General features: G+C 57.4%; 5 protein-coding genes across 5 annotated transcripts in view; 4 read left to right on the top strand and 1 right to left on the bottom strand.

Moving 5' to 3' along the window:
* Positions 1–17,484, top strand: part of TNS4 (tensin 4) — a 19,125-nt gene extending 1,641 nt beyond the window's left edge. Inside the window, exons 2-13 of the mRNA XM_075116897.1 lie at positions 4,778–5,419; positions 9,512–9,956; positions 10,166–10,584; positions 11,463–11,549; positions 12,113–12,232; positions 12,510–12,602; positions 12,960–13,037; positions 13,481–13,552; positions 14,744–14,912; positions 15,418–15,486; positions 15,750–15,776; positions 16,347–17,484. Of these exons, the coding sequence (XP_074972998.1) occupies positions 4,903–5,419; positions 9,512–9,956; positions 10,166–10,584; positions 11,463–11,549; positions 12,113–12,232; positions 12,510–12,602; positions 12,960–13,037; positions 13,481–13,552; positions 14,744–14,912; positions 15,418–15,486; positions 15,750–15,776; positions 16,347–16,476 (2,226 nt within the window). The 5' untranslated portion in view covers positions 4,778–4,902 and the 3' untranslated portion in view covers positions 16,477–17,484. The remainder of the gene's footprint in view (positions 1–4,777; positions 5,420–9,511; positions 9,957–10,165; positions 10,585–11,462; positions 11,550–12,112; positions 12,233–12,509; positions 12,603–12,959; positions 13,038–13,480; positions 13,553–14,743; positions 14,913–15,417; positions 15,487–15,749; positions 15,777–16,346) is intronic.
* Positions 17,485–22,223: 4,739 nt separating this feature from the next.
* On the bottom strand, positions 22,224–32,467 carry IGFBP4 (insulin like growth factor binding protein 4). The gene is made up of 4 exons (XM_075116827.1): positions 31,813–32,467; positions 25,632–25,786; positions 25,264–25,398; positions 22,224–24,959 (listed from the first exon to the last, which is right to left on the bottom strand). Exons 1-4 carry the CDS (start codon positions 32,204–32,206, stop codon positions 24,831–24,833), a joined length of 813 nt encoding a protein of 270 aa, XP_074972928.1. The 5' UTR covers positions 32,207–32,467; the 3' UTR covers positions 22,224–24,830.
* Positions 32,468–36,596: 4,129 nt separating this feature from the next.
* On the top strand, positions 36,597–40,457 carry LOC142068121 (uncharacterized). The gene is made up of 14 exons (XM_075117367.1): positions 36,597–36,701; positions 36,815–36,886; positions 37,042–37,104; positions 37,181–37,255; positions 37,493–37,708; positions 37,929–38,291; positions 38,512–38,631; positions 38,714–38,767; positions 38,988–39,014; positions 39,361–39,462; positions 39,705–39,749; positions 39,922–40,002; positions 40,109–40,150; positions 40,452–40,457. The coding sequence occupies exons 1-14, from the start codon at positions 36,597–36,599 to the stop codon at positions 40,455–40,457; spliced, it is 1,371 nt and encodes a 456-aa protein (XP_074973468.1).
* Positions 39,326–41,877, top strand: LOC142068120 (collagen alpha-1(XVIII) chain-like). The gene is made up of 11 exons (XM_075117366.1): positions 39,326–39,462; positions 39,705–39,749; positions 39,922–40,002; positions 40,109–40,150; positions 40,259–40,286; positions 40,520–40,578; positions 40,666–40,800; positions 40,958–41,020; positions 41,132–41,200; positions 41,388–41,456; positions 41,653–41,877. Exons 6-11 carry the CDS (start codon positions 40,546–40,548, stop codon positions 41,875–41,877), a joined length of 594 nt encoding a protein of 197 aa, XP_074973467.1. The 5' UTR covers positions 39,326–39,462; positions 39,705–39,749; positions 39,922–40,002; positions 40,109–40,150; positions 40,259–40,286; positions 40,520–40,545.
* A 2,027-nt stretch (positions 41,878–43,904) lies between these two features.
* On the top strand, positions 43,905–64,638 carry TOP2A (DNA topoisomerase II alpha). The gene is made up of 35 exons (XM_075116543.1): positions 43,905–44,017; positions 44,416–44,562; positions 44,728–44,818; positions 45,505–45,568; positions 46,067–46,212; positions 46,567–46,664; positions 46,982–47,194; positions 47,400–47,573; positions 47,772–47,873; positions 48,364–48,501; positions 48,679–48,817; positions 49,092–49,249; positions 49,674–49,799; positions 50,255–50,365; positions 50,459–50,564; positions 51,275–51,384; positions 52,142–52,234; positions 52,704–52,818; positions 52,985–53,106; positions 53,681–53,829; positions 54,541–54,772; positions 54,889–55,023; positions 55,165–55,365; positions 55,928–56,123; positions 57,444–57,535; positions 58,132–58,275; positions 58,379–58,462; positions 59,092–59,289; positions 59,844–59,949; positions 60,245–60,385; positions 60,829–60,979; positions 61,121–61,182; positions 61,476–61,577; positions 62,641–62,864; positions 63,166–64,638. The coding sequence occupies exons 1-35, from the start codon at positions 43,985–43,987 to the stop codon at positions 63,313–63,315; spliced, it is 4,653 nt and encodes a 1,550-aa protein (XP_074972644.1). The 5' UTR covers positions 43,905–43,984; the 3' UTR covers positions 63,316–64,638.
* Positions 64,639–66,595: the final 1,957 nt, after the last annotated feature.

Here is a 66,595-nt window from a genome sequence, read left to right as displayed (position 1 = left end):
AGGGGAAAGAGCCATCCAGGGAGAGGAAAAGGGAGCATGGCAGTGGGAGGGGGAGTTATTTGAGTAGCAGTTTCAACATTACTAATAACTCTCCTCTTCCAAAACCCTGGAGACCCTTTCAGAAGTCTGAAGTGTTGCTAAACAAGTGATGCACTGGGGCTGTTCGCAGGGGGGTCGCTGGGGGAGGATGGCTTCTGCTGACGGGTTGCATTGGAGTGTTTCTCACTGCCCCAGCAAGAAGTCCTGCTTTGGCAATGGTCACGCAGATGCTGCCCCGATCAAATACCGAGTTAGCGATGCTGTCTGGGATTTAGTGAGGGCTTCTTTTTGCTGCTGAACTTTCTAGTTATTCTTGTTTGAGGCAGGAGGGAAGCGGGTTTGTCTGACAGTCGCCCCTTCTCCCCCTGGACACTGGGAGGGCTGCCCCTCCTCAGGCACCAGCTGCCTCAGGCTCCAGGTGCCGGACCCCGCTGTAGCTGGAAGTATATTAATATTTGCTATGTGATACCTCTGCTCGCTGCTCTGCAAGCAAAACACAGCATAACCATGGCAACTTTTTTCCTCAACCTCATCAGCGTGCCCTGCTAATCCAGGCAAGTCACTCCGCAGCCCTCCCAATGATCAAGCTGGGTGTAATGAGCTCGGTAAATCCTGGGTGATCCCAGCAGCTCCTTCTGCTCTTCCTAGCGAGGGGATGCGTAACAGGCTTGTCATCAGGACGCTCCCAGGGCTTGTGTTGCAAGGAAAAACAACCCAGGCTTGGCAGCTGGCTTTGCTGTTTTGGGGTCTCAGCGCAGACAGGGAACAAGCCTGTGTCCCAGCTCGTATGTCTTCGCTCCAAATAACCGCGCTGGGACACCCAGGGCTCTGCCTGTGCAGCTGCCAGGCGAAGCTGAGAGGCAGCGTTTTCGGCATGGCTGTTCCCTTGCCTGATCTGCTGAAGCCTGGGGGAGAGCCAGCACGGAGGTGGAGCTGGGGGTCCGCACCGAGCTCGCTGGGCTCCGGCAGATGAAGCCAGCACAGGGCCCGGCCCGGCAGGACTTGTCCCGTGCAGGGTCTGTGGGGCTCGATCCACGTGGCCGCTGCAGCCTGGCTGGGCCGTGCTGTGCCTGGCGGGTTTGGGAAGGGTGTGCAGACAGTTATCTAACAGCTGGGGTGTGCCTGGCACGGCCGTGGCCCGAGGGCACCCTGCTTCTCCCACCGCCACCCAGGAGGCACCCTGCAGCCCTCCAAGCCCAGCACCCTACCTCGACTCTCCGCAGCCCCACGTGGGTGCTCCAGCTCTGGTCCCAGTCCCGACGCACTGAGCCCAGCTCCTTTTCATGTCAGGGGGCTGCCTGCCAAGCTGGGCTGGAGGCGGAGGGGAGGACTGGGGTTACCGTGCTGAACTGCAACTCCTGCCTCACCGAGTTGGGCCTCTTGGTGCAAGAGGCAGTTGTGTCACTAAGGGCCTTTATAAGTGTGTCTGTCTGCAGCCAAAATGTGTGGCTTGTCCCCTTCATCTTAGGGGGAATTCTGTTCCCTAGTCTGTTTCCAGCAGCAGAATCTCTGTAATTTCCAGTCTAGATGGGTCTGTGGCCAGCTTATTTCTATCTCTTCTTGTGCTCGCCTTGTCTTAGCTTAAGCAGTGTTCCTTCCCCCAGCGTTTCTGTACAGCCGCTAAATCCTCCCAGCCTCGGTTAAGCCCTGCAAGGCCTGCCTGCAGCGCCCGGGTTACCTCTGCCAGGGCTGCGATGCTTCTGTTGCAAAGGGCACCGCGCCGCACGGCAGGGCTCGGGCGTGCTGCCGGCTTTGCCGTGTGCTGCGGGCTCCCTGCCTGCGCCCGTGGCCCTTGCGTTGCTGCCCGGGGGTGCAGCCTTCGCCAGGGCTGCGCACCAGGGCGCTGCTGTTTCTCGTTGCTCTTGGGGAGCCCTGATGTCTGCTGGCAACATTTGTCTTTCTCATGCCCACACCATGCTGTGGCTAACAGCCACCTTGTGATTGACCTCCTTCACCCAAGCCCCTCTCCTTTGTTCCTCCAGCAGAAGAGCCTGCAGCTGAGGCTCAAAATTCCTGTGAGGAGCCTGAGAGACCTCTTGCTTTAGCCCAGAGAAGGGAAAGGAGGAGAAATGAGGTTTGGAGGCTAGTTCTGGCAGCATCAGGCACAAGAAAGATCAAAAACTCAGGGCAGGAGTACAAGAGAGGAGGGAAGCTGTTGCGTGCATGCTCCTGGAGCCCCCTGACAGTCCTGGTTCATGCACACTGCACGTTATTTCTGTACCTACTTAAATTAAAACCAGCCTTGTCTTGCGGACGCTGACTGGAGCCAGGCAGTTCTTCTCCCCAGGGGAGAATCGAATTTTCACTCCATCTAGCTTGTGTTTTTGACCTGGAATGACTCTTCTTTTTATATTTAACAAATGCTCCCTCCAAGCCTCGTACTGTGCTGCTCTTCTCGCAGCGGTGCCTGCAGCGTCACGGCACATACGTGCTCCAAGGCCAGAAACCAGACGTGGGCAGACCGCTTACCTGCGATCCCGCTGGCCGCACGGCAGAGCCGCGCCGCGACTGCTTCGGAGGCGACACGGGCTCCGCAGGCACGGCCAGCCGGGCTGGCCGGTGGGAAAGGGGAGCTCAGCTCCCAGCCCACTGCTGCATCCTCTGTGCCTCGGGGTTTGGGTCCAGAAATGCCAAGGAAGAGCAGCACGCGGTGCTGGCCGTGGCACGGCTGGCTGGAAGGCACTGTGGGCTTGCAGGAGGGACCCCACCACGTGCAGCCCGAGCATCTCGCCCGCCTGCCCCCCGAGCCTGGGGAGCGGCTGCTGCCCTGAGGTCCAGCTCTTCTGCCCATTTTCTGCTAGATCCCTTCGCGGCTGGCCCTCCGTAGGGACGACCTGCTCCAGACTCTGTCCATCTCCCGTCAGGGCTGGAACAGGCCGGCCGTGCAGAGCACAGCCTGGAGGTGCAGCTGGGGCTGCGCGTCTTTCCCCTTTGTAGAATTAATCATTTACAATTCGGGGATGCCATGTGCCTGTCTAATTTGCAACTAAAGGCACGACAGCTGCCTCCCAGAGGTGCTCTCCCTTCTGCAGCACAGCCCTTGGTGCAGGACACGTCCTCGCTCCTGAGCCTTTCTTACAGACCAGGCTGCCTGGTCCATCAGAGACTCGGGAGACACAGTGGGGTCCGGGCTGGGAGGAAGCTAAAGGGGTTTGAAGTGTTTATTAACTTCTGCAGTCTTTAAAAACCTCTCCTAGCTCTGTTGAGAGTGTCAACTGGTGTGACTCATGACCCATAGCTGTGACGAGTACACTGAGCAGCAGCAGGCAGCAGCAATGTTTTGCTTCTCATTCACTAATCTTCATGAGTCTGGGCTATTCTGGGTGTCTCTCCGGTGTTTCTCCGGCAAGAGGAGAGGCTTCTTCGGGGTTATATAATTCATCAAGGGCAAATCCAGCCTGTTTTGAGCCACCTCCATAACAGATCTCAACACCCAGCCACCAGAGTTAGTCACTGCTTACCCAGACATGACGTACCGCGCCAGCCCAGCACTCCTGCCCTCGCCCGCGGGGGGTTAAGGACTGCCTGCCTAAGAGCGACGTGTCTCTTAATCCTGTGACTCCATAGTTAATCAACCCGAGATACGTGAGTAAATAAGTCAGTCGTACAAGACTGATGCAGGAAAGGACAAATATTTTAACAAGCGTAGCCCACTGTTTGTGTTGCACACCAGAGCCACACGGGGTATGGAGGAGGGAGCCCTGAGCTGCAGGATTAACTCCTGTCAGTGAGCCTTTGGCTCCGGCTCTCTGGACATCCCGTGGTCCCCACCGGTGCTGCCCGGAGGGGTCGGGCCCATTCCCGTGCAGCCCAATCATGGGGAATGTGCTTGGCTTTCATGTCCCCGAGCACTGAGGTGTTGAGCTTTGGCTGCCACAAAGGGTGTGGAGGGAACAGGCTTATTTTCCTCATCCCAAGACAAACGAGCGAGGTTCCCCCAGCGCGTTTGGTGGCAGTGAGTTTTGCTGAATGGCAGCTCCCGCCATGCCGACGAGCACGAGGGAGAGCAGCAGCTGGGGGAACCCCACTTGTTCCTGATGCAGTAGGACAACCTCCCCACCTCCAAACGGTGTCCTGAGACCTTTTGCCCAGAACCCCCCGAGGGAAGCCTACCTTCTGCCATGGGGATTTTTTTTAATGGCAAAGTAAAAAATACTTTCTATTTAAAGCGAAGCCAGACAGTATTCAAAATTTAATAGCAATCAGATTCCTAGAGCAGTCCCTTGACTGAGAAAGCAGCCACATACACAGGCTTCCAGGGCTCAGCTCACATTGTAACAGCAAAATAAACCCTCAGATTAAATGTACGCCCACTTGCAGAACATTGCTCTGGCAGGCTGCTCCGCGTCTCTGGCCCACTGCGAGCCTACCCCGCATGGCTCCGGGCTCGCTCTCTGCCCTTGCCGCTCTGGATGGCTTCCGAGGGTCAGGGTCCCATTCGTTTCATTCTTAACCAATAAAATAAGCACCGCGTAAATAAAGCAGAATCTAGTTTTTAGGCCTTTGAATCCTGAAAAGCTGTTGCAAACTAATCCTCCTTGCACTTGCCCAAATGCACTGTGGCACCGGGAGCAGAGGCTGGAGGGGGGTGGAAAAAAGCAATAGAGGATGACTTGTTTTCTTACGAGCTGAATTCCAGCTTTGCACTCCAAATCCCCGTTTTTATAGACTTTTCCGCTGAAGTCTGCTCCTGCCCTGGGCATGCCTGTGTAACCGCTCCTCTCTCTGCATTCCTTAGATTCTTCTTCCGCTTGAGACGCTGGATTGAAGAAGGGGTCTGAGGTCCCTGGTGGAGAAAGGGAGGCGAGGAGGAGGAGGAGGTTTCTCTTGGACTCTAAGGCATCAAATCTGGAAAACCAAACCATGTCACAGGTCATACAAAACCACGTGTTGCGTGTTGGACAGACCGTATGTGTTTCCTCACAGGAGGAGAGCAAGAGCCTGCACCGGGCCGGGTACCCGGGCTGCTCGGCGCTGCCGATGAAGTATGCCTACTACTCAACGGAGGGCTGGGCTGACCCGTCCGCGATGGTGCACGCCAACGCCTGCCTGCTTCCCAACGGAGGGCTGTACGGAGCCCACCCCTTGTTTGAGCATGTGGCTGCTCACGCCCAGGGGAAGGGGCAGCAGGACACCTCTTTGGAGACACCCACTACCCTGTATCAGCCAAAGGAGGAGGAGGAGGAGGACACCAGCACGGATCCTGAGGCTCAACCGGTGTCTCCTACCTTGGACATATCAATAGAGAGTCTCAACCAGCTGATCCTAGAAATCGATCCAACCTTTCAGCCGCTCATGTGCAAGCCAGTGGAGGATGCGGTCCAACCTTCTTCTCAGGGTGACGCTGCTGCCACCAAGAAACAAGATCTGGAGGCAATAGGTGAGGCAAAAGGTGCTGGTCGTGCAGTGGAGCCGGCGCAGCTCAGACCTAGTGAAAACCATTTGCAAGAGGCAGAGTGAAAGCCCGGGGCAGAGAGGCTCTGCTGCGGGCAGGGTGAGGTCCTGTGCCCCTGCGAAGGGCTGGAAGTGGGCATCAGCGACGTCCCCGCCGTCCCCGTGGGATCAGCGTGGGGTACGGTCTGCCCACGTCAGGGCTGCATGTAAAAGAGCAGGAGAACAGGTTGTGTGTCCAGGCTCTCCGCCTAAGTCGTGTACTTAGGTGGCCCCGGTCTGACCGCTTTTGAAATGTCTCGTGTCCAGCTAGCTCAACAGGATCCAAAGGAAAACAGGGAGAACAGCCTTAATTCAACCTGATTTCTGTTTCCCTGTGTTTGGAGAAAACATTTCTCATAAGAAATGGGGCTTGTAGCTCTCAGAAAATGCCTAATCCAAGTCATTACCATCAAAGACCAGGGAGAGGCACTGACCTCTGGCTGCGATGCCTGGAGCGCCCTTGCCCTCGCAGCAGAGCCCCAGCTCTACCAAAGGGCAGCGGAGCCTTTCCCAGGGTCATACTTGACCTGTGGAGGCACAAGGACTTGAAGCCAGATTTCCAAAGCCTTGGGCTAAGGTACTGATCGTTACACAACCATCTCATGTAAATGTTCCCAATCGTTTTGCCAGGGAAATTCTTTTTCCAGGGCTTGCGCGCTCCTCCAGCAGCATACCTGGCATACACAAGGCAGAACATCAGCAGCACATACCAACCCCCTCTTTCTGCTCTCATGCCTGGGTGCCTGACGTGAACCCGTTTGCAACACTCCTGTCATCCCTGCAATCCAAAGCTGTGCTGTGTGCGCTGCTCCTGATCCAAGCGCTCTTGCCTGGGCTCTTCCGCAGTGTTAGCAGCTCAGCGCGCTGCGCACAGGGTCACGCGGGCACAGAGCGTTCTGGTGCACCGGGGGTGCTGTGATGTGTTTAGGTGCCTAAAGGTACAGTCTCACTGCTTCGGAAAAGCCTTATTGCCTATCTGTGTCTTTAGACACGGAAATACCTTGAAAATCTGTCCCTAACCCTCTTCCCAGAGGAAGGTCAAACGAGAGGATGTTAAAGGCATGAAAAAATTCTGTTCTCCCTGAGCCCTCGTGCCAACCTCCACATGAGGAACGTGGGGTTGGGGGAGGACGAGGTACGTGTCTGCAAGTGCTCTGAACTGCAGCCCTGGCCCTGTGAGGGTGCCGATGCTCCAACGGGCGAGCGGCTGAGCCGGAGCCGGGGCGCGCGGGGGCCGGAGCGGTGCAAGCAGGCGGCACCCCTGCTTCCTGCCGGGGTGGAAGGGGGTGGCCTTGCAGATGAAGTACGGTGACAAAGTGCAAGTTCAGCTCTTGGCTCCCCAGGCTAGTGTTTGGAGGCGTTCAGGCATCACTCGAGGGCTGGAGTCCTGAGCAGCTCAGCAGGTAACGTGCTAGTGGTTTTGAAAGTCTGGCTCCGAGTGTGGAACCGAACATCTGGAAATCTGGCCCTGAATTCAGTAGGAAAAGCCTCACTTCAGCTTTCATTTTCTTTTAACAGCTCTTATTTTTTTATGCAAACTTCCTACCGCTGCACAGCATCCCTGTTCACGCCCCTCCTCCTGCTGCAGCCGTGCAACCCGTGCATGCGCCGCTGCACCCCCCTCACGCCAGCTGGCCCCCTGCAAATGCTCCCATTAGGCTCCTGCCTCCCTTTCCCCCCCTGGCCGTGCAGGGAGCGCTGCACAGGGCCCCTTTGCTCTTTCTGAATAATTTCTACACCCCTCCTTTCTGCCTGAAGCATGTTTCCCTGCAAGCACGGTCGGTTGATGTGCTCTTGTCTAGTGGAAACCACGAGGAGTGCTTTTAGCATAACAGACGCTGTAGAAATAAGAGACATGTTCATGACAGTCACTTACTCCCTCTGGTACTTGCTTCTTCCTGGAGAAGAGGAGGGCGTCTCAGCCTGCATGACAGCTGGGCTCCGTGTCTGCAGCACTTCTGCCACTCCTTGATGCTGAAAAACTTGCCAAGGTCTTGAACAAATATTTGATGTTTAACCACACCTGATATGCCAGAACAAAGGCAGAAAAGTAGGAAGCAAAGGGACTCGTTAGCCCAGGGTGCAGAAGCTCTTGTTATTTCTCTAAAGGACAAATTAAAAACCTCATTTCTTTTCTCCTTTGAGGGAGACACTGACAAAAAGCACCCAGCTGAGAGCTTGTTGTAGGGGTTTGCACGCTGATACCAGAACCACGTGTCTCCGGAGCCTTTCTGAGGACGGGCTTTGGAGGAGCTGCTGCTGGCTGCCAGTGGCAGTAAGGGTGTGGAGGGGGAAGGCTGCGGTTCTGGCTCCTTCCCCGTGCGTGGTCCAGCTGCATCCCCGCTGGGGACCAGCCCTTCTGGCTTACCCGGCGCCTCCTCGGCGGCTCTCTGCTGGCCGTGCCGATCCAATCCCGCGCTGGGATCGGCACAGAGAAGGGGCTCAGAGAGTAACTTTTGTACAGACTTGTGCTTTTCCTGCTCATCAAGCTTTATGCCCCAGAGGTCTGGCTGTTCCTTGCAGTAAACAGGGTCTGCAGTGCTTGGCAGTCTGGAGTCAGCTGCTCTGCCCCAGGCAGCTACCCTCACCGGCAGGTCCCAGGGCAGGAATAAGGCACATAACATCAACTGGCAGGGAGCTCAGGGCTCTTAAGAGCAGTTTTTTCATTGCTGCAGCAAAAAGGTTTTTCGTCTCTCCAAGAAACACCTTTAAGAAGGGAAACTTTCCTAAACTCCACAGCAGGGCGAGAACCAGGAGCTGAAAACAAACCTGGGCACGTTCAGACTAGAAAGGAGGCGCACACTTCTAGCGGTGGGGGTGATTAACCACTGGAACAGCTTCCCTGGGGCGGTGATGAATTCGCCATCGCTGCAAGCCCTTAAATCAAGTCTGAGTGTCTCTTGCTAAAAGGCACTTTCTAGCTCAGCCAGAAATTATGGTCTTGTTCAAGGAGCCCGGTGACTGATGTGCATGGGGCGCCTGGGAGCCAGGCGTCCCCTTCCCTGGCTGTGAGGTTTCACTGAAGGTCTTGGAGCAAGTGATCACAGAATCCCAGGCGGGAAGGGACCTCAGGGATCATCTAGTCCAACCTTTCTAGGAAGAGCGCGGTCTATACAGGAGGGCCCAGCACCCTGTCCAGCCAACTCTTGAAGGTGTCCAAAGTGATGCTCTGTCAGATGTGTTACGTTGTAAATAATGGCAAGCAAAGGGGTTAGGAGATGCCCTGCTGCCCCGGGCATGAATGGAAGAGCAGGAAGGTGCACACAGCAGGGCACAGGCACAGAAACTGCCTTGGAAATTATTCCTCTAAAGACTTGTGCAGGATGGGAGGAGGGAAGGGAGAGCAGCCGGCCCCTGCCCTGGGCTGCATGCTTGCTGCTGGCACGCCTGGTCCCATAGCTGACACCCAGAGCCTTGTAACTGCCCTTGTCCCACACGGCTTCCTTCTGCCTCCTGCTCCACAGCCACGGTGCCGACGGTGCGAATGTCCGGTGGCGCCTGGGGCCCCCGTGACGTCCCCGTGCTCCCCCGCCCAGCCAGCTCAGAGGGTGTGAGGGCCACACGCCTGCAGCCGCGGGCACCCTCCGAGCCTGATGTCATCCCTGGGGGGGAGCAGCCAGATGTTTTTCTCTTGAGTCAGGTACAAACAGAGCGGCTGCTGGAGGAAACACCCGCCTCTCGCTGCAGGTCTCGGCAAGCACCGGCTGTGCAATGCTGGTGAGGGGGGTCTGCGCAGTCAGACGTGACCGCGTGTAACCCCCCTTGCCTGGCAGCCCACCTGCGCTTCGGTGGGTCACCGTGACTTGGGGTCCATGAAGAAATCAGCCCCCATAGGGTCTTAACGAAGGCCAGCACTGGGCCACGGGGGTCTCCCTGGTGAGCCCGGGGTCCTCCCCTGGGCCCAGCAGCCCTGCAGGGCATGCGAACTGGAGCCAGAATTAATAGCAAGAACAACAGAGGTGCACGTCCCCCACAGAGCTTAGCTAATGAACCTGACTCAACCACTGAATCCGTAACAACCTCCTCTTTCTTCCTCCAGACATTAAGTACATAGAAATGACGCCAGGCAGAGCCACGTGTCCCGAGCTGCTGCAGGGCTCCCCCAGCGCTTCGGGCACGCTCTTCTCAAGGTCCCCCCAGGGCAATGGCTTCCTGCCCCAAAAAGGGGGACTCAGAAGCAACTACAGCACCAGTGGAAGTGTGGTTTTCTCAAGCCCACCTGGACCTGCGAGCCCCCGGTCGGCCACGCCGAGCTGCGCTGCCTCCCCAACCGGCAGCAAAGAGTCCAAGTGCATCGCTGTCCCCCAGCAGTGCGCGTCTGGACAGACGGACAGCATCTCCTACGGCCCCAGGTCTCTCGGCACCTCCCTGGCCTTTGACAATTTGCTGAAGCCCATGCACGTGGTGAGGGCCCAGCAGAGGAACAGCTGGGTCTCCCCACTCTCCTCGAGCCCCGGCTCGGACACCAGTTACATCCTTGGAAGGTAAATGCTGCCTTGTGTCCCAGTCCTGGCGCGGTGATGGGGATGGAAGGGGCACAGGGCGGTTACCCCAAGTCCCATTGCCCAAGACCTCCTTCCTCAGGCTGGGAGTCAATGCCCCGCGGGGCTGGCGTGGTCCCTGGGGTGGGCTGTGCATCCTATCCCAGCTAAACAGCCCCACTGATCTCCTGCTGTCTGTCTCCCTCTTGCAGCAGCACCCACTCCCTCCACAATGACGACTCAGATGCTCACCCCGCTGCCTGCTGCTCCGCTGACTGCCCGTCCCCTGCCAGCCCCTGCCCATCATCCCCGAGCATCAGATCTCACTCTGGAGAAGCTTCTGTCCTGAGTCACCACCTGCCCAGGGCAGCCAGCTCTGCCACAGCCAACCCCTCCCCGTCCCAGAAGGGACAGGCCAGCAGCTGCCCCCCCTCCATCCTCAACTCCGCAGCCGACATCCAGGTGCTGCTGGTGAATGGGTGCCTGGAACAAGGAGATGCGTCTTCCAGGCTGGCCAAGACCCCCCCAGCCTCTGTCAAGCAAAGCCCCCCTCCCAGCTGCAGCCCGGCCTCGAGGCTCGGTGGCCTGAACAACGCGCTGTCGGCACCAATGCTCGCCTGCATCTCGGACAGTAAGTCACCTCCCTGCCGCAGGGCAGGTCTGGGGGGGAAGGAGCCGCAGAGCCCCACAGCTGCCAGGAAAGGGGCAGCAAACACTCGTCTCTACTCTGGTTTATCTGTGGGTTATAGACACGAAGGACAGGAGGTCCTTGCCGGACCTAGAGATCCTCGGTGTGTCTCCACAGCCTTGCAGGGCTCCGCGGTGGTCTCCAGCTCTTTGCTGGTGACCCTGCATTAGCCATGGTGTTTTGTTCACCAGGGTCCTGGGGCGTGTGCTCAGCAGGCAGAAATGCCCTGGTGCCCTCAAGGAGATGCAGATACACATATTTATAGCACCTGAGAATGAGAACCGTGATTTTGCCATTTCATACTTATTTGTGGGCCCAGAACCGGTGGGGAGGAAGGGTTAGGGTTCCAGTATGCTCTGAGGGACATCTAAAGATACCGGAGTTTATATGGTCCCTCAGTCAAGGGTAAACAATACGCTATTGTTCTCTGGAGGAGATTAGCAGAGGCAGCTCTCGGGGCAGAGGGTTTTAATTGGGATTCTTATGGGAATAGCAGGAGGGCTTTGCGGGTCAGATCTCCAGCTGGTGTACATCCCCATGGTCCAGTGGGCTTGTGCAGGGCTGGGCAGACTGGCACTGCTGGGGATTCCACGTGCTGCCTCTCTGCACTCCATCGCAGCCTGCTGGGAGAGATAATTAGGTGGAGAACGAATTATTCTGAGTAGGGAGGAAGCCCTGGTCAAAAGGATTTAAAAAACACTTCGACTCTGGCCAGCCTGAAAGAGAAATATCTTTGCTAGGTCTCTGTCCTGCTCGGCGGTGTCTGCCGTGAAGGTCATTCAGGGCCCACGCTGGCCTTGACACCGTAAGGTCTCTTGCAGGTCCCCTCAGGGCTGAGCAGCCGACCATGAAGTTTGTGATGGACACATCAAAATACTGGTTCAAGCCGAGCATAACGAGGGACCAAGGTAAGGCGATAAGTGTCTCTGCTGGGAGCACCCCATCTCAGACTTGCTCTCATTGGGTCTGCAGGACTGCTGCCGGTTCCCCAGGCTGCCGTTTGCCTCCCTGCAGCATCTCAGTCCAGCTCTTGCCCGTGCTGAGGTCCTCTGGGGACTCAGTGATGGCAATTCAAAGCATACTGGGGGTTGATGGGCACGGAGGGACCCACTCACAGGTCTAGGGGGAGGGCTCAGAAACACGGGCTGTGCCACAGCCCCTCCGTCCCCTGCCTCAGGTCCAGAAAAGCTTCTCCTGCCTCTGACTTGCTGCGACGCAGCATGGCCTGGGCAGGGGCTGACTCTGTCCTGCGGACCACAGGCCCACAGCACGAGCCAGGGCCCCTCAGGCTGCGGCGGCACCGCAGTCGGTACCCGCACGAGGGATGCGCGTGGCCTCAGCAAGCGCTCCTGATGATTTCTCGCTGCTAGCAAGGGACGACTCCCCACGAGAGCGTCGGCCAGACGTGAAATGCAACGCAGGGAGGTTCCACCTGTTTTGCTTGGCTGAGCCTCCGCCTGTGCTTTGACAGCAATCCAGCTGCTGAAGGACAAGGAGCCAGGCACGTTCGTTGTGCGGGACAGCACATCGTACCGGGGGTCTTTCGGACTGGCGATGAAGGTTGCCGTCTCTCCATCCGGCAGCCAGACAGGTACAGGGACTCGCTCGGAAAGGTGGGGTTTGCTTCAGGGATTTAACTGAAACCAGTCAAACTAAAGCAAGCTGAGAAGCCACAGGACTCTGGTTCTGTGAGCGATGCTGGCAGCGGGGTCTGCATGTGCCCATCCCCATGCATGGGGGGCTGGCGCCGCGCCCACCGCACAGAGCAGAAGCTCCGGTGGATGCCCTGGGATGGGGCCCCGGGGACGGCAGGGGCGAAACAAAGGCCTTTCTGCCAGTGCTGACACCATCTTCAATCCCGCTTGCAGGCGATGAGAGCAGTGACCTCGTCCGGCACTTCCTCATCGAGTCATCTCCCAAAGGGGTGCACTTGAAAGGAGGCAGCAAGGAGCTGTATTTCGGTAAGGACGCTGCCGTCACCCGCAGCAGCCCTGGCAGCCCCAGGAGCTGTTACCAAAAGCCCCTCGAAGCACCGGCCAGGACCAGGGCTGCTCCCCCAGCCCTGCAGCGAGTGCGTTGGCGCGGGGGCCCTGCAGCCCCTGCCTCCTGCCAGCGAGACTGTGGTAGCAGTCTCCACAACAGGAACGTGGAGCTGGGGTTGGAAAACCCACTTTTGTCCCTGTGAGGCCCCAAACAGTCCATCCTAACCCTCCCCCCCGTCCTTCTGAGGTCCCTGGGACACTGTTGAGGGGACAGAGGCATGTGGGTGGGAGCTTTCAGGCACCAGGGCCCTGCCAACTCACGGTTCTGTGTTGTAGGGAGCCTCCCCGCCTTTGTGTATCAGCATGCCATCACCCCGCTGGCACTGCCCTGCAGGCTGAGCATCCCCACCCGAGGTAGGTGCCGGGGGCAGGAGCGATGCTGCGGGCGGTCCCTCCTGCTGGGCTGGGGAGATGGGGATGGTCCTGCAGTGGGGAGGGGCCGAACCGCCCAGGGGCTCGTTGCCCTGGCCGTAGGAGGAACAGGGACCTGCAAGAGCTGTCTCGAGTACGGTGGTGTCTTGCTTCTGCTGGGGATGGAGGGTGGTCAGCAAAGCAGCGGGGAGCAGGGGACCACTGAGGGTGGGCAAGGAAAGGAGGAGCGGGGAGGTCAGAGATGAACGGAGCCAGGAGAGGGAGGTGGAGGACAGTTAAATTAATTACTGCTCTAAGCCCCTGCAATTTAAGCAGCCCTGGGACTCTGGGCCTCTTGTGAGAGGAGGAATTTCACCCAACACAAAGTGGTGACGCGGAGCAGCCTGACCGGCGGACATCAGTGCTCCTGTCTGTCGTTTGTGCAGATCTTGCTGATGGAGAAGATAGCCCCGACTGCACTCCTGAACCCGCACTATCCCTGCTGAAGAAAACTGCTGGTGAGGAAAGGCGCAGGCTGCTGTCACCAGGGGACAGCTGAGCCTCCGAGAGCGAGAGCTCTGGGCGTGCACCCGCGCTTTGGGCTTCAGCCCTTGCGTATTGACCACAGGGCTCTATTTTTTTGTTTTTTTTTTTTCTGACACCACTCGCAGCTGACGCTGAAAAGCCGTCGCTGTCTTTGGACCTGTGCAGAACAGCAGGACACCCCGGTGCCTCCGTGGGTGCCAGTGCCATGTCCCCCGCCTGGCTTTACCACCAGGTTGGAGACACCTGTGGGTTTTCTTCACATCCTCAGACCACAGGCCTGCAAGGGAACCTGATATTTTTAAAGAAAGGAGACTTTTAGTCCTCACAATAGTGAAGTAAGGTTTGAAAAGACAGTTCCTGAGGTCCCAAAGCTGATAAAAGACCCACAATTTTAAATAGCCCCTGATTTTTAAGCCTGTCCCGATCGGCCTCCACCAGGGCGTTGAACTGATGGGCATTGAATATCTGGAGTTTCTCGGAGAGGGATGGGGCAGTCAGGGCTGGTTAAATTGCTGAGGGACCTTACGGGAGACACACGGGAACTGCGCAGCAGGGTGGGGAAGGGTCTTTGCTTCTCTTGTGCGCCCGGGTGCCCCAGCCAGCGTGCAGCCGCGGGTGGGCTCCAGGTGAGAGCAGAGAGCGATGGAGAGCGGGCTGCGCGGAGGGGTCACGGCGCAGTCAGGGGAGTCAGGAACCGCTTTGTTTTGCTGGAAATTCTGAAACATAAGTTGGCAAGCTGAAAAGTTTAGTTTGACCCAGAACAGCCCTTTAAACAGCTCAATCAGCCTGAAATGTCATGTTTTAGGTTGGCCTTCAGCTGTTAGTTGGCTTGGGGTATTTCTGCTTTTCATTAAAGGAAATATGTAATAAACAGAAAAAAATCCAAATCTGACATTCAGAAACCGGAAATTAAATACCCTGACTTTTAAAACAATTAGTGCAAAGAATTAAAGTAAACCAAAATAAATTCGTGAAGAGTTTCTGAGTCACCAAACCTTTAATTTTTCATCAGAACAGATCTGACGCGCCTACGTGTGCCCGGTTCTGCAGGATGATGCCTGGGACCCGGCCCTGGACCCAGCACCGCCGGGCTCAGCACTGCACACGCTCAGCGCAGCGAGACATCGGCCCGTGCTGAGCCGGGCTCTGTGCTGTCCTTGCAGAGTGCAACGTCTTGTACCTCAACACGGTGAAGATGGAGACGCTCACGGGAGCCCCGGCCATCCAGAAAGCCGTCTCGTCTACCTTCGAGCTGGAAACACTGCCCACACCCACCCTCGTGCACTTCAGAGTGAGCGAGCAGGGAGTCATGCTGACGGACATCCAGAGGAAGTAAGAGCTGCCCGGGGAGGGTCAGGACGGGGCTGCCGGGCTGCTGCCGCGGCCAAGGGCTCGCCAGTGGCAGGGGAGAGCTAAGCGGTCATGGAAATGCAGCTCGCCCGCGACCGCAGAGCTCTCTTCTTGCCTCTCAGCCTGCCAACGTGCTGATCTGCAGCACGTCAAGAAACGCTGGCCTGCTAGGACGGGCCTGTGTTGCAATCCAGGGATGGACTTCATCCCTTCTGTTTGCAGCACAGGGCACGATGCTGCTTTACGCGAAGCTAATGGCAACATCTGAAGAGCTGGAGGCAGGAGCCGGCTGAACCCGAGGGCTGCCTGCGCTCGGTGGCCAGCCCCGGGGAGCGGGACCCCTTCAGCCCCACCGCCCGCGCCCCCCCGTTCCCAGCAGCTACAACAGCTTGAGAAGGGCTTGAATTTGCAAACGCCTGTTTCTCCCACCAGCTCTGTGCGGGCACTTTCCTCCTCTAACCCCACGCTCTCCTCCTTCCCCCGACAGGGTGTTTTTCAGGAAGCACTACCCCTTGGCTGCCATCAGGTTTTGCGGGATGGATCCTGAGAACAGAAAGTGAGTTATCGGCCGCTCTGTGGGACGAGGGTGTCCGTGCCGGTCGGAGCCGCCGCGCGGTTCTTGCTTCCCCACGGCTCCCGGCGCGGCTCCGCTGCTCCCATCTCTGCACTGCTTAAAATCCCAAACCCCAACCGCCGGCTGTGCAGCCCCTGCCGGGCTTAACGTGCTGGGTTTAGCTAAATGTAAACCTTGACTTTGCAGCTGATGGAATGAGTTAAATATCACTCTTTTGAGCAAATCCAATTCTGTTCTTCCCCCAGGTGGCAGAAGTACTGCAAGTCCTCAAGGTAAGAGCTGCGCAGGGACCTCCCGCGGCCGAAGCATGCCGGTGGATACCTGGGGGGAGGCGCTGCTTTGGCCCAGCCTCGCCCCTCCAGCGGGTGCATTGCAAAGCTCTGCAGAGCCGCAAAGAATCAAAGCTCAAAAAATGAGGAGGGGACGCAATACAAGTTAACGTGGTGGCAGAGTGAGATGTGGGACAGATGGGTGAAGCTTCGTGGGGAGTTTTGCTCTGTAGGTTTTGATGAGAGGCTTGGCTACGCCCAGTTCTCCACACCCCCTCATGTAGAAAGCCCCCATCCAAATCCTTCGTCCTTCCCAGTGACTCGCTTGCTCTGGGCTCAGGAAGTGAGTTTATGTCTGGCTCTACCTTGCGTTCAAGAAACTTTTCACAGCTGGGGAAGCCTTGCCAGAAACACTTCTCCCGGCTGTTTTGCTTCCAAGTAAACGTGATTGGGGAGCGGGCCAAAGTGGAATTGCTGGAACTGGGATTTTGCTATGTGGCCGGGGCTAGTTTAAGCGTATTCCTTTGGATTCCTGGATGCAAACTACATAAGGCTCTCTCTCCTTTTTCAAAGGATCTTCGGGTTTGTGGCCAAAAGGCAGACAGATTCGGAGAACGTCTGTCACCTGTTCGCAGAGTACGACACTGTGCAGCCACCATCACTTGTCATCGACCTCCTGTGCAAGCTCCTGCTGGCCCCGTAGAGGACAGAAACCCCAGACAGCTCAGGGCTGGCAGCTGCCCACACAACGCCGAGCTTCTACTGCTCACCTTTTCTGGCTTCTGGGCTGCATTTTGGCAACAGCTCATATTTATATTTTTGGTTTGGTACGTACAGTCATGTCAAGAGTCTCATATGCTCTGGTGGGATGAGATGTTCCTCCGAGACCCTACACGGGGCATCGCACGGATGGCCGCTCGCGGGGAGCTGTGCCGAGCTGGGAGCGGAGCGGCAGGACGGGAGCTGTGCTCGCCGCAGGGAACCGCTGCCTCCCTCACCCGGCATCGCCATTCGCTTTTCTCCGGAGGACCAAAATACTCTGGCTGAGATGTCTGTCGGCTGCGGGCGATGCCTGCACTGCGGGGGTCCGAGCTGAGGCGCGTTCGGTGGAGCTGAGCTCCCACCTTCAGGGACTCGGCCCTAACCCCCCCCAATGCCATGGGAGGGGAGGTCTGGTGCAGGCAGGGGGGATTCCCCTCCCTGACAATAGACCAGGAGCCAGTTTTGCAAATCAAAGCATATAAAAGCACTAGGCCCTGCTGAAAAATCCTGCTTCCCTCAAGGAGCATCAAAAGGCAGCGTATTTATGCCTGGTGCTGGTAAATTCTCTTGCTCTCTTTTGCAAAGCGGGGTTACAGGCTAGCTCAACCTCCAGGCATCGCGGCAAGCTGAGAAATAAATGTTGACATTTTCATGACAGTAAAACGTCGGGTTTTTGGAAATGACTTGCATGAATCCGGCCCAGATCCTCAGATGACGTAAATTGGCGCAGCCTCGTGGAAATCGGTGCTGCCGTGATTTACACCAGCTGAAGAGCCAGCTCTTGCTGTAATCTCAGCGTGGAGTAGAGCGGCTCCGAGACCACCATACAGCCGCCTCCCTTAGCACTCGCTTACCTGGTGCGTCTACATTGTTTTAATTTTGGACCCTGGGCTAACAAACCCGGCTAAGGGGTATTTTCAATAAAGCAGCGGATCATTTATCTCACCACAAACACTGCAGAGATGTCAGCAGCTGAGATACGTTGCTCTGCTCTCCCAAACTGCCAAGCGTATGCACGCGTTGCACATAACAAAAAAGTCACTCTCCTCCAGGCGGGCTGTGAACCGGCATCCAGCTGCCACGGCTCTTCGGCCACGATAAAAACAGATATTGGAGTTACCGGGGGGTGGGGGGAGCACCCGGCTCCAGGTTGAGAAACCAACGGCTTCCCCCCCCCCCACAGCCTGTCTGCCCCTAGCTCTGCTCAGGCAAACCCCAGCACCCAGCCTGGGGCCCCCCCAGGTCACGCCGTGGACCCCCAGGCCCTGCACGCTCCGCATCCCCATCGTACTGCAAAGCCTCAACTTCCAGACCCAGGGGAACGCGGCGCCCCAAGGTCACGGGCAGCTCCGGGGGACGCGGCTCAGCCCCCACGCCCCGGGCTTGCGTGTCCCCAGCCCCGCGGGGACCCCCAGCACCCGCGGGCTGTGCAGGATGCGACCCGCTGCAGTGCGCGCTGCAGCCGGCAAGGGGCCCCAGCACGACACCGTGCAGCCCTGCCTGCACCCTGCCCGCGCCCTGCCTACACCCTGCCTGCACCCTGCCTGCACCCTGCCTGCACCCTGCCTGCACCCTGCCTGCGCCCTGCCCGCGCCCTGCCTGCGCCCTGCCTGCACCCTGCCCGCGCCCTGCCCGCGCCCTGCCCGCGCCCTGCCTGCGCCCTGCCTGCGCCCTGCCCGCACCCTGCCCGCGCCCTGCCCACGCCCTGCCTGCGCCCTGCCTGCGCCCTGCCCGCGCCCTGCCCGCGCCCTGCCTGCGCCCTGCCCGCGCCCTGCCCGCGCCCTGCCCGCGCCCTGCCTGCGCCCTGCCCGCGCCCTGCCCGCGCCCTGCCTGCGCCCTGCCCGCGCCCTGCCCACGCCCTGCCTGCGCCCTGCCTGCGCCCTGCCCGCGCCCTGCCCGCGCCCTGCCTGCGCCCTGCCCGCGCCCTGCCCGCGCCCTGCCCGCGCCCTGCCTGCGCCCTGCCCGCGCCCTGCCCGCGCCCTGCCTGCGCCCTGCCTGCGCCCTGCCTGCGCCCTGCCCACGCCCTGCCTGTGCCCTGCCCGCGCCCTGCCTGTGCCCTGCCCGCGCCCTGCCTGCGCCCTGCCCGCGCCCTGCCCGCGCCCTGCCTGTGCCCTGCCCGCGCCCTGCCTGCGCCCTGCCCGCGCTCTGCCTGCGCCCTGCCCGCGCCCTGCCTGCGCCCTGCCTGCGCCCTGCCCGCGCTCTGCCTGCGCCCTGCCTGCGCCCTGCCCACGCTCTGCCTGCGCCCTGCCCGCGCTCTGCCTGTGCCCTGCCTGCGCCCTGCCCGCGCCCTGCCTGCGCCCTGTCCGCGCCCTGCCCGCGCCCTGCCTGCGCCCTGCCTGCGCTCTGCCTGTGCCCTGATGGCGCCCTGCCTGCGCGCTGACGGCGCTCTGACGGCGCCCTGCCTGCGCCCTGCCTACGCCCTGCCTGCACCTGCCTGCACCTTGCCTGTCTGCTAGGAGCTGTACACAAGGGCAGAGCCACCGGTGCACGCAGAGCTGGTTTCATTAACCAACAGTTAATTAGCGCCGCGCCGGCTGCAGGGCCCCGGCCCTGTGCAGCCCACAAGCAGCGCTGCTTTTCTCCGCCGTGTTTATGGCGACGCTGTTCAGGACCGCAGCGATAAGCGCAAAGGGAATACGAACGTTCAAAGGCTTTGGCTCCAAACGGTGCTTTTGGGGGGATCGTGTTGCCGCCCCCGAGCCTGGACCCCTGCACACTGCTCCCCTGCATCGTCAAATCCAGCTCCCTTTTACAGAACTGCAGCCACAACCAGGGGGGTTCATCTTCCGGGAAATGGGGCAACGGCTGCTTTTCCCCACTTTGGGACCAATTTGGCCACGAGCCCATCGCCAAGCGCCATCTTCTGCACGTGGAATTTTTAGTTCATTGAAAACCCTTTCCCAGTGCAGCCGTAGCTGGAGCGCGGGCCCAGACACCGCGGGGACAGTTCAGCCAAAACCACCTGGATTCAGGAAAAAACAAACAATTCTCTGAGCTCCTCGTGGCTTCCAAAGTTTGTCCCAGGCTTCCTGGAAGCGCAGCTCTTGGTTTTGGTTCCTGGGTCCGGTTCCAGCCATTTTGTAACAAACCCAGCCCCTGGCCGGGCTCGCAGATTTGTTCCCAGCAGGCTCTGCCGCCAACGGGTGATGCCCCACGTCCCCAACCACAGTAGGACCCCGAAAGCCACCACCGCTGCAGCGTGTGGCCAGGCTGTCCCTGCTGACGGGGGCACGGATCACACCGCTGACCACCCGCCAAGCATGTGGGCGCCCAGACACGCGTGCACTTGTGTGGGTGCCACAGAGAGCACTGGTGGCAGCGGGACGGGCGGCAGCGTGGTGGCCACAGGGGCTTCTGCACAGAAACGTCCTCGCCCTGCACAGGGGACGGGGAGCCAGCGGCTGTTGCAGGTGGAGAGTGTGCAGAGCTTTGCTCCCCAATGAGATATGGACTGGCGCACCTGGGACCCGGCCGGGGGTCAGCATCGCCGCCTGCCACCCCCATCCCGACACAGCGGTGCCCAGCAGCACTTCCAGACACACGGAGGGCTCGGGAGGGTTCGGTTTCCTCCTGTCACCGAGGAGCAGCGGCACACGGGGGAGCTGGGGGGAGGCGGGTGCCCCCGGTCTGCAAGCATCACGGGAAGGGGCAAATGACCCGCACCCACCAGGGCTGGGGGCAAGCAGGAGGGGGGCCCTGAAGGAGAGCCCAGGTAGCCCCAGCCCTGGGCAGCCATCGATGCGGGGCCAGGGTGCTGGGCCAAACTCCAGGAGAGCTGGCGTCTTCCCTGGTCCGGCTGCCGGTCTGCTGCGCCAGCAAATTACTGCGCTTGTCTACATTGGCTGCAGATGGCTGCCTTCGGGCCCAGCTCCTCCGGGGTGTTTGCACAACCCCGAGCACCACCAGCCGCGCAGCTCCAGTAACCGGAGCATCGGGCTGGCACCGGCCCTGGACGACACCTCCAGCACCGGGGAGCCGTGACGCCGGAGACCCAGGGTCCTCCTGCGACGTGACTGCAGGCGACGCTGCCTCCCAGCTGCCCCGGCAAGCACGTTAGCTGCAAACACCGTGAGAACGCCAAGCCATGGCCGAGAGCGCCGGGCATTCCCACGCCTGGGCATCTCCCAGCTGCCGGTCCCCTGACACCCTCCCAAAACACAGAGCGGAGCTGGTGATGCTCGGTGCATACCAGCACTGGCACACGTGCCGCGGGCTGCGGCTCTGCGAGGCCAGTGGTGCTGCCTGGCCACGAGCACGTCGCCCTGGCACATACCAGTGCCTGTCCCTGTCCTCCCCTGAACTTTGAAGCCCGTCCAGTGTCTCATCCCAGCTTGGTGCCATCTCCGGGCCTGGCTGCTGCTCTGTGCCGCTGCTCTGTGTCGCTGCACTGTGCCACTGCTCTGTGCCACTGTGCAGGGCCGGTGGTGACCATCCTCGCTGCCCTCGTGGCGGCACCAAGCGGAGGCTGAGCTGGGGCTTATAAAGAGGCACAAAATCATTTGCTTCCCGCCCCATCCCTCCTCAGCGTAGCTATTCCTGAGGCTTTGTGGGTGCCTGGGTTTTCAGGGCTGCTGAGTCCCAAACCCAGCGTGGTGTCCCCCAGCCTGGGGGGGACCAGGCGCCCAGGCAGGGACAGCTGAGCCTGTCCCCATGCCGGTGGGATGCCCAGCGCCGGCCCCCGAGCCCTGCAGGCTGCGGATGCTGCCGAGCGCAGGCAGGCGCTGGCCCCGCTCCCGCAGCCCAGTCCCAGGATCTACAAACCAGACGCTCTCCACTCAGGCATTTTTTTCCACTCCCAAACCACCACAGTCCAGCCCCCTGCCCTCCCCAGCTCCCCCCGCCCCAGCCTCCCTTATGCTGCTCCGCAGCCGGCCGTACCCACGGCCCCTGGCAGAGGGCAGGCAGGTGCCTTTGGAGGTGGCCAAAGGGGGTCCCTGCCCGGTGGGTGTGAGGAGCAGCCCAGGGCCCAGCCTGTGCCCAGCTGCACCCAGGGCATCTCGGAGAGGGGAGCAGAGGGGCTGTGAGGGAGCAGGGACACACGGGTGCTCCTGGGCTCCCTCGCTGCCACCAAGGATCCCACCCTACTCGCCCCACCGGCAGCCAGCACAGCCGCGCTGCTCTGCCCAGCACCCGGCCCCGGCGGCGGGCTGAAACAAACCATCAAATATTTTTGCTGGTGGCTTGGAGTCGGAGCCACCCGCAGCCGCTCAGCCGCCGTAGCTACAGCAAACACCCCAGCCAGGCTTTCGCGGGTGCACACCTCAAATCCCTCGTCCTGGAGCACCAGCCGGCTCCAGCATCCTCTGTTCTCACCACCAGAACCGGCACTTCCCAGGGCCGAGGAGCCGAGGCTGGTCCCACCGGTGGTCCCCAGGGATGTGGGGGGCTCTGGAGCCGGGGCAGGCTGAGGCAGAGCCGCGCCACCAAACCTCCCTGGGGTTGGGGCTGCGAGTGCTGCGCCTCCACCCTCTGCCAGGGCTCGACACTGCAGCAGGAGGGTGCCATGGTCGCAGGCAGTCTCTGGTTTAATTTGACCTCTTTGGAAGGGGAGTGTTTCCATACAGCGCACACTGGCACCGCAGGAACGCAGCATCCAGCCGGGTGGGATCCCCGCAGACCCCTCGCTCCTCCTCTGCTTTGCTTCCCCCATCTCCTTTTCTTTAAAGCAATGCAGAGATAAAATACACTCGATAGAAACACATTAAATAACAGGAAAATTAAATACAGTAATTACCTTATTTTTTTCTTTTGGATGATACAGAGGTTCAAGTTTACTGTAAAAGAGGGTCAGCGCTACACAGGAGTCTGAAGGGACGGGCTTGGCCCAGGAGGAACTGACAGAAATCACATCGGCGTGGAAAAACGCCGCTGGGGTTGGGGAGCCTTACGCTGGTATATGATCGTGTGTAAATAGAGCCTTAAACTACAGGAGAGACGATATAAACCACTGGAGCCCTCTGAGCCTGACACAGAATGCGTCCTGGCGAGCGCCGGCATCCCCGGCCCCTGCCCGGCCGCTCGCAGGCCACCCCAAAAACAGGAGACGCTCAGCTGGAGCTGCGGGCGCTGCCCTGGCTGCGTGCGGGGAGGGTCCGGACGGCCGAGCCCGGCGGGCTGGGGCTGCCACCGCACCCCGCACCCAACCGCGGCCACACGGGACCAGCGCCGGGACCAGCCTCATCCTGGGAAACCCATCCTTTGTGCGGTGGCACCAGGGGGCCGGGGGCTCCGGCAGGGGCGGGGACCCCCGCCCTCGCCGACCACCATCCTGGCAAATTGACCCAGATTGGGTGTGTGCAGCCTCCCCTGAGCGAGGCCACGCGCAGCCGGCCGGGAGGGCGCTGGGGCAGGCGGGGGATTTCGGCAGGAGCCCGGCGAGGCACCGAGCAGGGATGCAGCCGGTGACCCGACAGCTCCGTGGGACCCTACAAGGAATAGGTCTGCAGCAGGGCAGGGGCAGGAGCGCAGCCCCACGGGACGGGCGGTGGAAGGTGCTGGGGCCACGCTGGGACACGTGCACCTGGGGACGCGGGACATGACACAGGGACACTGTCACGCGGATGGGAAGCCAGGCGAAGCCGTGCTGACGCGCTGCAGTGCTGAGCCCAGTGCCAGCCCCCATCCTGGCTCGCCCTGTCCTCGCCGTCCGCCCAGCCCTGGCCAGCGGGATGGCAGCACTTGCCAATCCCCGTCCCCACCGAGACACGCGGGAACATCCCCGCTGGTGCCGGGGAGCTGCCGTGCCGTGCCACGCCGTGCCGTGCAGCCGCTGGGGACCGGGAGGGAAAAAGGGTGTTTCACTAAAACTGAAACATTTCGTTCCCATCGGGGGCCTTGGCACCCACGGGCGTGGATGGGGCAAATCCACACGGAAAACCAAAACCTCTCACTGTGGCCATGGAGCCAGGGGGTGGGTCGGTGGGGACAGGCAAAATCCCCTCCGTCTTTGGCACACTTGCCATGGCAGCCAGCGCGGCCACTTCTCACCTAAAAGACATTTAGGTGAAAAATTTCCAGCCCAGCTTAAAAAAATAATAAGAAAAAAATAGCTACAAAAATAGTGACAATTTCTCAGCTGAGAACTTTGTGCTGGTGAAATCTGCAGATCCCGTTACTGAGACGTTCCAGAAATTCATCCCGGTTTTGTCACGTTGGCCAAGTTGGAAGAGAAGACAGAAATCATTGCCTGTGGTGCCCCAGTCCGCAGAGGGGGAGAACTTCAGCCTCAGGGGCCACACAGTCGGTTTTAAGATCCCACCAACAACATTTTTTAAATATTAAAAATCTTTGAGGAAGGGGAGGAAAAAGAAAAAAAAAAGAAGCAGCTCTTCCTGCTGGGAGGCGTTTCTTCCTGGGCATCCCTCATCCCTCGACCCCCCCCTCGGACCCAGAACCTGCGGGGAGGCACCCCTGCACGCCTGGGGGTGCCCGACCCCCCTCGCCCTGGGGCTGGGGCAGGGGGAGGCAGGATGGATGGGAGGAAAACACTGCGGCCACCAGCTTTGTCCCTGCACAGGGAGTGGGATGGGGCTGGGCCGTGGGGCAGGAGGTTCCTGGGCTGTGGGGCTGCAGTGAGGAGGAGGAAGGTCTCTTATTGCTCTGTGTGGCTGCGATGCTCATTGCACGCACATGCTTTGGGCCCCCCCCGGTCCTTGCCTGGGCAGCCTCCCGCTGCTGGGGAGGGCAGGGTGAGGCACTTCTGCTGCCGCACACAGAGGTCTGGCGTGGATGGCAAGGCACGGCGGGCAGGGGTGCCGCCACGGCACCCCACGAGGCACCAGCATGTCCGTGGCCGCCTGCAGGGCCAGGCTGGGCCGGGGCAGCAGCCAAGCCTCTGCCGCAGCCGCCGGGCTCCGGGTACCCTGGCCATGCCGCAGCACGGAGGGGCCGGGGCAAAAGCCGGCGGGGCACCACGGGGCAGGCAGCGGCAGCTGTGGGAGCAGCACTGAGGGGCGGCAGCATCGTGGGTGCTCTCCACCTGCTCCACCCAGGCATCCTGACACCAGTCCCAGGGCAGCATTTGTCCAAGCAAGTGTCCGTGCAGGGTGAAGGTGCCTCTGGCACGTGCCAGGGACCCCTCGGCAGTGGCAGCTAGTGGTCATGGCGCAGGTCACGCTGCCGTGCCCCGTGCCGTGGGCAGCCCTAGGCACAGAGCACAGCAGTGATCCGGGGCGCGTGCCGGGGTCCCCCAGCACCGGGAGAGCTGCTCGGCGCTCACGTCCCCTCTCTTCCTCTCCTACGCAGCCCCGGTGGGTGTCCTGGCCACGGCGCGGCGCGGGGCTGCCGCGGTCGCGCTCACATGCTGTCCGCCAGCTGGTGACAGTCCAAGTCCCCCTTCAGCTCCAGGAAGCCCGGCAGCTTCACCCCCGTCTTGCGGTCCACGCACCAGCACTTGCCGCGCTGCCCGTCCAGCGCCGGGTGACACTGAGGGGACGGGTTGGGTGAGGGACGCCCAGCCTGGCCCCCACGGCCCCATCCCCGCGGGCTGCCTGGCTGGGGCCACTGGGAGCTCTCGTGGGGGCTCTGTCACCCCCGGGGCACCCCGGGGCTACTGCAAAGGGCCCCACAACACCCAAAGGGTGAATACCACTGAAGCCAGGAGCTGCGGGTGCCCGACTGTGCCCCGGCACTGGCCTGTCCATCCGTCTGTCCCCCCTCCCAGCTGTGCAAAATTCCTCCACACGAGTGGCCCCCCCCACCCTCAGTGGTGGGCAAGAGCCTGTCCTACCTGCTTGGGGTGGAAGTTGCCGTTGCGGTCGCAGTTGGGGATGGGGATGACGTACAGGTCTTCGTGCGTGCGGGTCTGCGAGGCGGCCAGCCTCTCCAGCGCCCGGTGCAGCTCGCTCTGGCACGAGCCCTGCGCCTGCGGGAAGGTGGGGCTGAGCCGCCGGCCGGGCGGGTGCATGCCCTTACCCCAGCGCCCTGGGACCCCAACCCTTGGGGCTGCCCCACAAGCACCAGCTTCAAACCCCGCTCCTTCCCCAGGCTCCGCTGGCTCTGGAGCACAGCTCAGGGATGCTCAGCACCCGTCCTGCCCTCCCCAGCCCAGCACCGTCCCGGTGCCAGCCGCCCGCCACGGTGCCAAGCAGTGCTCACTATGGGCCGCGTCTCCTCGCGGTGGTACGGGCTCCCGCTGTTGCGCATCTTGGTGCCGTGGTTGACCCGCTTCGCCTGCTGCTTCTGCAGGCACTTGCGGTCATGGATGCTGCAGGGGCTGAAGCTGTTGTTGGGGTGGTCGATCTCCTCCTTCTCTGCAAGGACACAGACCAGAGGGGGTCAGTGCTATGGGGCAGCCCCGGGGATGGCAGTGCCCCCACGGAGCAACCTGCACCCCCAGGCACAACGCGCAGCCGGATCCCACACCGTACTCCCTGGTCCCCACAGGCGTCATGCCCAGAGCCAGGTCCCCCCCGCCACTGCACCAGGCTGAGGTCTCCCTGAAGCACTGGGAAAAGGTCCTGGGAGTTTTTAGGACTCATTAGCTACGATTCACAGGCTTGTTGGCATGCATCTGTTATTGTAGGGTTGCAAATGCATGCTGCGAGAGCACCAGGCAGTTGCTCCAGTGTGCTGCACGGCACAAGGGTCAGGCTGTGCCCCATCAAGCCACGTGCCACCGGGTGCTGGGTACTCACCCACGGCACCAGACCCACAGGGCTGGAAAGTGACCCTGGGATGCACAGCCAGGGAGCCCCTGAAGACCCTCGTGCCCCCGAAAAGCTGCCTCTGAGGAGCGGCAGTGGGAATGGGGCACCAGGGCTGCACCAGGGCGATGCTGAGTGGCCTCGCCAGGCCCAGGGCAGCATCAGGCGCCGTGGCCGGGAGCAGAGCCGTGCTCTGCCATGGGGCACAGCCCCCGCAAAGACATGAAAGAAGGAATTCCTGGAATAAGAAAGTTAATCTCCCATGGGGCCAATCCCAAAAGGCGGCGCTTGGCTTCCTCGCCTGCACCAGGAGCGCAGCCAAACTGCGATCCCAGATGTTGGCAGCTGGAAGGAGCATCATGAGACCCAGGCTCTCGGCACAATTTTATTTTTAAAAAGCTGCCGGTTCCTCTGGTTTGGGGCCCATTAACGCTGTACGGAGGGGGGGGACGCCCCAGGGAGCTGGGGTTCCACCTGCGCTCGGAGCCACATCAGGCAGAGCCCGAGCAGTGTTTTGACCCCAACCTGCCTGGGCTCTAAGAGGAAAGCGGCCAGGGCTCCCTGCCCCAGTTTATCCCGGGGTTGGGCTTGTACTAATCAATATTACACCCAGCAACAGGAAAAACCTTCCCAAACAAGGCAGGGTCGGTCATGGTGCAGCATGGCTGGAAGCACCCAGGGCTCGCAGCACTGGGGTCGGAGGCTGCCGGGGTTATGCCTGGCACCAGCCCTTCCCATGAGCAGGCAGGCAACGGGGTCGGGGCCGCAGCCTCCTGCCCGCCACGTCCCCGCGGGATCCTGGCTCTGCTCTCCCATCGGCACCTCACGCAGAGGCTCTCCTGCAGCGAAGGGTTCCTGGACCGGCTCCCAGCAGCCCGGTTAAAGTTCACAGAGAAGCCCCGATCAAATCCTCCTTCATTCGTGTTATTTGCTTTTTGTTTAATCTGTCAAATTTTTCCAGGAAATGGCTCATGCCCTTGAAATTTGAAACACAAACCCGAAGTCTCCAGGACCCCGTGCAGACCAATGCCAGCCCTGGTGTGCACCAGCCCCAGCGGCACCAAACACGGGGCCGTGGTGCAACGTGGACGCTGGCGGTAGAGCCCAGCGGGGGGCTCGGGGGGCTTGGGCAGGGATGCTCCTTCCCTCCCCGTCTTCCCCCTGCACCCCTCAGGGAGACATGCGAGGAAGAGCTGGGTGGGAGATTTGGCGCCAGTGGGGACCACCATGCCAAAGTCCCGGCACCTCCATGCGCTGCTCCAGCGCCATGGAAAGGCAGGACCGGAGGCACCGGCCGCTGCCCGCTCGGCGCAGGGGAAGCCCTCACCCAGCCCCAGCACGGACCAACACCCCTCCTCCTCCCGCCAGCCGCCTTCAGAGTGTCAAATCTCTTGGCTTAAACAAAACCAGATGCCAATAACATTTTCATAAGGTCACATGAGACGTTGGTGCCTGCGGGCAGCGAGGCGGCTCTCGCCCGACTCCCGGCTCTGCGGACAGAGCTCTGGGACCTGCGGTGTCCCAACTCGCACCCCAGCTCCAGGATCCCTCCCTGCTGCCGGGATTGCTGCAGTCCTTGGGGTGACTTTCCCACCCGCTAAGCAACGTGCAGCAGCTCAAGGAGCCTCTCGCTTCCCTTGGCAATCTTCCTGCACCAGCTAGACAAGGAAACTCCTCGCACTTGCGTGCAAAGGCATGCAAAAAGCAATCTGTGGAGCCTGGAGGCCCCCGACCTGCCAGCCTCCCGCACCGCTCCCGGTGCAGCCCACTCTGCCCCAACCCCTTGGGAAGCACCATCTGGATGCCGGCCCTGGCCGCACCGGTGCCTGCGCCGTGCCCCCATGCCTCCTCACACCTCTGCCCCGGCCCCGCTCTGCCGGGCAGCCTTGGCCGCGCAGGGCAGCCCATGCACCGGCCGCCACCGCCCCAGTGCTGCCGGTCACGGCCGGGGCTGTGCCGGCAGAGAGAGCTCTCCGAGCAGCAGGGGAGGATTGGCAGAGTGGATGGGGGGGTGCCTGCTTGGCCGAGGCTGGGGGAAGCCCCTCTGCTCGGTTTGGGATGGAAGCAGGTGCCAAGGGGACGGAAATGTGTGCTGCCTTGTTGTTTGCACAGACTGGCCGCCCTGTCCCAGCAGGAGGAGGGCTTCTGCCCGGCCCGCAGAGAGGAGACACAAATGAGTCATTCAGCGTCACCTTCAATTAACGGGAGCTGCAAATGAGGTTGATCATGTGCCGAACTTGTGACTCACCACACTGAGCCCAAGGGAGCAGTGAAGGGCTCCGGGCTCCACCACGCGGCTCCCATGGGAGGAGAGCCCAGGGCAGGGAGCGACGCCTCAGAAGCATGTGTGTGTCCGTGGCAGATGGATGAGCATCAGGGGCCCCCACAGCTCCAGCCCTGCTCCCTCCGCCCCACCAGCTCAGCCACAAAGGATCCCATGTGCCCCACGGGCCAGAGGGGACACATCCACGTGTCTGTGGCTGACACAGCACATGAGCCACAGTGAGTCCCGGCACCCTCCGCTTCCCCATCTGGCACCCCTGGTGTCGCCTGCGGGTGGTCCTGGCAGGGCCACGGCGCAGCGCCAGCTCTCTTGGCTGCCAGGGCTTTTGACTTGGCAGGCACCGGTGCGGGGAAGTCTGTGCTCGTTCCGCCAAGCGCTGGCTCCGGTGGAAAGTGGGGAGCTGGGGCATAGGCATGGTTGGGGTGCAGGTACGAGGCACCTACTGCTCCTTGGCCAGGGACACCGGCTGGGAAGCTTGGCCCATCCCCATCCCACCAGGACACACTGCTGAGCCCCGCCGTGCCCAAGCGCAGCCGAGCACATCTGCGCCTCCCAGCTCAGTACCTGACGTGAGCCCGATGGAGGAGAGGTCAGGATGCAGGAGAGGGAGTGAGGAATGCAGATGCAGACAATTCCCTGTAGGGACCAGGAGCAGCGCCTGGCCCAGAGAAACCCGAGCATGGGCAAAGGCCAGACCCCATCCCGGGGGACAGCTGGGACAGGGCAACAGCCTCGCCTGGCCCCCTGATCGGGCAGAAAGGGGCAGTGATGGATGCATGTGAGGTGGACGCTGCCGGGGCTGAACCCAGCCTGTCCTCACTGCCTGCGCACCGTCCAGCCGAGGCTCCGTCACCACCGTCCCTCCCAGACACTGCACGCAGGAAAGGAACAGGATCCATCCCAGCCACTGCTTACAGCAACCACGCAGGATGCACGCGGCTCCCATGGGGTCAGTTTTTCCCAGACATAGTTATTTGCCCAGCATTAAATCACTCGTCTCGTGTGCTGGGGAAAACGTCCTCACCTCTTCCCGGCTGCCACACGCGGGTTCAGCCACCACCTCCCCTGGGCACCCGCAGGCTGTGCCGAAAAGCCGCGGCTGGAACCTCCCAGGGCCAGCCCTGTCGCAGGGCTCCCGGCCGAGCAGCAGGATGCCCCGGGAGTCAGCTCGGAGCTGGAAGCAGGAGGCAGGGACCAGGGTCCCGTACAAGGTCCCCAGACCCGGAGACATGGGAGAGAGTCTCAGGAGACTGGCCACCCGTAGGTGCTGCAGGTCCTGGGAGAGCAGAGGGGCTCTTTCCTGGTGATGGAGCGGGGATCCATTGCCCAACCTCTCTGAAAGCCCAGCCTCAGCCCAGCCCCCGCTGATCCCAGCCTCTTCCCTGGAATGCAGAGCCCCCCCACCCCCAGGCTGAGCCCCCAGACAAAGTGTTTACTGTACGAGCTGCACGTTAACCACTTCCCAGCCGTCCGCCCGCCGCAGCCTCCGCTCGCCCGGCACCCGTGCAGGCTCAGCCCCGAGGGATGCAGGCGCAGCCGGGGGGCACCTGCTCCATACACCCCTGTCCTGAAATAGGCATTTAAGTCCCTTCTGCTTACCCAGAGGGGACCTGTCAGATGCACTGGCCGTGCCAGGGTGCCCTCACCAGCCAGGCAGGGCTGTGGTGGGAGCGATGGAGCATACAGACCCCAGCCCCATGCTCCCGCTGGCTCTGGGCTGCCGGAGCAGGACAGGGACCCGCAGCTTGGGCATCCCACCAGGACCTGCCCATAGGGGCTGCACGGAGCAATGTGCTGCAGAGGGTCCTGCCCACATCCTGCCGGGCTTTCCCGGACAAAGGGGCTCACCCATCCTGCCACCTGCGACCCTGAAGGCAGGCGCAGTGCCCGGTGGGCAAGCACCCGCTCCCACGGCCACCCAGCCATTCCCAGCAAGGCCAAAACACCGCACAAAGGAAAGGAAAAAACTGCAAGACTGTTTCCTAAAGCCTCTGGGAAAAAGTGCTGCATTACACGGGGCACGGCCAAAACCAACAGCCCTTGGCAGCCCGACGCAGCCCCTGGCCAGGGAGTCCAGACAGCTCCTGCAGGATGTGGGATGAGGACAGACAGGCAGGGCAGGGGGTCTCTGCAGCAGACCCCATGCTGAGCACTTGCGGCCAACTCCTGTCTCTGGAGAGGGGTGGCTGGAGGGGTCCATTCATGAAGGACCCTCCTCACGATGGGGACACTGGCAGAGCTGCCGCAGACCAGCCATGTGAGGAGGGAATGGAGCTTGGATCCAGCCCTCAGGGTGGACAGGGATGGACACTGCTCCAGCCCCTTCTGCCCCTTGGGGAGCTCTAGGTGACCCCACGCGGGGACAGAGCCAGAACAGCTTGTGGACTGTCCCGTGGTGGGATGTTGCTCCCCAGCTCCATGGGATACGGTCCCTATCACAGGGATGGGGAAGGGGCGAGCATGGCATCCAGACCCACTGACAGGCCAGCCCCACGGGCCAGGTCTCCATGCTCAGCCCCAAGGAGCGGCTCTGTTCCCACTGTCAAAGCCACGGCGTGACCTGTGCAGCCCTGGGGCTGGGCTCCCTCCACCAGCTCCGCTCCCAGCCCCCAGGACCTGCCCGAGCACCACAGGGGTCGCAGGGTGCCACGACCAACACCTGCAAGAGGGTCCTGGGGCAGACAGGCACGGACAGAGCCTGCAGGCAGTGGGTTTCTCCAGCCTGGCCCTGCCCAAGCCCACACCCTACCCTGCCCCGCTGCGGGACGGACAGAGCTGCCGGCCGAGCCCCGGCACAGAGCCCAGCCTGACCTGCCCGGGAGGGAAGCAGGTGCCCCGAGGCCTCTTTCCTGTTTCCTCCTGGCGGTGCTGGCAGAGCTGCCGGCAGCATCCCGGGGAAGCGGCAGCGCAGGGGTCACCATGCAACGGGTGCTCCCCTGGCAGCTGGGACCCGTCCCCGGAGGCGGTGGGTGCCTGCAGGACCCCCGGGCTGCCCTGTCATCCAGGGGCACTCTGCAGCACGGCGGGTGATGAGTCCCTGCAGAGCACCCCGCTCTGGCACACACGGAGCCACTGGCTGTGGCACCGCTGTGCCAGCGGTGGACAAGGATGGCACAAACGTGGCCCACTGGCACCCGCCTGTGGGAGCTCGCGCAGCTCCCTCCTGGGACGCCCTCCACGCACAACCACCGTGTCCCACCTCGGGGTCCCTGCTGAGCCCCCCACCCCACTCCCCCAACACCTGCCAAGCGAGCGGAGAGTGGGTTGGTGCAAACGGGCGCTGCTCGGGGGTGCCGCTGGCAACCCGGCGCCCACCCTTGGCCCCTCGGCCGCCCGGGGCCGGCCTTACCTGGCGGCTGGAGGCTCTCCTGGATGGCCTCGACGTCGGCCAGGTCCGTGCAGACGCCCTGGCCGTGCATGAGGGTGTGCAGGGGCCGCGGCACGCCGCGGGGCGGGTAGCACCGCAGCCCGGCGCCGCAGCGGGCGGTGTAGACGCCGCAGGCGGTGCCGCGGCCGAGGGCGCAGGTCGCGCAGCACCCGCAGCCCGGCTCCCGCACCAGCTCCGCGCAGCCCTGCGGAGCCTTGCAGCGCGCCAGCCGCTCCTCCGAGCACGGCGGGCACTGGATCGCCTCCTCGCCGCCGCCCGGCCCCGCCGCCGCCGCCAGCAGCAGCAGCAGCAGCGGCGGCAGAGCCCGCCCGGTGGCCCCGCGCCCGGCGGCCCCGCACCCGGTGGCCCCGCGCATGGCGGCTCCGCGCCGCTCCGCGCCCGGGCTGGCGGCGCTCGGCTGGCGGCGGACGCGGGGCGGCGGCGGCTTTATGCGGCCCCTGGCCACACCTCCCGCCGCCGGCACCGGGGCCACCGGCGGGGGCCGCCCCCGCCGCCACCGGCAAGCCACCGGGGAGAGCCGCTCCCCCGCCGACGGCGGCCACGGCGGTGGCCGCGGCTTCAGCACCGGGGAGGGCGGCTTCAGCACCGGGGCCACCGGCGGAGCAGCTCCGGTCCGGGCAGCCCGGAGACCCCCGGCCCTTACACACCCCGGGCCCCCCCACACCCCGGAGACCACCCCGCCACCCCCTCGCAGCCCCCGGCAGCCGCCCCGACACCCTTCCCGCCGCCGCCTGCCCGGTCCCGAGCCCAACTGGGATGAACTGGGGGGGGGGGGGGGGGGAAGCATACGGGGCTGCATCGCGGGGGGCTGTGGCCAAGACCCCCAGCGTGGGGCAGCCCGGGGTGGGCTCCGGGCCCGGGGGTCCCCGGCGGGAGCAAATGCGCTGCCGGTAACACGGCACGGCGGGCAGCTCCGCCCCCGGCGGCCAGCGGCGCCCCGGGCCGGCACCGCCGCTCCCCGCACCCCCCGCCCCGCAGCCGCCGGCTCCCCGCGCCCCCCGGCCCCGCACGGGCCCGTGATAAGTTGAAAGCTGCCGGCACCTAGTGGTTATTTCGGAAAATGGGGAGGCGGGCGGGGAGCCCGAGCATCCCTCCCCGCCGCTCCGGCCCCGCCAGCCCCCGCAGCACCAGGGCAGGGGCGGCCGAGCACCGGGGGAGGGCGGAGGCTGGGAGAGGGCAGGGCCCAGCCCCTGTGCCCGGGGGTCGGGTCCCCGAGCATCACCCTGGGGCCCGGTGACCCGCGAGCTGCACCAAGGGGCATCCCAGCCAGCGCCGGGCTCGGAGCAGCCGGGGGGACCCTCCTGGATGCGGCCGGGGCGGGGTCTTGGACACAGCCCGGGGTGGGGTGAGCTCCGGCACAAGCACAGCCTCGCTGCCCCTGCCCTGCGTGCGATGCCACGGTGCCTGCGCAGGCCTTGTGCGGGGCGTCCCCCACACTCCCGGCTTGCTGCGGGGGCAGCAAGAGGGGCAGAGACCCCCCTCCCTATCCCGGGGACAGGATCTGCTGTGGCCAGGGGTGAGGCACAGACTGGCTGAGCTCATGCCATGGGACAAGGAGCGGCTGCGCGCTGCGGGGAGCTTTGTCCTGCACGCTCAGGGATGCACCGGCACAGCAGCATCTGGGTGCTGGCCGTGTCGCCACGCTGACCCTGGCCAATGCCGGCAAAACCGCCACTCTGTGCTGCACAAAGACTGGCAAAGGCCACAACCAGCACCAACAGGGAGACAACGCAGCCCCTCAGGAAGGTGGCCTTCATCCTGTGGCACACAGGGAGCCAGCCCGGCTCTGTGCAGCCCTGCGGGGCGAGCACAACGTACAGGGAGCAACCACATCACACACAGTCTGTGCTGGCCCTGCTGAGGACTCGGCTGAGCAGCGGGAGCCACTGGGGTCTGTGACTGTGCTCAGCACCACTTTCAAGGCAGTTAACGGTCTGTGAACACTCGGACGTTGAGCCCGGCTGCGGGGGCCTGGAGTGGGGCTCTGTGCAGCAGGTGGGACATGAGGCAGCCTCCCAGGGGTGGGCAAAGATTCAAAGTGGCCCCAGGAGGTGGGGGCTGCCCCGCAGTGATGTATAAGGGGATGCACCTGGGCTGCCCTGGAGTGATCCTGCCCCAGCACAGCAGCAGCCTGCACCTCCTGCAGCTCCGCTCTCCATGGGACAGGCCAGTCCCCAGGCACTGGCGGCAGGGCTCAGCACGCTGCGCCGTGATAGAGGGGTGAGGGTGGTCACACGAGGGTCCAGCTCTGGTTGTGCCCAGGAGTTTAATGCAGCACAGAGGGACAGGAGCAGACATAGGGCCCTGTGCAGATGCGATACTGGACATCGCTTGTTTCATTTGCCCTGATTAAACAGGCAAGAAGGAGGAAGGTGGGGAGCAGCAAGTGGACAAAAAGCCACCTCCCAGGGTGCCTCAGCCTGGCCATGCGTGGAAAGAGCTCAGCACATCGCAAACCCCTCAAGAGGAACAGAGCCAGCCGGTAACGCAGGGCCCGGGTTGAGGACTCCAAACTCATGTCATGGGTGAAGCACATCTAGTGCTCAAAGTGGCACTTTGAGTGCCAGCACTGGTGGCACTGGCCACAGGGGCTCCCAGGACCATCTTCTCTCTCCTGTGCAGGTGAGCTGGGCAGCGCTGAGTGGGCAGGCAGGACACAGGTAGAGCTTGGGGCAGAGAGGGTCCGTGTTCCCCACACTCCCCAGCCCCCCTTCTCCCCTCCCAGCTGGCACAGGAGCCCTGCAAGGCATCATCATCCGGTGCTGCCCCAGAGCCCCTGCCCTGCCTGGCACTGCCGCGCAGTGGCCGTGACTACGGCAGAGATGCCAGCCTTGACACGGTGTCCAAGCTGGGACAAAACCCAAACAGGTGCCCAGCCCGGCTTGGGCTGCGGCACCTTATCAGGCCTTGGCAAGCGCTGTGCACCCACTGGGGAGACTGTTGTGTCTGCGGGCGCAGGCAGCACGGCAATGCTGGCGGCCAGCGTGACATGCAGGGAATGGGGACGTGTTTGCCACACAGCCCAGGGGGCTGTCCTCGCCTGGCACAGCTCTTCCAGGTCCCCATCCCAGCACCATCCTGTGAGACAGAGAGGGGGCCAGGCCTGGTGCAGCCCACAGCTATGCTGCCCCCCACCCCAAGATGTCAGCTCTGCAGCCAAGGAGGGTGCTCAGTACTCTCTGCAGTCCAGCTCCTCTGCCTGAGACAGAGCAGCCCCGTGCTCCCAGCCCCTGGGCTCTGTGGGCTCCCAGCACATCCCTCCCAATCTCAGTGGCTCTTTGGGGTTCCCGAGGCTGTGGGGGGCTCAGGCTCCCTGCAACTGCCCCAAGCAGGGTCTGGAGCAACGCCAGCCCTGGGGAGAGGCTGCAGGTCAGCGCAGGGCAGGGTCAGAAGTGGGGCTGGGGGTCAGAGAAGGCTGGAGATCCCCAGCCAGGGGTGGCTCTGATGGAGCCATCGAGACACATCGCCTTTTGTACCCGCTGTGGGACACGGTGACTGCACACACCGCAGGGCACAGGTATCACACACTGCAGGACACCAACACCTCCCGGGCCCTTGCAGCCCTGTCCCCAGGGCTCAGCCTGGCCGACCTGTGAGCCGGTCTCTGTCCCCTCCCAGCACCACGCACCGGCGCCCGGGCAGACCCTATGGAGCACCGGGCTGCTCTTGCTGTGGCCGATGCCCCCTGCTCCCACCCAGCCCCTTCCTCCACTCCCCTTCTCGCTGGTTTTACTCCCTATTTCCAGGCAGCATCTCCTCCCTGGCCCTCCCTCGCCTCGGTTTCAGCAGCTCCTCCTGGCCCTGGCTCTGTTCCCTGCAGTTCCTGGCTGCCCTCCTTGCCCCCGGCCAGCGGGGCAGACAGTGACCGGGCTGCGTGGGTGCTCAGCCCCCGCTGGATGCGGCCCGTGGGATGCGGGTGCCGGGGCGGGCAAGGGGCGTGTCGGGCAGCACGGGGGATGTGGTGATAACAGCGGGGGCCATGCCAGAGCCACAGAAGCAGACGGTGCGGGCAAGCAGGATGAGCCAAGCCCCCCTGTCCTGGGCAGCCTGGCCCCGAGGCAGCAGCATGGGGTCCGGCAGCCCCCAACACCTTCTCCGTACACTCTGCATCCTCTCGGTGCTGGCTGGGCGCCTGCTCCCCACCACAGCCCAGTGGTTTTACCCCCTGGGCTTGGAGGACACCACTCCGGATCCGGGCACCAGCCCCACAGACCCCACGGCGCCCGCCCTGGATGGGGAGGAAGGTAGGCATGGTGAGGCAGGGACATGGCTTCCCTGGCAGCCCCAGCTCCTGCACCCCAGCAAGGAGGGGGCACCTCCAGCGTAAGGCTGGAGGGTGACGTGTGGGGCGCCGGGGTCCAGGGCTGCTGGTGGCACCACTGTGGCCGCAGTGAGAGCCAGGAACTGGGATTGCTGTTCCGCCCTGGTCCCCCTCCAGCCTTGCCACCGCCTGCCCCTTTGCTCCTGCAGACAGAGATGCTGATGGCGTGGAGCCCATGCAGAAGGTGCTGCTGAGCAAACCCCCGCAGGCAACAGCCCCCAGACGCCGGGAGCCACTCGCCAGGGGGGCAGCGAAGGGTCCGGGCCATGTCCCACCACGCACACGAGGCCAGGTGCCTTTCCCCGGGCAGCATCACCCACTGCTTCCTCAGCAATCCCGAAACTCCCCAGCTGCTGCCGGGCCCCTTGCCACGTCCTTCCCCTTATCTGTGCCCTGCCCAGACAGCCACACCAGGCAGGGCAGCATGCCCTGCTCCATCCCCAAGCCATGGCTCAGCCACCTCTGCCCCCTTGGAAAGGAGCCGCAGCAGCTCCCAGCGTCCCCCCACATGGCACAGCCCCACAGCAGCGTTGGGGCACAGCCCCCACCCCGGGGTGCACACAGTGATGGCTGCAGCTGGGTTCCTGTGTCCCCCCCGGGATCCCCCCCAGCCCCTCACTGAGCTCTCCCCGTCTCTCTTAGCAGCACCGACCCACAGCCACGCCGGAGATCTTCGAGGGGAGCGCGGAGGAAGAGGAGTTCCTGCGGATCAAGGTAGTGGAGGGGTCCTGGTCCCTGGAGGGGCTGCGAGGGGCAGCCCAGGGTGGGCACCAAGCGAGAGGCTGGCGGGGCAGGATGAGGATGGCGCTGCAGGGGATGGGGGCAGTGGTCGGGGGTGTCAAGCTCAGCCCCTCCTCTCCTCCACATAGAGTACAGCGAAGGGGCTGCCTCGGCGGGTGCCCCCAGCCCCGGAGACAGACCCTGCTATCCAGGTGAGAGGTGGGCGCAGGGCACCCGTGCCAGTCCCTGGCATGCCGTCCCATGACTCACTGCTCTCTCCCTCTCCAGATGCACAATGGCTCCAGCTGCGTCTGCCCCGTGAGCCCCGGCCCTCCCGGCCCTCCTGGCCCTCCCGGCCCAAAGGTGCAGTGGTCCTCCCTGGGGAGAGGCAGGGGGTCCCGCTGGGAGAAATCCCTTGGCTTCTTTTAGCTGTGCAAAACTTTTTCTGCTCGGGATTTGGACTCTTACTTCAGGGTCTGGGTTGGGGGGACAACTCGGGTGTCCCCTGCCAGGGGGGCAGCGTGTCCCTGTGGTGGGCACTGGTGCAGGAAAGTGCCAGGAGCTGGGAGCCAGGAGCCAGGCTCTGTCTTTCCCTGACAGGGAGAGAAAGGCGACCGAGGGTCCCCAGGAGACAGAGGACAGCCCGGATTTTCTGGGGAGAGAGGGAAGACCGGCAACCCGGGCCAGCCAGGTCATCAGGGTCCCCGGGGCCCCCCAGGTCCTCCAGGACCACCAGGGCCCCCGGGACCACCAGGCGCCTCGGGAGCCAGGAGCCCACGCATGCCCGCCACCCTCCCCAAGGGATCGGAGAATGAGGTGAGCGCCGGGGTGGGGGGCACGCGTGGGCAATGCCAGCACTGGTGGGTGATGCCAGCACTGCTGTGGTGTCCATCCCTAGCTGGACCAGCAGGGACGGGAGGGCTCGGGCATGGGGCCATGGGATCGGGCAGCCCAGGAGAGGGGGAGCAGGGGATGGGACACAGCCATTCACTGACTCTGCTTTCTCTTTCCTCTCTCCCTCCAACCCAACACAAAGCTGGGAGCATCCAGCCCTGCAGGGAACCTGGGACCTCCAGGCCCCCCAGGGCTGCCTGGCCTGCCCGGACCCCCTGGCTACCCAGGCCATGAAGGCTCCCCAGGGGTCCCTGGGCGGGATGGGCAGCCAGGACCCCCTGGCCCGCCAGGGGATGTGGGACCACCTGGTTTCCCTGGGGCTGAAGGACCTCCGGGGTCTCCAGGCTTGGCTGGGCCAGACGGACCCCCGGGAGCACCAGGGCTCCCAGGCCCACAAGGTCCCCCGGGGGCACCTGGGCACGAAGGACCCCCCGGTCCCACAGGACCTGTGTCACTCCCTGGCAAACCAGGGCTCCGAGGGGAGCCAGGATTCCCCGGACTAAAGGTAAGGGGGTCCCAGCCCATCCATGGCCCTGGGGCCAGAGCAGAGCCAGCGGTGGTGGGGTGGGCATGGAGCAGCTGGGCTCACCAGCCCCTCGCTCTGCCCTGGCGGGGAGCAGCCCCCAGCACCGAGCCCATCGGAGGGCTGCCCCAACCCTGCTGCTGCGGGGCCCAGGGGGACACGGGGTGCTGACCCCCACACTCACCACCCCGCACGCCGGCAGGGTGAGAAGGGTGAACGCGGACTGCCAGGCATGCCGGGGAGCCCTGGCCGGGCTGGAGAGACGGGGTCCCCGGGCATGCCTGGCCCCATGGGGCCACCAGGACCACCGGGGGACTACAGGGTGAGTAGGGGGTCCTGGGGCTGTGGGTGCTCAGGGGTAGGGGCAGCCCCTGTGCTCAGCCTGGCGCGTCCTCTCCTTCCAGTGCGACTCGCGCCACGCAGGGCACCGCGGACCAGCCGGGCCGCCTGGCCCCAAGGTGAGCTGGGGGAGCGGGCACCGCAGACGGCGGGTGCTGGCAGCGAGGGCACAGGGGCGGCGTCAGCCGCGGCCTCTCCCCGGTGCTGGCACCAAGACCAAAGAGCCCCATGGCGGGTGTCACCCCATGGAGCGAGGCACGATGCTGTGCCGGGGGTCCGGGCGTGCCCAGGTACCCCCAGAGCCAGGGCACCGACAGGACGTCTCTGCTTTCCTTCCAGGGAGAAAAGGGTGACCCTGGAGAGAGGGTTTGTAGCCGTGGGCACCAGCGCGGTGGGAACTAGATGGGGGGGAGTCTCATCCCCACAGCCTGAGTGTGAACTCCTGAACCCTGTGTGCTGCCTCCACTCCCTCCACGTGCCGGGGCAGCGCCAGCCTTCGCCTTGCTCCAGCAGCACTGCCAGAGACCCCAAATATTCTGGGACACAGGGAGAGGGGGGTGGCGAGTCACACCATCCCCTGCGGCACATGCAAATGCACACATGCACACACACATGCAAGCACGTGCTGCACCCATGCACGCACGCAGCACGAACACCCATCCCCACCACTCAGCACAGGCTCTAATCGTGCCTCTCTCTGCGGCTCACCCAGGGGTGCTGCTACGGGGAACACGGGTGCAAACCAGGCCACCTCCCCTTGCCCAGCACCGGCAGCCAGTCCGGCTCCTGGGTGCCCATCAGCGGGTACCAAACGGTGAGTCCTCAGGGCTTGTGGGGCCCCGTCATGGCGAGGGGTGCCCGGGGACCCCAGCCTGGTCTTGGGGACCGTGCTGCCGGAGTCCAGGCAGCTCTGTATGCCCCATGCCATGGCTCACCCCACTGGCAGCCCCGCAGGGCTCAGCCCCAGCTGGGATGGAGGGATGGAGGATGGAGGGGTAGAGGATAGAGAGGGGAAGGATGGAGGTCAGTCTCAATCTTCTCTTTCTTTCTCTGCAGACCAGCAAAGAGGAGTCAGAGATTTATGGAGCGATCATCCCCCATGTGAGAGACACTGCCTGGCTCACGTCTGCGCGCTGCCCCGGCCTGGGGAGGTTCAGCCCCGGGAGGGGAACGGAGCGCGAAGGATGAGCAAGAGCAATGGGGTGTCATAGCTGCCCCCGCAAAAGGCAGCACCAAAATAGCCCAGTCCAATCTCCACACTGCTCTACCGCAGGGTCTGCGAGGTCCCCCCGGGAACCCCGGCCCCCCCGGGCCCCCTGGCCCCCCTGGAGCACCAGGTCTTCTCTACCTCAACGTAAGGCCCAGCACGGGCTGTGCACATGCCTGTGCCAGAGCACGCACACGTGTGAGCGTGCACAGCATGTGAGGCTCCCCACAAACCTGCCTGTCTTTGCTTCCAGAGGGTTTACCCCATCCGTGCCCAGCCGCCCTGCAAGCAGCCGGTAAGCCACAGCCTCGCTGTCCCTGAGAGGAACCCTGTCCCTTCCCCATGCACCAGCAAGGGTGTCCCTGTGCCCAGTGGCAGCAACGGGCCCCGCTTGCCTTCACAGGCAGCCACCAACACAGGCTGGGAAGCAGGTAAGGGCATTTCTTGGGTGTTTCGGGGGCTCCAGACTCCTTGGACACACCTTTTGTGAAGTCTTGCCTCCCTTCCTGGGTGTCAGGGCTGTGCCACCCTGCACGGGTCCCCAGCACCGCAGCTGGCTCTCCCATCCGTCTCCCACCACCACCACGTCCCTGCAGGGCTAGCTCCTGCAGGAGCATCTAGCCCCTGCACCAGGGCATCTTGTGACCCCCCCCACCCTCTCCAGGCTCTCCAGATGCTGATATCCCTCAGATGGAGCCGCTGGACTCCCGCGCTGATCTCCGGGTACGTCCTGGCTGCGGCCGTGGGCGAGCTGGGGGGCCTGCCCCACACGCCGCAGCTGGGTCGTGAACCTCTCCATCCCCCTCCCAGCGCCAGACGTGGGTCTTCAGGTCCAAGGAGCTGATGCTGAAGTCTGGCAGAGCCGTGCCCGAGGGGAGCCTCGTCTACGTGCGGGAAGGGAGCAGTGCCTTCCTCCGGACCCCCACCGGCTGGAGCCGCCTCCTGGTACCGTGCACCAAGGACGCCCCTCAGGGTCCTTCGGAAGGGTGGCCGGGACAGGCTCCAGCCCTGACACCGAGCTGGATTTGGCACTGGGGCAGCAGACCCCTGGGAAGGAGCCGTTTCCCCCCTAACCCATCCCTCTGCTCATTGCATTGAGCAGCTGGAGGATTCAGAGTCGCTCTTCGCCAGTGACGACCCCTCTGCCTCCACCCCACGGTACCAGGTGAGGGGTGCGGGCAGCCACTGGGTCCACTCACGTCCCAGCAAGGGGACAGTGCCCTCCTTTGCCTGCCGGGGGGGGATAGGTGGGCACTGTCCTCTCCTTTCCATCCAGGAGGGGAAGCAGGTACAGACAAGAGGTCCTGAGACGGTGCTGCCCGTGCTGGCCCCGACGGACTCGCTGGTGAGCCCTGTTGCAGCTGCGGCCAGGCCGGGAGGGATGTGCCGTGGAGACGGGCTGTTGGCAGGGCAGTGCCAGCCCGGCACAGGCAGAGCCTGGGGTTGTGTTGGTCTGGGGAGGGAGCTGCACCTGTGGCACCCATGGCACAGGGATGGGTGTCCCTGGGCTGACCCGAGCTGCATTATTCCAGGTCCAGAAGGAGGAGGGACAAGGGCTGCCCCAGCTCCTGCCAACCACCATCGCCCCACGGATCCCATCAGTGAGCAATGCCCCGCACCCTGGCTCCAGGGGTGGCAGATGGGTGGCCCAGCCACAGAAGAGGGGGGAGAGGTGCCCGGGGGACCCATCTGTGCCAGCCGGCACCGCAGAAGGCTTGAGCTCTCCCAGGAAGGGGGGAGCAGAGACATTGCCTGGTCATGCCTGAGCCTCACCGCCACCATGCCTCCCCTCCCCAGCTCCGCCTGGCTGCCCTGAATGTGCCCCTCGCCGGTGACATGAGTGGAATCCGGGGCGCCGACCTGCAGTGCTACCGGCAGTCCCAGGAGGCTCAGCTCTACGGCACTTTCCGGGCGTTCCTGTCAGCTCCCACCCAGGACCTGGTGTCCATTGTCAAGAGGATGGACAGGGCCCTCCCTGTTGTCAACCTGAAGGCAGGTACCCTCATCCCCTGTGGGTGCTGATGGAAGCAAAGCCCTGCGGCCCCCAGCAAGCCTCAGCGGGGGGAGCCTTGCCCTGTCCCGCGCTGGGGCTGCTGCACACCGGCCGCGCTCGGCACTTGTGTTTTGAGGAGCCAGGAGGAACCCAGAGCAAGTTATTGCCTATGTGTGGTTGGGACAAGGGCATCGCCCTGGCCCTCGTCCCCTGTCTCAGCACCACCACTCGCGCCCACAGGGCCAGCTGCTGGCCAAGTCCTGGAGCTCCCTCTTCGAGGGCCAAGCCAGTGCCGCCCTGCGGGGCCCCATCTACTCCTTCAATGGGCGCAACGTCCTGACAGATCCTCTCTGGTGAGTCCGGCCGCGGGGTGGGCACCGGCAGGGCATCCCCGAACAAATACACCCACGCCAGAAACCAGGGCAGGGGGCTGCAGCGGGTCTCCCCCAGCACCTGGTGCTTGCACGGGTGCAGGAGCTGGTGCAAAGAGCCAGAGGTGCCGCGGAGGGTGTTCCCCAGCCCCTGACACCCCCATCCCTGTCCGCAGGCCCCGCCGGCTGGCCTGGCATGGATCCACACTGCGGGGCGGCCAAGCCCGCAGGCGAGATTGCCAGGGCTGGCGCAGCTCTGGCCCCGGGGAGGGGCTGGCCGCCCCCCTGGGCGACGGCAGGCTGCTGGCCGGGCAGCGGCACAACTGTTCCGAGGCGCTGGTGGTGCTCTGCGTGGAGGTGGCCTTTCCCTACCGGCACATGTGGTAACCCCGGCATCGCAGCACCAGCGACCCCCAGCCGCACACCCCAGGCAGAGCCCCCCGTCCTATGGGACCGGGGAAACAGCCCCAGGAGCCCCATGGGCAGCACAGCGGGGGGAAAACTGCAGCGTCGGAGCCATGCAAGAGCACTGAGAGGACACCAGTCCTGCAGACGGGTTGTGCCGTGCTCATCCCCGGCTGTGCCGTCCCTGCGGATCCTCATGCCACGGGGTGGCAGGGTGATGCCAGGCCGCCCCCCCGTACCTCCAGCGAAGCGAACGCTGTCACTGCCCCAGAAATAAAGACACAAAAAAGCTGGTGTTTTGGTTGACACCCAGCGCTGTTCCGCAGGGGTCCCTATCTGGGACATCGCCCACTGCAGCGAGGGGCATGGAGGGGCACGCTGCAGCCAGCCCAGGGAGAAGGGAGAGGGTCTGGAGCTACACCCCATTGGGATCAGCACAAAAGGGGGGGGTGGAAGGGTGGGGGGGGCAGGAGAGTCGCAGGGTTCCATTTCTGTTGATGCCGATGTTGCCGGGCACTACGTCAACAGACCAGCCTCTGCCGGGCTGTGGGCAGCAGGCTTCGCCTCCCCTGGGTTGCGGCCGGCGAGGTTTGCCTCTCCTGGGGTGCGAGCAGCGGACGGAGGCAGAATGTACAAGAAGCTGTCATTGCCCCCCCCTTGGGGGAGTAGCTGGCAGGCAAGGGTGCGCGGGCAGGGCTGGGGCGCAGGGCCTGGGGGGAGGTTTGGGTCTCTGCCTGCACGTGGCGGCAGCCCCCTGGCCGGGGCCTCTGGGACAAGCACACGGGGCCAAGTTCCACGGCCCGGTGCCTGTTGAAGGGGCAGTAGCGCGTCCCTGGGGCCTGCCCAGTGTGTCCCCAGGCCTGCCCAGTGTGGTCCCAGGGCCTGCCCAGTATGCCCCAGTGCGACATAAGGGCCGGCCTAATGGGTCCCCAGGACCTCTCCAGTAGGTCCCTGCGTGTCCCCACAAGCTGCCCAGTGTATCCCAGTATGTCCCCGGGGCCTGCCCAGCGCGTCCCAGTACATCACACCATCAACGGCAACTGGGCAGGCATAAGGACCCAGCGCACAGCGCCCGCCCGCTCGCCTTTCTATTGGTCGGTATCACTGTCTGTCCCGCAACTGTCCCTCCTGAGTGGCTAGTTTGAATGCCCGGATCGCCTTGTGACTGGCGAGCAGGAGGGAGGGGCGCGACCCGTGTCCCCGCCCTCCCGCTGCGATTGGCGGCGTGCTGGGGGCCCCCGGGCGGGGATTGGCGGAAGGTTTCGGCGGGCTGAGCGGAGGTTTGAAACGCAGGGAGCGGTTAGAACCGCCATTGTTTGTGCTCCGCTCCGCTCCGCTCCCCCGTGCCGCGTCCGCCGCCATGGAGCTCCAGGAGTCCCCGTCGCCCCTCCGAGTGCGTACGGCGCCCGCCGCCCCTCCCGCCCCACAGACCGCGGGACTCCTTTTCCCCGCCGCCCCGTCCCCTCGGCGTCCCGGGCCTCCCGCCGGGCCCCCTCAGGGTCTTCTCGGGCCCCCCTCGCGGCCTCCCAGCCCCGTCGGTCTCTTCAGATCCCACGTTCACCTGAGATTTACCCCATCCGCGTCCTCCTCGGGCCCCTCCCGGGACCCCCCCGCCTCCCCCGGTGCCGTATCGGGGCATCCCGCCGCCCGGGCCCACTCCAGCTACCCCCCTCCCCCCCACCCCCGACTCGATTCCCCCCGCAGTTCACCCCCCGGATCCCCCTCACCGCCGCGGTCCCTGCCCCCTGCCGCTCACCGCCGCTGTCTCTCCCCCCCGCCCCCCCCGAGCAGCCCGCCAACGAGAACCCCCGGGTGCCCAAGGGCGGTGGCACCAAGAAGCAGATCTCGGTGGAGCACATCTACCAGAAGAAGACGCAGCTGGAGCACATCCTGCTCCGGCCCGACACCTACATCGGCTCCGTGGAGATGGTCACCCAGGTGCGGGGGGAGGCCGGGGGCAAGGGAGGGTCGTGGGGCTAAACTCCTGGGTGCAGGTGAGAAGTTAACTTCTGCTTGTAAAGCACAAAACATCTGCTTTACAAACTGATGGCACAGAACAGGAGGCGTACCTGGGAGCTTACGTATTGCTTGCCTTCTTTTCAGCAAATGTGGGTTTTTGATGAGGACGTGGGCCTTAACTGCAGAGATGTGACCTTTGTACCTGGCTTATACAAAATCTTTGATGAGATTCTAGGTAAGGTGACCTACCTATTGATTGACAAATTGTATGGATGCTGAACGTCTAAGAAACTGGAACTAAACTTTAGACTGGACGTAAGGAAAAAATGTTTTACACTGAGGGTGGTGAAGCCCTGGCCCAGGCTGCCCCGAGAGGTGGGAGATGCCCCATCCCTGGAAACATCCCAGGTCAGGCTGGATGGGGCTCTGAGCAGCCTGATCTAGTTGAAGATGTCCCTGCTCACTGCAGGGGGGTTGGACTAGATGGCCTTTAAATGCCCCTTCCAACCCAAACCATTCTATGATGCTATGAAATGTAAGAAATTATCAAGAGTGCTTTTATCTGGTTGCATCGTTGACCGAGTAACATCTGTTGCATAATTTGACGGTTGGTGCTTAGAGTACATTGTTGACTGTGTTTGGAAATATTGGATACTCATGTCCTTCCATTAGCGCGACTGAACAGTAAGCTATTCATGGCATGGTGGCGCACTTAATTATACAACCAATTGAATTTAGCCCCAAATTCTCCCTTTTATATTAACTTGTAGTACTTGTCTTTGTAACTTGCAAAATATTTGCATGCCAGGATGATTATTAGCAACTTTGTATTGAATTTTTGCATTCATTCTGCTGAAGACACTACAGTTAATAGTTTTGTCTTGATTGAGAATGTAATAGCAATAATCTTTTCCATTCTAGTCAATGCTGCAGACAACAAGCAGAGGGATAAAAACATGTCATGCATTAAAGTCACAATTGATGTGTAAGTTTTATTTCATTGTTCGTTGCCTTCCCGACTCCAGCGTGTCAGTTTCTCCCTCAGATGCCGTTCTGCTATCTGGTGTAGCGTTGGAGGGCTCTGCCATGCGGCCGATCCAAGTTAGACCAAATGTAATCCACCAGTTGTGAAAGCCTTTTTCTTTGTGTAGTCCCTTGGTCCCTGGCAGTGCTGGCTGGTGAAGTGACTGCTTTTTTGTTGTCGTTGTTTTCGGTTGTGGCTGTTTTCCTCTTTTCAACCTTTTTATTCTGCCATTGAGCATATAGAGAGGATTTTTGTGTGGTGGTCCATTTCATAGACAGTATCTGCGGATCTGAGTTTTTTGTTGACTTGTCCTCCCTCTGCTGGCCGTTTCCGCACTTGCTGAACAGAGATTTGCTCTTGATGAAATGGTGGCCTTTCCCCAGAGCTTTTGTATAATACTTGTTTCATAGCTTAGTCCTTTGCAGCTTTAAAAGCACACATTTTTTCCCCCTTTCCTAGAGAGAATAATACAATCAGTGTATGGAACAACGGGAAAGGTATTCCAGTTGTTGAACACAAAGTGGAGAAGGTCTATGTGCCCGCTCTTATCTTTGGACAGCTGCTAACATCCAGCAACTACGATGACAATGAAAAGAAAGTCACAGGTAGGGAAGACTCCTAAATATGCACTAATATTTTTGAGTTTAAATGGGCTGAAGTGGGGGGAAGGGATTTCTCGATGCAGCATGAAAACAGCGTCCTGAGTCCATCAGAGAGAAGTGTCCATGTTCTATTTTGTAGTAATAAGAGTACAAACATGGAGAACAGGAAAAATTATCTTTGAATACTAATGCCAATTAAATGCAGGTTTGTAGTCACGTACTGAGTTTGCAGGGTATCGTTGTTTATCGATTGTTGCAGCTTTATTGTGCTGAAGTGGCTGAACTCCTGTTAGTCTGGCGTTCTGGTTGGTTTTGAACAAAGGTACCAACACGAGTCTGTTTTCCTTCTAACTCCAGGTGGGCGCAATGGTTATGGAGCTAAACTGTGCAACATATTCAGCACAAAATTTACTGTGGAAACTGCCTGTTGTGAATACAAGAAGTTATTCAAGCAGGTATGAGCGCTTCTCATTTCAGCAAGGTTATGCCTGATTTTCAAATAAGACCCTGAGTTTTTGTTCCAAAAGTCTAGGCGTAACTTGCATTCGGTGCACCGTGATTAGAATAAATTTGGCCCGGGGTTACTGTATCACCAAATCTAATTCAAATGAGTAATGAAATGAGCAGGCATAATCAGAATCTAGTTCTTAACCGGTGGGGTTTTTTAAATCTGAACGTATTTAAAACTCATAAATCAGTTTTCTGCTTTTAAAAACTAAGCTAGTTGCTTGTGTGTCTTAGACTTGCATCTCACAAAACCTCCTTTTCTCAGACCTGGACGGACAACATGGGAAAGGCTGGTGAAATGAAGCTGAAATATTTTGATGGAGAAGATTACACGTGTGTCACTTTCCAACCTGATCTGTCAAAGTTCAAAATGACAATTCTCGATAAAGACATTGTAGCACTAATGTCTCGAAGAGCGTATGATATTGCTGGATCCACAAAGGATGTCAAGGTTTTCCTAAATGGCCAGAGGCTGCCTGTAAGTGAGCATTTAAAAGAAACAGTAATATCTGTATTTCTCGTGCCATATAAGCAGTGAGATTTCGTTGAAGTGATTTACGACATTGCACATAGTAACGGGAAGGTTTGCATGAGTGGTTTCTCTACCCACTTTTCAGGAGGGTATGAATTAAGTATTTATAGGAGCTGCTATAAACGAGTTGTCTGCTTTCATCTGTGTGCAGGTGAAAGGATTCCGCAGTTATGTGGACCTCTATCTGAAGGACAAGGTAGATGAAACTGGTAATGCACTTAAGGTGATCCATGAGGAAGTAAATTCTCGGTGGGAAGTATGTTTGACTTTGAGTGAAAAAGGCTTCCAGCAAGTTAGCTTCGTCAACAGCATTGCCACTACAAAGGTAACTTTAGTTTGTTTAGTCAAGCTAATGCCATATCCTTCATTAATATTCTTGGCTGTTTTCAAATGTGTTATGTTAGTGAAAAACACTTAGTTGCTTAATGTTGCAACTAAGACTGTGCTTGAAGTTTTAAATAGATAGGCACGCTGTTTTTTCCAATGGAATCACCACCAGGTCTTTGGTCCCATTTTCCCTTAGGGTGGCAGGCACATTGATTATGTAGCTGACCAGCTCGTGACCAAACTCATTGATGTTGTGAAAAAGAAGAACAAAAACGGAGTTGGAGTGAAGCCTTTTCAGGTACAATGTCTGGGTTTCCCCACTGGGAAACACAACTCTAGCATTACTGCAAATTGTAACTGCAGCTTAAAGCATTACTACATTAATTAATAATACATGTTTCCATGGTACAGATAATATGTATGAAATTGTTAATTATAGAAGTCTCATATTGTCCACTTTAAGCCAACTAACAACCTTCTCTTTGCTTGGCTGATGTATTTTGTGAGCAGAACACTGTAAGTCAGTGTAGATGCACTAAATCTCAGTACCTGTTAGATAATACCTATTTAGGCTGAAAGCTGCTCAGTCCTTGACATCCCAAGTCATATAACATAGCTAATGAACGTTCACGAACAGTCGTAATTGCTTTCATGACACCATGGGAAATTGAAAACGTCCAGTGCTTATGGAGGTTTTCCTCACTGTGATTCTGACAGGCGAGTGTCAGAATGCCCTGCTGTTACTGAGATGAGCCCGTATAACGTGTGACGCTTGTATTTAACTACAGGTGAAGAACCACATGTGGCTTTTTGTGAACGCCTTAATTGAGAACCCAACCTTTGACTCTCAGACTAAGGAGAACATGACTCTGCAGGCAAAGAGCTTTGGCTCAACCTGTAAACTGAGTGAAAAATTTATTAAGGGCGTAAGTATTGATATACACGGATAATCATGATGTCTGTAAAACTGCATCTGGTATTTAATGGGGCAAATACATGCTTCTGAAGTAATGTCATGAACTAAAGAAAAAGAATATAACTTAAAATTCTGTCATTGTTAAGGCTTTTCCCACAACTGTTCGGGGTTACTTTTTGTATTGCAGGCAGTTGGCTGTGGCATTGTTGAAAGTATCCTAAACTGGGTAAAATTTAAGGCTCAGAGCCAGCTGAATAAGAAATGTTCGGCTGTGAAGCACACCAAGATTAAGGGTGTTCCTAAGCTGGATGATGCCAATGATGCTGGTACGTGGTTTACATCCTTTGAGCCCAATTCATTCAAAAAGAGTTGAAACTTGTTTGTTAGGCAAATGAAAGAATTGTCTTCTAAGGAAAAATGAGAAAACCTGTAATTATAGTTTTATCCCCATTTTACGGTCCCATTTACTATGTGCAGTGCAACAAAACCTGTATGTGTCAGAAGATATTTATTCTCGTTCAATTTGTGAGTATATGGGCTTTGATTTCACTTCTTAATTAGAAAATGGACTTAATTTTTGGTTTTGTTTTCTTTTTTTAGGCAGCAAGAATTCTTTAGATTGTACGCTTATCCTGACTGAGGGAGACTCAGCCAAAACATTGGCTGTCTCTGGCCTAGGAGTGGTTGGTAGAGACAAATACGGAGTATTTCCCCTTCGTGGGAAAATACTCAACGTCAGAGAAGCTTCTCATAAGCAGGTTAGCTGGGAAATCGTTATGGTCTCTGGTTGGAAGGTGCGGTATGCTTTGCGTAACGCCGTGTCTTAACTGAGTCAGTGCAGCTGAACACCTGCAATGCTCTAACTCATACGTGTGGTGTCTTAGACGCCTGAGTCCAGTCTCATCTGCAGGCTGCCTTGCTGGTTTAGTGGGCATATGGATTGAGTCCTGCTCGGTGTTTTGCCTGAAGAGATAGTGTTTGTGCTGTGGACTAGGAAATGTTTGGAATGATCTAGAATAATTTAAGCATTAGACTTCAGTTTAGAGATAAGTGCCTAAACAGCAAAAATACACTGCCAGGACAAAGCTCAGCCAACAATATGTTTATGGATAATTTTAGACTTTTTTTGAGCTATGTTTTAAGCCTGAAAGACAAGTTTTTATTCCGCATGATCTTTTCCAGATTATGGAAAATGCTGAAATCAACAACATCATCAAGATTGTGGGTTTACAATATAAAAAGAACTATGAAGATGAAGAATCTTTAAAGAGTCTTCGCTATGGAAAGATTATGATTATGACAGATCAGGTTAGCTTCACTAAAACTGAAAATTGGGAGAGAAAAAAAGCACACGCTTGAATACAGAGGAAAAGAAAACACCACCTTTCTCCCACTGCCATTGTTGTACTTAATTCTCTCTGTTTGTTTCTTTTTATCATTCTCTTGGGTCATAATGTCTTTTTAGCCACAAAACAAAACAGATTAAAGGTGGGGGGGAGAGTAGCATCACCAAATACCTAAATACTCTTTCCAATCTGCTGACTCAAGGTCCTTGACCAGTCCTTGATACCTTTTTTCACCAAGAATGTGCCTTTTCTGTTTCTCTTAATTTTCAGTAGTTAAACAACGTGTGGTCACATCTTCAGAAGTGAAAGTTAATATGGTCAGTGAGCTGGCATTATAGAACCACTTGCTATTAAGCTAACAGTCGTCACTTCCATCACATCCCTGGTTAAATATGCCTTTTTTTCTTTTTAAATCAGGATCAAGATGGATCGCATATCAAAGGTTTGCTGATTAACTTCATCCATCACAACTGGCCATCTCTTCTAAGACACGGCTTTTTGGAGGAATTTATTACTCCCATCATAAAGGTAAGTCTTGGGTATGTGGTAAGGCGAATGGGTGAGGATCCATGGATCCAAATCTGCCTCCCACTGCACAGTTAAAATATTTGTTCATTGTAGGCCTCTAAAAACAAAGAAGAAATTGCATTCTACAGCATTCCTGAATTTGAAGAATGGAGAAACAGTACACAGAACTACAATTCATGGAAAATCAAGTACTATAAAGGTTTGTAGAAAACTTCATATGGTGAAATTAAATGATCCAAGTAAGAGCATTCAGGATTAAATTCAGGGTTAGCCCTGCTTTTGCAGAAAGGGTTTGGACCAGGTGACCTCCCAGTCTCCCCTCAGAAGATAATCTGGTTACAAATACCTGCGACGTAAAATGTGAAAGTAAAGAAATGACAACCTCTAACTGGATAAAATCTCAATAAAATCTCTCAAAATGGAACTACAGTATTGTAGGTAACCATTCTTTCACCCCTCTTAGGCAATTATGCTCAGTTTAATGTACTGTTTTCCACAGTACGGTCCTCGTGTACTGTTAGCACTGTAAGCTAAGTACTCAACCCAGAATTGATTAAATCCAGTAAGAAAGTTGCCAACTGCAGAATCGTGGCTGGATGATGATGAATCTATCCAATTTGCAGTAATTCTTGTGATTTTTGTGATACGTTATATCTCGTGTTAAAGTAACGCAAGTGTTCAGTAAGTCATCATAGAATCAGAACCACTGAGGTTGGGAAAGACCTTCAAGATCATCAAGTCCAACCGTTAGTCCAGCACTGCCAATCCCACCACTTGACTGTGTACAGCACCTTCATCCTGTACATTTATACGATGCATCACAGAAGCTAGGCAGAGCGAAATATTTCTTTGAACTGCAACTTAATTTAAGCAAGAAGTTAACAGGATTAACTAGTACCGTCTCTGCAGGTTTGGGTACCAGCACATCGAAGGAGGCTAAAGAATACTTTGCAGATATGGCTAAACATCGAATTGGCTTCAGATATTCTGGGCCTGAAGATGATGCTGCGATCACCCTGGTAACTGACACTTGATTTAATTGCTGACTTACTACCTTTGGTATTCTACCGCTCAGAGTGCTGTGTGTTTTCTCTTAAAATGCTCTTAAAGGCCTTTGGGCTTGAGACAATCTCTTTGTTACCAAGGCTACGGCTTTAGTCGAACCAGTAGAAGCAGATCCGTCCGTGGACCTCAGGCCAAGAGTACCCTTTTAATGATGGTTTTTAAATATAGCTCAGAACAAACTAATCACTACAAACCAATTGACATTTTCAGACATAATAGTAAATATTCCTTTAACATTTTACTGCATGTTCTGCTGCAGTTTTCTCCAAGCCAGACCTCCCCTTTCTCCCCTAGATTTTCTTCTTGCAACATGGTGGATTTGAACAGTCCTTGCTTCCGTGAACTTCTTCGCCTTCAGTGGCCATTGATTCAGAAGTATTTTGAGCTATTAGGCAATGCCAAAAACCCCAAGTTTTTCCTCAAAATATTAATCCCCCCCAAATCTGCTTTAGTTTTTCTGTTATGTTAAAAGTCCATACATCTGAACGTAACTACCATTTCTCCTATGGACTGGTGGAACTCATGCCCTTAATATGTTTAGGTACAAGAGCCTTTTCTTGCACTTGGGCTATATATTAGGCTATTAAGTCAGCCTGTTTAGCCTGTTGTTCTCCTGGGTAAACTCTTCCTTTGTGCTTTTTCTTTCTTAAGTGATCCAACAGGGCACAGAATGTCCTAGAATTGAGTTACTTTTAATTTTGTAATATACAGGCCTTTAGCAAGAAGAAGGTAGAAGAGCGAAAGGAGTGGCTGACTAATTTCATGGAGGATAGAAGACAACGGAAGCTGCATGGCCTGCCAGAGGTAAAAGGTTTTACGTGTATGAAGGAAACTGGTTTCCTCTTGCTCCCTGGGGCTGTTCTCAGCTTCAGCCTGGCATGCTAGAGCTGCACGCAGCTCAGTCAGTGAGTCACTGGATTACGGGACAGTTAAAATGTTTCAGGATTTTGCAGAGCAGCTTCTCTCATCAGCATAACCTCGTCGTCAATTGTCCAACAGTTAATTTCATGTTTAACTCTTCTCTTTGAAATTACTTTATTGATAAGGAAGTGATAACTCGAGCAGGACTGAATGAAGACTTTATTTCTCCAAAAAATGGGCATGCATCTTGGGAAGCGATGTTCTGCTTTGCCATGCTAAGAATGGCAGCACCTGAGCTGCGTTTAGCTAGTCTTACAAGGAGCTTCCACTTTAGTGAAATTAGCCAAGAATGAACTAAGAAACGGATTAGACCTTGTTAAAATTAAGGCAGTCTTGCACCTGTTTTTCTTAGGAATACCTATATGGGAAAAATACTACTTACCTGACATACAATGACTTCATCAACAAGGAGTTAGTCCTGTTCTCAAACTCAGATAATGAAAGATCAATCCCGTCACTGGTTGACGGTAAGTTATTTCAAGATGGTGATTTTTGTGGTATGTATTATTGCAAGTACTCTCCTGGTATAGAATCTTTAGGTGTATAAGTAGTTCTTAGTCTCTGGAGAGCAAAACTGAAGCGAAACGCAGTGTGCATTCTAATCACAAGGTGTTTTCTCTTTTTGATATACAGGTTTGAAGCCAGGTCAAAGGAAAGTTCTGTTCACATGTTTCAAACGAAATGATAAGCGGGAGGTGAAGGTTGCTCAGCTGGCTGGTTCTGTAGCTGAGATGTCCTCATACCATCATGGTGAAGTAAGAACCTGGCCTGGTTGTGCAAAATGCTGTTTAAATGGAAGGCAAAAAAGCCTTTCTGTTGACTCGGCAGTTCAGATGCCTCTAAAGCAGGATTAGATGTTTGGGTATAAATGCCAAAGCAAAGTGGCTGTATATCTGCTATTCAGCCTTCAGTATTAATTTAATGTAAGATTGGTCAGTCTGCCTGTCCTACCTAGACTTTACGGCGGTGTATTTCATTTAAAAAGTAGAACAGGAAAATCCAGCTTTATTTGTGATAGATTTAGGCAGATGTTAATAGCCTTTCTACCTTGGTAAGGAGAAGTTAAGTACTAAAACAAGCTTCCTTTGTGAGATCAATAGAGCCTTCCATGGGAGGTTTCCAGAAGAGGTAGATAGCAACATACTGTGGGTCACTGGAATATGCCTAGTCATGCAGACCAGAGGGTCTTGGGATGCCCTTCCAGTGAGGGTTCCCTCTAACATTTTATTAGCTGAGTTTATCCTCTATGTCAGTTCTGTTCTTGGTGTAAATTTTGTCCATTCAGTGGAGAATTCTGCATTTTTAGCTTTGAACCTTCCTTTATTGCAGGCATCGCTGATGATGACTATTATTAACTTAGCTCAGAACTTCGTGGGCAGTAACAACCTCAACTTGCTACAGCCTATCGGTCAGTTTGGCACAAGGCTGCACGGTGGGAAAGACTCTGCCAGCCCTCGATACATCTTTACAATGCTCAGGTCAGCGTTAAAGATTTCTTACGGTCTTAAATATTATCGGCATATTGCAGGACTCAATTTTACAGCAATTAAAATGAAAAATGAATTTACATTTTCCCTTTAAAACTTTGGACTGCTTGCATACTCAGGGTAGCAACAACTGAAGTGAGACTTGGACGCTAGATTCAGATATGTAAACTTGCTTATCATCCCAGAGAACAGAAACCTGTAGCAGATAATATGGAAATGAGAGCAAAAACAAAGGGAGAAATTTGGGTAGGATAATAAAGCCATGACCCTGAGTTGGGAGGGTGAAGTTTCAGCATCTGAAAGTACAGCCCTGCAGTGTCTGTGACCCAATGGTCACTCAGGTTCACCTTGGTCAAATCTGTTACTTGAGCACGTACGTGTACGGTTGTACTAAAGCAAGGTATAGAGAACTGGAGCCTTCCCAGACATTAAACATCTAATTTACATACTTAAAGTACAAGCTTAGGATCCTGTGTAGTCAGTGGAACCTGTAGAGATCGGTGAGACTGCTGAAGATGCATCTCTGAGCTTCAGTCTAGAAGCCTGGTTTCCTACATCAGACACCCAGGCTCTACGGCTGAGGTACCTTGGTAGTAATAAACCTGATTTATGCGTTTTGTTTGCTTTCTGGGGGGCTCTCTTTGCATGGCGGTCGCTGCTCTGTAACAAGAATTTGGGCTGAAATTCGCTTTTCCATTCTAGCCCGCTAGCACGGCTGCTGTTCCCACCGATGGATGACAATATCCTGAGGTTCCTGTATGACGACAATCAGCGTGTGGAGCCAGAGTGGTATATGCCTATCATCCCAATGGTGCTGATAAATGGGGCAGAAGGGATTGGTACTGGCTGGTCCTGTAAGATCCCCAACTTCGACATCAGGGAAGTTGTGAATAATATCCGGCGCCTGATGGATGGAGAAGAGCCGATGCCAATGGTAAATAATGTATTTAAAAAACAACGTCTCACTCGTTGATTTATTCAATACATACGCAAGTGCTTAAAAACAGAAGCATCAACACAAAGCTGAATCCAGCGTTCTTCTCTGCTTAGCTTCCTAGTTACAAAAATTTCAAAGGCACAATAGATGAGCTGGGACCTAATCAGTATGTGATAAGTGGCGAAGTGTCTATCCTCAATTCTACAACCATTGAGATCACGGAGCTGCCCGTCAGAACATGGACACAGGTAATAAACAGTGAACTTGCCCTAGGAATGTTTGCTCTATAAACATACATCGTTTGCCCTGTAAAGCAAAAAGTGATTAATGGGTTTTGGAGCTTTTCACCTCCATGGAAAACATGGGCCTGACTTTGATTCTTTTCTCAGACTTATAAAGAGCAAGTCCTGGAGCCAATGTTAAATGGGAATGAGAAGACGCCCCCACTGATCACAGACTATAAGGAATATCACACAGACACAACAGTGAAGTTTATAGTGAAGATGACTGAAGAAAAACTAGCTGAAGCTAAAGCAGTGGGGCTGCATAAGGTCTTCAAACTCCAAACAAACCTAACATGCAACTCCATGGTACGTAATAGGTTTTACTGAAGAAAGTTCTTGGTTTAACTCAAAGGCGGTGCAGGCAGCTGCAGTTGCTGCGTGTAACAAAAATACTCCTTTGCAGTAACCTATTTGCTTTGATTTTTCTGCCATTACTGGTTTTAAACCAGCTTTCTAAATATACCTTCAAAAGGTCAAGAGGCTGGCTTGGGAATGGGCCGAGAGTGGAATGGTTTTGCCTGAAGGAGTCAAAGTGATCTGAAATGGTGCAGTTCACGGAGACCTTTGTTGTGACAACAGCGCTGCCATTGGATGCCTGGATTCTGGCAATGTGTGAAGCTTGGTGCAAGATGTTTATCCTGCAGTTAGCTTTAAGATTCAAGTAACCTTAACCCCACTATGTGTTTCAAGAACTTTGAAATTCTAAAATTGTCTCAGCTGCTGTGCTTGTAAACTTCTAGAACAGCACTAAGGTTTTATAACTTGTTGGCTAATAACTCGATTGTACTATCACACCTGTGTTACAGGCAATTTTCAGTGGTTTTGGAATTCAGTTTTATCGTCGTAACGCCTGTGTTCTTTCACCTAGGTTCTTTTTGACCATGTCGGCTTTCTCAAGAAGTACGACTCTCCCCAGGATATTCTTAAAGAGTTCTTTGAACTCAGGCTCCGATATTACAATTTGAGAAAAGAATGGCTTATTGGAATGCTGAGCGCCGAGTCTGCAAAACTGAGCAACCAGGCTCGTTTCATCCTGGAGAAAATAGATGGCAAAATTGTGATCGGTATGCGCTCTTCTTGGTTACTTGCTTTATGAAACTGAAAGAACAACTAGGTGCTCCCTTGAGTTCTGTCAGCACCCCCTCAGCCCCGGGCTGGCTCTTAACAAACTACACTAGCGCTTATCTTTCTGTTCCAGTTACATACAGGAGGAAAATGCTTCACAGAGTATCCTTGGTCTACAGAGCATTATGCACATGTTAATTAAAACGGGATACTCGTACAGCTTTCCTACTGTTTGACACTATTTTGAGAGTAGAAACTTTTTAATAATAGTTTAGCAATAATTCTATTTCTGACTCAGTAGGAATAAGAGTTAAGTACCGGTGGGGTTAGAAAGGGGTGGCGTTTTCTGTACAAATGCATACCTCTTAAGAACCCATATCTCTCCGTGTTATTTTTGTGAACCTCTGCAAAAATATTCCAAATCGTGTTCTCAGTGGATTGGGGTTTCAAGCTTAGAAGATCCTCAAGTTAGCAGCATCTGAGAATCATGAGCTAGAAAAAGAAACAGATCTTTGTTCTCCCAGCATTCAAATTTTTCAATCAACTTTTCCACCTCAGTCTTAAAAGGCAGTCTGTATTTCCCTTGCATTCATGGAAGATGCAGTGAGACAGTGTCATAAGATGCTTTGTGGTTTGTGTCTGAAGGCAGCCCAATAATCCCAACAGCCTGTGTCTGTTTGACTTGACTCAGGAAGAGAAATAATTCCCTTGAACTGCGTTTTCTTGGGTTTCTGTAATAAGTAGTTCCAAGGCTGACAGAGCTGGTTTCATTTGTATTTGTGTCTCATGGTTGATTGCTTCTGATGTCTTAAAAAGGAGCAAATGCCAGCTGAAGCGCTTCCATTGGTGGGGGCACTTACAGCATAAATTTCCCAGGTGAAGCCTAATGAGGTGCAAGCTCTACCAAAGCCATTGAGTGCTATCGGGGGGTTTCCTCCACCTTCCTGCTTGTTATCCTGACACCTTTTTTGATACTGTCATGGCTTTTTCTCTCAAGTTCAAAAACTACTTTGGGCAGGGGAAATGCATATATGGAAATGAATAAGAACAATATTTACAGTGCTCTGGCAGGTGTTCCTGCCAGGTAGAGGAGCAATGCTGACCTGGGAAATCACCTGCTGAGTAGGAACTTTTTAGGTGTTATTTCAGGCTCTTCCTCACGTCTCACCTCTGATGAGGAAAGGCTAATTTAGAGCCCAATAGGATGCTGAACCATGGGATCCAAAACTTAAAGCTCATCTGTCTTTCCTGCCAGTGATTGGTGGTGGTCACTAACTGCACTAACAGATGCACTAACATCCTGAAATGTCTGTTTACAGAAAACAAACCCAAGAAAGAGCTGATTCAAGTTCTTATCCAGAGAGGGTATGAATCTGATCCAGTGAAGGTTTGGAAGGAATCACAAAACAAGGTAATGCTTCAGCCATCCTCTCTAAATAGATCCCAACTGGCCCCTATCTCTGAAGCGTTATAATTCGTAGGAAGAAGCCCAAGCTGCTTTTCAGTTCATAGGATTCAAGAGCTTGCGTGTCTGGTATGTCTGTGATAGGAAACGTAAAACAAGCAGAAATTCAGTCTCTTGTCGAGAAGGCACTGAGACCTCGTCATTCAGGCTTGAGTCTGTCGGGTCAAGCCCTCCTGACACAGCAATTTCTGATGTTCCTTAAGGCTTTCACTCTGCCTGTGGGACGTGGTGGTGGAAGGGCTGTGAGGAAGATGGCAGTTTTAAGTAGCCTGAGGAGAGGATCTGGACTGTTGAGATAGGCCAAGTAGAGTAAAGCAAAAGAGATCTGGAGGATTGTTTCTGCAGATGGATTCCTCTGTGCGATAACAGCTGCGGCTTTAAGAAGCGTAATTTTATCTCTATCCATTTCTGAATTGTTCTAGAAGAGCCTAGGATGCCATCGGCGCTTGGAGTACCTGTGAAGCAGTCCAAATTTGATCAATAGCCCTACCCTTGTATGTCAGTGTATTTGTTGGCAATGTTTGTTTTAAATCCACATTCAGGAAGAAGAGGAGGAGGAGGAGGAGGAGAGTGAGAAAGAATCAGCTGCAGCTACTGGACCAGACTTCAACTATCTGCTGAACATGCCCCTTTGGTATCTGACTAAAGAGAAGAAAGACGAGCTCTGCAAGCAGAGGGATAACAAAGTATGTTCTTCCTTTTCTTATAAAAGCATTATTATATAATGTATTTTTTTTAATGGTGGATTAAAATATGTGACTAATGATTATCCAATGTGATTCCCTGTAGGAAAAAGAGCTGGAGAACCTGAAGTGCAAGAGTCCCTCTGACCTGTGGAAGGAAGACCTTGCTGTCTTTGTTGAAGAACTTGATGTATGTCAGTGTTTGGTGCAGATGACTGACTCCCTTGTAGTCTTACCCACCAGCTCTTTATTGACTTTTGTGTCATGACAAGGAAACTAAAAATGATAACTCCTATGTCTTGCACTTCTTGAGGAGAATGAAAGCTTTCTTCACCTTCCTACCTTGGGTGGGAGCAGCACTGCTCTGGGCCAGGGAGCCAAACCACCAGGGTGGCCATTGGAAGGAGGTCAATTACTAGTCTGAATAGTGACTGGAGGGCTTGAGAGGAAACTAGTACTAGGATACAGCCGGAGGAGATGCAGATCAAAGGGCTTTTTGGACACTGAAAAGGTGAGGGAGGAGCTGGACTTTACTGAACAGAGCCCAGACCGTGGGCAGGTGTCTGTGCACCATCACACCTGGTCACTGCCTGTGTCTCCTCTTACTCCTCAAGTAACCAAACTTTAGCTCTGGCTTAAATCCTTGCTTGAAAATGTGCAGATCTGTAGCAGAGTGGGAAGCTTCATTAAAACTGGCGCTGGGAAATCTCTCGGCAAGTGTAGGCTTTACTGCAAGGGCTGTGATGGTGAGGTTTCTGCAGCAGTACGTCATTTCTTCGATATTCTCATGGTTGTATCATTTTATGCTCGCCTCTGCAGGCGGTGGAAGCCAAGCAAATGCAGGACGAGATGGCAGGGGTTGTTGGTAAACCCTTAAAGGGGAAAGGAGGGAAAATGAAGGTGAAGAAGGCACAACTGCCAGAAGTAATGCCGTCGCCTCATGGCGTAAGGGTTGTTCCGCTTATAACTGCAGAGATGAAGGCAGAGGCAGAGAAGAGAACTAAAAAGAAAATAAAGGTAAAAAGGAACATTCCAAACGCTTAATCTTTTCTTACATCCTCTTCAGTACAGTTTCTAAAGAAATGCAGGTTCTTGTTAGCTGAAATTATGCCATTCAGCCATTTGCAACATAGGAAATTAAAATATCCTCTCACCTGTTTTGACCCGTAGCCATTTTGCTCCGTCCCTCGGACGGTTCCACCTAAAGGTTTTTCCAAATAACTTGCACTGTTGTTTTTAACCCACCCTGTTCGGTTCTGCATCCTCAACACACCCTAGAGCCATACCATCAGCACACAAAGGCGGTGCCAAAGCGTGCTCCGGAGTGGGAACAAAGTTCCTGTTTTTGTTAATGTTGGATTTTGCATTTTAGGTCACCTGATCTGGGGACAGATCGTGTCCGATTTACTTGGTTGTAACCAATTTTACAGGCGGTTTGTTTCACAAACTCAGGTTTCTTGTATCACTGACTTTCATACATCTAAAATAAGCAGCTCCTTTCTACATGACTCTGCCTCTTCCAATGGTGTGAGCTGACTTGCTCTCTATTTGATATCTGCTTGTATCTTCAGAGTGAAAAAAATGAATTTGATGAGAATCAAGACGACAACGCATCAGGAGACAAAGTGTCTTCGGGCCTTAAGCAGAGATTAGTGCAGAAGCTTAAAATTGAGCGAGGTAAATGCCTTGTGTTATTCCATCAATGGCAAGTGACGGGAAGGGTTGTAAATCTGGTTACGTGACCTCTTCTGGAGGTCACGGGTAACATCTAGGATCAGTATTTTTGGAAAAACTAGGTGAGGGACAAAGTGATCCTGGAAAATAGTCAAGTGAGATAGATGACTGTTTCTCTTGGACGTTTCAGCCAGAATCCTCTAAATTTGGTGTTGTATTTCTACGTTGAGCTTGAACTGCTGAGCCTGAAGCAGGCGTGGAGGCCTGCTGGTTCATCCTGCCTCCCAATATTTTTCAGGTGCTAAGAGACAGGCCCTTATACCATTTAAGCCATTAAAGAAAATGAAGAAACGAAACCCTTGGTCTGACTCAGGGTCTGATTCAGAGTCTGATTTTGAAGTGCTGCCTCAGAGAGAGAGAGTGGTTCGCCAAGCAGCAGGTGAGTGACAACAGACATGCAGAAGCGGGGCAGTCTGTGAAGGAGAAAATTGAGCTGAACATTTAGAGAGCTCCCTCTTAGAGTCCGAGAGCTCTGTCAGAAATCATTTTTAAGAGGCTTATTTATTCTACTGTATATAAAAACTGAACATTTCTACCATTTGAGAAGGTTTTCACAATGCTTTTCAAGGAAAAGCAGAAATGGGCAACTAGAGAAATAAGGTTATTGGTTTTAATTACGCTACTGTCTTGGCAAATCAAATGCGTTGTGGGTAAGCGAGCCCTGAATCTGCTTGTGATGTGGAGTCTTCTCGCTGGTAGCTTCCTGGTTTTATTCAGATCTTTGTTTTTTGATAAGTGCAGCTAAAATATTGAGAAAGAAACCGAGCTGCATATTGCCAGATGTGTAAAATAATACATCATCATCATTTGTCATTTCATCAGCCAAAGTCAAGGCCGTAATCAGTTCGGACTCAGACACCGCTCTCTCCAGCTCAGATGAGGAGTCTGAGTTTCAGGGCGGCAGCGGAGGCCACACTGAATCGGACACGAACGCAAGAGAAAAACCTGCTCCCAAGCCCAGAGCTGCTCCAAAGTGAGTTTTTCTCCACATAGTCACTGGAAATTGGTTGTGCTTCTAGTGTTAATCCTACACAGAAATTAATCGCTCCTTTTCTTCAGTGCACCTCTTTAGTGCATCAGAGTTGAAAAAAATACTTGGGGTTTTGTATTCTAGGAAAACCACTGAAAAAGCAGCCAAAGCTCCCAAGCAAAAGCCAGTGGAAAGCGCTGCCCCTGGTGAGTAGGAGACCTTCTAACCTCGTTGGCTTTCCTAAAACCCCACCGGAGTGCGCTGGGCATTCTGAGCAACGTTAGTCACCAGGTCTTGCAAAGAAACTGACGCTGGGGTACAAGGTGGTTTCAGCGCATCAGACTTTTTGTCTGTTTCTAACCTGAATTTGTGATTAATCCAGTTTTAACCGTTGTTCTTTTTATAAACTGGATCAAAATTATTTCCTTTTGCTCTGACGTTTATAGCCAGGGTAGACAATTTGACTATTCCAGACTTCCTTTCTGCTTTCTTTATTCAGCTCAAGTCCAAGAAGCGGCTACTGAAAGCGTGAGTCAAGCTCCTTGCACTAAGGCCGTACCTAAAAAACCTGTGGCAGCGAAGAAGGCCGGTGCCGCTAAGGGTAAGGCAAAGTTTAGTAAGATCGCTTTTAGGTAACGATGATTATTCCTGGGGGAAACAAGTCTGAGTGATTTTAATGGACCTTTAGAGGCCTGAACAACTTGAGTGTTCATTTCAGGAAGGCTCTGAGGTTTGTAGCGAAGGCTGCCTAAGTTGTCATTTTTAGAGAAGTTTGTTTCCAAACATACCATGTTCTAGTTCATCTCAGACATGCTTGAAGGGAGAGAATTTTCGTTTGGGAACAGGAAAAGTGAGTGCTTCCCTCAGTGCTACGTAATACTTGGCAGAAATCATCCGGGTGGAATTTGTCTTGCAGTCAATGTTCTACTTCATGTCCTTTTGGGAAGAAAGCTACTCGGTAGCTCGCTTCCCAGGAAGAAGAAAAGCTTCTTTGGGGTAGCTTGATCTATTTAGTGTTAGCTTGACCTCATAAATCCATGGCATTTGACTCAGGTTCTTTACACTTAAGTGCCCAGAGTCTTTGTGAGACTTGGAAAGCTGTTTTGCATATTCCATCACTAGCTGGGTTTGATCCCAGCAGTAAAGTATGTGACTTCACAGCAAAATAGCTGTTTCTTCCACTTCTAAATTGAGAAAGCCTGTGTCATTCAAGAACGGCCTGCTCATTTCAGCTTCGCTTGGAGACGTGCTTCAAGATGCTGTTAAAAAAATGTCAAAACACAGGTAAGAAAGAACTCCCCAAGCAGCTGATCAGCATAGATGGTACATTCGTTCCTTCCCTGTGCAAAAGTTTGGAAGGTCTAAGATTGGTTACGCAGCCTTGAGAGTTCAGGGCTTTTCAATCTGAAATAGTCTGTAAATTGCTTTGGGTACATTTTAATTTGCTTCTCTAAATGCAGCTGAACTAAGCAGATAAACAACCTCACTTCTCGCAGTGTTGGTAAAGAGCAATCTTTCTAGAAAGCCACGCTTCCAAACGAGACGACCTGAGCGCTGACCTCGCCGCGCAGCGCAGAGCCGTATTTGTGTTGGAAGCGATTCACAAACTGCGAGTGAGGAGAGAGGCAGCAAAACAAGGGTTTAAACGCGGAGTTCTGTTTCAGATAACCAGCTGTCCATCATGGATATGCTAGCCAAGAAAAAGGCGGCACCCAAATCCAGCAAGACAGCGGTGAAGGAGGGATCCCTGGATTCCGAGGCCAGAGCAGTGGGTGACAAGAAGCCGGGCCAGCCCAAGGGGCGGAAAGTGATCAGAAAGCAGCCCAGCTCTCTGGATTCGGATTCAGACGACTTGGGCTCCAAGCCTTCCAAATCCGTTGCAGCGAAGGTTCGTACTGTGCCGCCCGTTAGAGCCGCGGGGGTACCGCAGCGCCACCGCCGCGGTTTTTCTGGCAGGAAAAGCGTGGTGGAGGTGGAACCTCCTCCGCGACAGCCGTCGTCTTGGCCGGGGGTGGGGAAGGCGGGTGAGGAGCGGGGTCGGGCACGCGTGCTCGCCCCAGATGGTTGGTTTGGTCTCGTCGCTCCGAACAAGCGCCTCGCCCGTGATGCAGCGGTGCGGTTTATGCTAATTGTGTTCCCTGTTTACGTTCGGATCCGTGATTCACTTCTTGACTATGCTTTCCCTCCAGAAATCCAAGCTGGAAGACGATATCATCTTTACTCTCGATTCAGTTGGTGGTGCGGACAGCCCCGTAGCAGCCGTGCCCCGTGCCAGGCCTGAGCGTCTCAAAAAGCCCGTCCGGTACTTGGAGGACTCTGATGAGGACGATATGTTTTGAATTTTTATGAAGATTTTAAACTGCTGGTCCAAACTGATCTACAAGCTCACCTTCAGCAGAGCTCTTGACAAGCCATCACCAAAGAACATCATCTCACACTAGGAAATATTTTCACTGAGTTTAATCTAGTCCAGAAATGTTTGTTACAAGTGAATACAGTGCTAGTTTTCTTGGTTTTAAATAAGTTAGATTTGTTTAAACAGGAAATCCCGCCCCCTTTCTCATGAATGTTGGACCCGTGTGCCCAGCTAGTGCTGGTGCACATCCCCTCTTACCCGTTAGCTGGAATCTTTTGGCTCTTTGTGGTCATTTTAGTGTTCGAGTAGGCTTTAGAACGTATCAAACCCTTTTTATACCCTCTCACATAGATACCTTCCCCTTTAGATATCTTAAAAAATAATATATAAGCTTTTAACTCTACAGCCAGACACATTTGGGGACCCCATGGTAGCGTTTTACTTTCTCTTGCAGTCCTTTGTGTCTGCGCAAGCCGCTGTTGCTCAACCTCTGCCATGTGGAGTTTTAGCCTTTGGTTTTTTAAATTCAGATGTAGCGATGGAGGTTTGTGCAGACTTGTCTCCGCACCGCGCTCAGTGTTGGCAGTTTTCTCTTGTCTGGCTGCCAAGAAACCCCGTGTTCAGCTAGTTCAGCCCAGAGGTCATCTTCAGGTAAGAGATGCTCGTGACTGCCAGCGCCTCGTGCTGCTAAAGAGCCGTGCGTGTCTCTGGGGTGCTCGCTGAGCGAGACAGGCTCTTAGGGAGGACAGCGGCAGGACAGACGCTTGCCATCCAAGGACCTTTGATCTGTGGGGGACCTACAGGAAAGCCGGTTGGTTATTCCAACGCCCGCGTTGGAAAGCAGCGGGTTCCCCCGTGCTGAGCTTTGTGCGCACTCGGCACTGCCAACGGCCGCTGTGCGGCTCGGCAGCGCGAAGCTGCTTCTGCCTCTTTCTTCCTGGGGAGAAAGAACTTCCCCTTAGCTCCTGCGCGCCCGCCTGCACGAAGAGTGCAGCCCCTGCGAGGCGAGGGCTTTGCCACCTCCGTGCCACGGGGTGGTCAGACCTTCCAGCGCTCGGGTTCCTCGGCAGGAGCAGGGAAGCGCCACCCTCCCCTTCCCCTTAGAAGTACTTCACTGGAGTATTTGTTTTGTCCTGTCTTGCTTTCCACAGAGCCATTTCCATAGCACTGAGGGATATTTTTTGACTGTCTTTGTAAATGTTTTCTGTGTTTTTCTTCTTGTCCCGAGTTTTTCTGTCCTTTTCAATATTTATGTAATAAAAGTGTTTTTACTCAAGCTTCCATCAATAAAAAGGACTTGTCCTCATCTGCCTCTTCCCTCGGTTTTCCCTTGCGCCGGCTCACCAGAGCCATGGCTTGTCTTTGTTCACGGTGAGTATTTGAAGCTCAGACTTAGGAGCAAGAGGCCATCGGCTCCCACCGCCGCTGCCAAGGCTGGCCTAAGTGGGTCACCTCCCTCGTCTAGCCACGCTCGTTATTTCTGAGGTTATTGCCAGTGCTGATTTAGCCCGTTTTGGCATTGTTATGGAAACGAGCAGGGCGCAGAGTCAGGGTGTGTAGGGCCGGGAAGGTGCTCACCGTCACACAGCGAAGGTGCTGGGGCAGAGCTGCAGCGCCTCGGCCTCTGCAGAGACCAGGTGCTGCCCGGCCCCTTTCCCTGCCTGTTCCTCACTGCTCTCACCGTGGCTTTGCAAAACCCGGGGCCAGACACGCCACCTCAGCTCTGCAGCTGCGGTTTCCTAATTCCTGCGAAAGCCCGTGTGGTGCCCGGCGTCTGCCCCCGCAGACCATCTGCCCCAGGTTCTGCTTCTGCAGCCGGCGGCGTTGCCGCAGGTGAGCGCTGGCCTGAAGTTCCCAACGTGCTCAGCCCTCCCAGGCCGGGGACGTTTACTCTCCAGCGCTGGGTTTGCTCTAAGCCGGCCTGGGGGGCTGCGCGTCTGCCGGGGGTACGCGGCGGGCTCTGCAGAACCTTCCTGGGCCAAATGGGGGGGTTAGTGGGCAGGGTCCCTGCATGGGGAGGGATTGGGGTCACTAATGAAGCCCTGAGGACCAGCTGCACTGTCCCACCTCCCCACACCTGGGTGCTCGGGGCCCCCAGAGCATCGTGCATGCTGAATCATGGGGTGCCGCGGGGCTGCCGTCGTGCCTGCAGGCACTGGGAGCCGGCGCTGGCTCCTGGGCAGGCACCGGGGGACGAGCGGGGTCCAGCTGCGACACCCGCTTCCCCTCGCGTCCCCGGCTGCTGATTCACCACCCACGGGGAGCTGCGCGGCTGCGGGACCAACTGGCAAACCCTGGGCCCGCCCCGGCCGCGGCGTGGCGGTTGGGTGCAGGCACTATCTGTGCCACCGAGGTGCTTTGCTGGAACCCAGTCAAGTGTGGAAAGTGCTGTCAGATTTTCCACTGCCAGGCTCTGGAGAGTGTCTCTGGCGCGTCCCCGCCGAGGGGCCGTGCTATTTACAGCTCTCCTTCTGCAAGCGCGCCCGGAGAATCAGTTGTCATAACTCGCACAGCAAATGGCCAGGCCGCGGCCGTGCGGCGCTGGCTGCTCGGGGCTGGCTGTGTAGCTGCTCCCATAACCCCGGCATCACCCCACATGCACGTATGGAGCTGTGTGTGCGTGAACACGCGCAGACAGTGCACCACAGCGTCCACACCAGGATGTCCTTCATCACAGAATCTCCCTGACTGGGGCGTTGGGGATGTGGCTGGAGCAGGAGATGAGCTGTGGGGCGCCGGGCACCAACCCACCATGGGCATTGCACGTCCTCCAAGGGGCGAGGGTGGCCCGAGGGTGGCCTGCACTGGCCAGGGCTCTGCTCCCGTTACCAGAAAGGGAATCTGAGGCACAGGCAAAGGCCATCGGCACTTGCCCTGGACAGGTAGGGGCCAGCAGAGGCCCTGGCCGTGCCATGGAGGATGTTTTGCAGAGCATTGCAGCACTTTGAAAGGCAGCTGCCGGCAGCATGGCCTCCCACTGGCCGGCACGGCTCTGTCTGCCAGCACATGCGGAGCCAGGGACAGCCCGGGACAGTCCATGGGACCCTCCACAGCCCCGACAGCCCAGGCACGGTGTCACAGTGAGGGAGGGCTGGTGCCAGCCCTGAGCATCCCTGGGGCACAGCGCCCCAGCCCTGCGGGGGAGATCCCGGCCTCAGGCAGGACCGCAGGGCAGGAGCTGTCACGGCATGGTTGAATGCGGGCGATGCACCCAGGCTCTGCGGGGGCCAGGGAGGCGATGCCAGTGCTGGCAGGGGGCCTTT

Source organism: Phalacrocorax aristotelis, chromosome 23 (assembly GCF_949628215.1).
Source record: "Phalacrocorax aristotelis chromosome 23, bGulAri2.1, whole genome shotgun sequence".
Classification (NCBI taxonomy): domain Eukaryota; kingdom Metazoa; phylum Chordata; class Aves; order Suliformes; family Phalacrocoracidae; genus Phalacrocorax; species Phalacrocorax aristotelis.
This window is presented reverse-complemented; position numbering and strand designations above follow the sequence as displayed.

Excerpts from the sequence above, each read along its gene's own strand:
- TOP2A (XM_075116543.1), top strand. The coding sequence starts at position 43,985 with ATGGAGCTCCAGGAGTCCCCGTCGCCCCTCCGA. Across the intron at positions 44,819-45,504 it reads AATCTTTGATGAGATTCTAG|TCAATGCTGCAGACAACAAG; the intron begins GTAAGGTGACCT and ends TTTCCATTCTAG. Across the intron at positions 48,818-49,091 it reads GGATGATGCCAATGATGCTG|GCAGCAAGAATTCTTTAGAT; the intron begins GTACGTGGTTTA and ends TTCTTTTTTTAG.
- LOC142068120 (XM_075117366.1), top strand. The coding sequence starts at position 40,546 with ATGGAGCCGCTGGACTCCCGCGCTGATCTCCGG. Across the intron at positions 40,579-40,665 it reads ACTCCCGCGCTGATCTCCGG|CGCCAGACGTGGGTCTTCAG; the intron begins GTACGTCCTGGC and ends TCCCCCTCCCAG. Across the intron at positions 41,021-41,131 it reads CCTCCACCCCACGGTACCAG|GAGGGGAAGCAGGTACAGAC; the intron begins GTGAGGGGTGCG and ends CTTTCCATCCAG.
- LOC142068121 (XM_075117367.1), top strand. The coding sequence starts at position 36,597 with ATGCCCTGCTCCATCCCCAAGCCATGGCTCAGCCACCTCTGCCCCCTT. Across the intron at positions 37,105-37,180 it reads AGACAGACCCTGCTATCCAG|ATGCACAATGGCTCCAGCTG; the intron begins GTGAGAGGTGGG and ends CTCCCTCTCCAG. Across the intron at positions 38,292-38,511 it reads CAGGATTCCCCGGACTAAAG|GGTGAGAAGGGTGAACGCGG; the intron begins GTAAGGGGGTCC and ends GCACGCCGGCAG.
- IGFBP4 (XM_075116827.1), bottom strand. The coding sequence starts at position 32,206 with ATGCGCGGGGCCACCGGGTGCGGGGCCGCCGGGCGCGGGGCCACCGGG. Across the intron at positions 25,787-31,812 it reads GGAGAGCCTCCAGCCGCCAG|AGAAGGAGGAGATCGACCAC; the intron begins GTAAGGCCGGCC and ends GTGTCCTTGCAG. Across the intron at positions 25,399-25,631 it reads GCGAGGAGACGCGGCCCATA|GCGCAGGGCTCGTGCCAGAG; the intron begins GTGAGCACTGCT and ends ACCTTCCCGCAG.